The 63,331-nt window shown below is 43.6% G+C and overlaps 2 protein-coding genes across 2 annotated transcripts in view; both read right to left on the bottom strand.

Moving 5' to 3' along the window:
• LOC306917879 (V-type proton ATPase 116 kDa subunit a 3-like) overlaps window positions 1-13,413 on the bottom strand; it is an 85,738-nt gene extending 72,325 nt beyond the window's left edge. Inside the window, exons 1-2 of the mRNA XM_079530770.1 lie at window positions 13,234-13,413; window positions 4,353-4,486 (exon numbers count right to left, since the gene is read on the bottom strand). Coding sequence (XP_079386896.1) covers window positions 4,353-4,469 — 117 coding nt within the window. The 5' untranslated portion in view covers window positions 4,470-4,486; window positions 13,234-13,413. The remainder of the gene's footprint in view (window positions 1-4,352; window positions 4,487-13,233) is intronic.
• Window positions 13,414-26,986: 13,573 nt separating this feature from the next.
• LOC306917880 (pre-mRNA-processing factor 19) lies at window positions 26,987-55,759 on the bottom strand. Its single transcript, XM_079530771.1, has 16 exons — window positions 55,509-55,759; window positions 53,132-53,281; window positions 51,688-51,764; window positions 49,730-49,871; window positions 47,873-47,946; window positions 45,963-46,028; window positions 42,781-42,822; window positions 40,027-40,101; window positions 39,516-39,591; window positions 38,678-38,787; window positions 37,099-37,254; window positions 34,834-34,903; window positions 33,251-33,424; window positions 32,003-32,085; window positions 28,652-28,757; window positions 26,987-28,499 (listed from the first exon to the last, which is right to left on the bottom strand). The coding sequence occupies exons 1-16, from the start codon at window positions 55,525-55,527 to the stop codon at window positions 28,402-28,404; spliced, it is 1,518 nt and encodes a 505-aa protein (XP_079386897.1). The 5' UTR covers window positions 55,528-55,759; the 3' UTR covers window positions 26,987-28,401.
• Between the last annotated feature and the right edge of the window lie 7,572 nt (window positions 55,760-63,331).

Consider the following 63,331-nt stretch of genomic DNA (forward strand, 5'->3'; position numbering starts at 1 on the left):
TACCACTTAGTTTTTTTTTCATAAAACTTTCATGATTTAGAACACTTTTTTTTTTTTTTTTTTTTACGTCAGGCCTAAATGGGTTAAGAGACAAGATGCCACCTAGTCAGCCGTCTCTCTGGTTTTAACCCATTCAGGGCAGGAAACCCTTTTGGTGTTTAAGCATTATGTTATACTTTAGCTATTGAAAAATAGCAGATCTACAAGCTCATAGCGCGGCACTGTAGATCTGCTATTTTTGAAAGATCTTGAAAATGTGTGCAAATCTTGAATATATATTCTTTCCCAGTAAACGCTTTTAACTCATATCTTTGCTTCTGGGAGGTCCCTGGAACAACATGTTGTACAGTATATGCTGTCCCTGCTGTCCCTGTCCCTGCTGTCCCTGCTGTCCCAGTATGTGCTGTCCCTGCTGTCCCTGTATATGCTGTTCCTGCTGTCCCTGTATATGCTGTCCCTGCTGTCCCAGTATGTGCTGTCCCTGCTGTCCCTGTATATGCTGTTCCTGCTGTCCCTGTATATGCTGTCCCTGCTGTCCTAGTATACGCTGTCCCTGCTGTCCCTGTCCCTGCTGTCCCTGTATATGCTGTCCCTGCTGTCCCAGTATATGCTGTCCCTGCTGTCCTAGTATATGCTGTCCCTGCTGTCCCTGCTGTCCTAGTATATGCTGTCCCTGCTGTCCTAGTATATGCTGTCCCTGCTGTCCCAGTATATGCTGTCCCTGCTGTCCTAGTATATGCTGTCCCTGCTGTCCCAGTATATGCTGTCCCTGCTGTCCTAGTATATGCTGTCCCTGCTGTCCCTGTATATGCTGTCCCTGCTGTCCTAGTATATGCTGTCCCTGCTGTCCTAGTATATGCTGTCCCTGCTGTCCCAGTATATGCTGTCCCTGTATATGCTGTCCCTGCTGTCCTAGTATATGCTGTCCCTGTATATGCTGTCCCTGCTGTCCCTGTATATGATGTCCCTGTATATGCTGTCCCTGCTGTCCCTGCTGTCCCAGTATATGCTGTCCCTGCTGTCCCAGTATATGATGTCCCTGCTGTCCCTGTATATGCTGTCCCTGCTGTCCCTGTATATGCTGTCCCTGCTGTCCCTGTATATGCTGTCCCTGCTGTCCTAGTATATGCTGTCCCTGCTGTCCTAGTATATGCTGTCCCTGCTGTCCCAGTATATGCTGTCCCTGCTGTCCCTGTATATGCTGTCCCTGCTGTCCCTGTATATGCTGTCCCTGCTGTCCTAGTATATGCTGTCCCTGCTGTCCTAGTATATGCTGTCCCTGCTGTCCCTGTATATGCTGTCCCTGCTGTCCCAGTATATGCTGTCCCTGCTGTCCCAGTATATGCTGTCCCTGTATATGCTGTCCCTGCTGTCCCAGTATATGCTGTCCCTGCTGTCCCTGTCCCTGCTGTCCCTGTATATGCTGTTCCTGCTGTCCCTGTCCCTGCTGTCCCAGTATATGCTGTCCCTGCTGTCCCAGTATATGCTGTCCCTGCTGTCCTAGTATATGCTGTCCCTGCTGTCCCAGTATATGCTGTCCCTGCTGTCCCAGTATATGCTGTCCCTGCTGTCCCAGTATATGCTGTCCCTGCTGTCCCAGTATATGCTGTCCCTGTATATGCTGTCCCTGCTGTCCTAGTATATGCTGTCCCTGCTGTCCCAGTATATGCTGTCCCTGCTGTCCCTGTCCCTGCTGTCCCTGTATATGCTGTCCCTGCTGTCCCTGTCCCTGCTGTCCCAGTATATGCTGTCCCTGCTGTCCCAGTATATGCTGTCCCTGTATATGCTGTCCCTGCTGTCCTAGTATATGCTGTCCCTGCTGTCCCAGTATATGCTGTCCCTGCTGTCCCAGTATATGCTGTCCCTGCTGTCCCAGTATATGCTGTCCCTGCTGTCCCAGTATATGCTGTCCCTGCTGTCCTAGTATATGCTGTCCCTGTATATGCTGTCCCTGTATATGCTGTCCCTGCTGTCCCAGTATATGCTGTCCCTGCTGTCCCTGTATATGCTGTCCCTGCTGTCCCAGTATATGCTGTCCCTGCTGTCCCTGTATATGCTGTCCCTGCTGTCCTAGTATATGCTGTCCCTGCTGTCCTAGTATATGCTGTCCCTGTATATGCTGTCCCTGCTGTCCCAGTATATGCTGTCCCTGCTGTCCCTGTATATGCTGTCCCTGCTGTCCCTGTATATGCTGTCCCTGCTGTCCCTGTATATGCTGTCCCTGCTGTCCTAGTATATGCTGTCCCTGCTGTCCTAGTATATGCTGTCCCTGTATATGCTGTCCCTGTATATGCTGTCCCTGCTGTCCCAGTATATGCTGTCCCTGCTGTCCCTGTATATGCTGTCCCTGCTGTCCCAGTATATGCTGTCCCTGCTGTCCCTGTATATGCTGTCCCTGCTGTCCCTGTATATGCTGTCCCTGCTGTCCCTGTATATGCTGTCCCTGCTGTCCCTGTATATGCTGTCCCTGCTGTCCTAGTATATGCTGTCCCTGCTGTCCCTGCTGTCCTAGTATATGCTGTCCCTGCTGTCCTAGTATATGCTGTCCCTGCTGTCCTAGTATATGCTGTCCCTGCTGTCCTAGTATATGCTGTCCCTGCTGTCCTAGTATATGCTGTCCCTGCTGTCCCAGTATATGCTGTCCCTGCTGTCCCAGTATATGCTGTCCCTGCTGTCCTAGTATATGCTGTCCCTGCTGTCCTAGTATATGCTGTCCCTGCTGTCCCAGTATATGCTGTCCCTGCTGTCCCAGTATATGCTGTCCCTGCTGTCCCTGTATATGCTGTCCCTGCTGTCCCAGTATATGCTGTCCCTGCTGTCCCTGTATATGCTGTCCCTGTATATGCTGTCCCTGCTGTCCCAGTATATGCTGTCCCTGCTGTCCCAGTATATGCTGTCCCTGCTGTCCATGCTGCCTCTGTATATGCTGCCCCTGTATATGCTATAAAATAGCAGACCTACAAGCTCGTAGTGCGCCACCGAGTGGCGCGCTACGAGCTTGTAGGTCTGCTATTTTTGAAAAATCGAGAAAATATTTTTTATGAAAGAAAACTGGAGGATTTAGAAGATTTTTAAAACATTTCTAGGTCAGGTCTGAATGGGTTAAGTGTGCCTGCCCTGCAGTTGTTCAGTATATGTACCTCATTTACAATTACAATTTAGGCATTTAGCAGACGCTCTTAATCCAGAGCGACTTACATCAAGCAATAACAAAAGCATGGCATACATCACATATATAAAAAGTAGTTATCATGAATCATGCGTAAACTAAGAATGTAACAGTGGAGTATCTATGTTAACTATACATACTATACTATATAATATATAATATATTATACATGTGTACTATAAAGTGCTATGACTACATAAAGTGCAATTCTAGAGCTGTCTACGTAACAAGCTATAAGTCTGTTTAAAATACTATCTAAGTCTACATAATGTGCTATCTAAGGGGCTAGGCTAGGGCAAGTGCTACGGGCCATGGTGGAGTCTGAAGAGGTGGGTTTTCAGACTACGGCGGAAGATTGGGAGTGAGGCTGCAGTTCTGACTGTGATGGGAAGTGCATTCCATAGTTTTGGAGCCAGAAGGGAGAAGAGTTTGGGACGTGTGGAGCGTTGTCCCGGCGTTTTTAGTGAAGGTACCTCCAGCTTCCCTGCGTTGGCTGATCTGAGTGCGCGGGAGGGTTTGTAGGGTACGATCATACTTGTGAGATATGGGGGGGCCATGCCTTTGGTTGCTTTGAATGCCAGCATCAGAGTTTTGTATTCTGTGCGGGCAGCAACCGGGAGCCAATGGAGGGAGCGGAGAAGGGGGGTGACGTGTGAGAATTTTGGCTGGTTGAAGACCAAGCGGGCTGCGGCATTTTGGATCAGTACAACCTTTAGGTTGTACAGTATATGTACCTTTAGGTTGTACAGTATATGTACCTGTTTTATCCCACAATGTTTTAATCCTACTCTCCCTCTGCCAACCTGGGAAGAGCCCCGAACTGAACTCATGCTTCCTTCAGTGCATGAGGAGTTCTCCCAGTTAGGCCCAGTATAATCACGTCTCTGAAGCTGAGGTGGTTCGGGCATCTGGTTAGGATGCCTCTCGGGCGCCTCCCTAGGGAGGTCCTCGACGCACGTCCCACTGGGAGGAGACCCCGGGGCAGACCAAGGCGCAGTTGGAGGAAACACATCGACTCACTGGCCTTGGAACATCTCGGAATCTCTAATGTCACTAATGTTGCTCTGGAGAGGGAAGTCTGGAGCACTCTGGTGGAGCTGTTGCCCCCGCGACCAGACTACGGATAAGCGGTTGAAGATGGATGGATGGATGAATTCGACCAATCCCAGCCAAGTTTACTCACGTCTCTGAATTCGACCAATCCCAGCTCTCCCAGCTCGCTGACACAGTTGTAGGCGGAGCCAGACTGGAGGAAGAGCTGCACCAGACACACCTCCTCACTGCGGAACATGGAGCCCATAGCGCCGCCCTAGAGGACTAGAGGGACATGACCACTGTTATTATTACTGCGCAAGCAGAGCACGTAAGTAAGGTGGTAGTGCCGTCTTTTTTATGCGTATGCTCGTTGATATACAAATATACTGATTCTGAGAGTGACGTAATAAAGATATGTTTCAGTGTCGGGTGGATTAAGGAAATGTCTCTATGTATACATGTATGTAATCTGAAACCTACCTTTAATGTCTCTATGTATACATGTATGTAATCTGAAACCTACCTTTATTACCTTTAATGTCTCTATGTATACATGTATGTAATCTGAAACCTACCTTTAATGTCTCTATGTATACATGTATGTAATCTGAAACCTACCTTTAATGTCTCTATGTATACATGTATGTAATCTGAAACCTACCTTTAATGTCTCTATGTATACATGTATGTAATCTGAAACCTACCTTTAATGTCTCTATGTATACATGTATGTAATCTGAAACCTACCTTTAATGTCTCTATGTATACATGTATGTAATCTGAAACCTACCTTTAATGTCTCTATGTATACATGTATGTAATCTGAAACCTACCTTTAATGTCTCTATGTATACATGTATGTAATCTGAAACCTACCTTTAATGTCTCTATGTATACATGTATGTAATCTGAAACCTACCTTTAATGTCTCTATGTATACATGTATGTAATCTGAATACATGTATGTAATCTGAAACCTACCTTTATTACGTCACCATCGAAAGCCAGTTATAACCCGGCATTGATACATATCTTCATTACGTCACACTCAAAATCAGTAATTAGGCTTATCAAGTACCCGGTATCAATAAGCTTTGGGCTTATCAAGTACCCGGTATCAATAAGCTTTGGGCTTATCGAGAACCCGGTATCAATAAACTTTGGGCTTATCGAGTACCCGGTATCAATAAGCTTTGGGCTTATCGAGAACCCGGTATCAATAAACTTTGGGCTTATCGAGTACCCGGTATCAATAAGCTTTGGGCTTATCGAGTACCCGGTATCAATAAGCTTTGGGCTTATCGAGAACCCGGTATCAATAAACTTTGGGCTTATCGAGTACCCGGTATCAATAAGCTTTGGGCTTATCGAGTACCCGGTATCAATAAGCTTTGGGCTTATCGAGTACCCGGTATCAATAAGCTTTGGGCTTATCGAGTACCCGGCATCAATAAGCTTTGGGCTTATCGAGTACCCGGCATCAATAAGCTTTGGGCTTATCGAGTACCCGGCATCAATAAGCTTTGGGCTTATCGAGTACCCGGCATCAATAAGCTTTGGGCTTATCGAGTACCCGGTATCAATAAGCTTTGGGCTTATCGAGTACCCGGTATCAATAAGCTTTGGGCTTATCGAGTACCCGGTATCAATAAGCTTTGGGCTTATCGAGTACCCGGTATCAATAAGCTTTCCCTACCCCTGACTGCTCCTGATGAGCAGTCCTCTGCTCTGTGTGTGTGTGTGTGTGTGTGTGTGTGTGTGTGTGTGTGTGTGTGTGTGTGTGTGTGTGTCATACGTGCATGCAGAGTAAATGGCATGTGTGCCCTGACCACACACACACACACGTTCAGCTGTCTCAGAGTCACATGGAGAGAAAAGGGAAGTTGTGAAGTTCCCACTAAAACGACATAATGTTGCATTTAATAATAACTATCAGTTTATAATTATAAAAGGGAAGTTGTGAAGTTCCCACTAAACCACAACATGACTCGTATCCACCTGCTAGTGGTTCATATTCATCAACAGTCAAGTGGAACTTCCATTCTTGTAGCAACACGTCCTTGACTGAAGACTAAGGGCCGATTCATACTCCTATTTTAAAGCCCAATAAAAGTGGGTTCGGCGCTGTAGAGCCTACAATGTGACGTCGGGGGGGCGGGTACCGTCCTAAAGTCGGCTCTTCGGTGCTACTGAATATTTCTGACGAGCCGAAATCATTTCGGCACTACAGCGGTAAAATAGGAGTATGAATCGGCCCTAACAGGCGATCAGTCCATGACTGCTAAGGACTAGCAATATGCTGCTATGCTACTATGCTTTTTGTGTCCATATCACTACACCCAAAAAAAAATGTTCCATGTAATAGAGGGGTCAAAGTTGAATGAAAGTTGCTATAATATTTTAGAAATAGGTCAACAATACAAATTACATTAGTTTTGTGAATTAATTTACTTTTACTGCATGGCCCCAGTTCCCCCCACAAAATGACCGGAACTACTTCATATTTCACCAAAACCAGAGCAGAACTCTCACCACGGGACTCGGCCAATCAAAACCAAAGCAGAACTCTCACCACGGGACTCGGCCAATCAAAACCAGAGCAGAACTCTCACCACGGGACTCGGCCAATCAAAACCAGAGCAGAACTCTCACCACGGGACTCGGACAATCAATTAATACAGTTGCAACTACTATATTAATGGCAAGTATTTCATACAGCTCAAGTTAAAAAAATCTGAACTATCCCTTTAAAGCAGGGGTGGGCAACTGGAGGCCCGGGGGCCACATGCGGCCCCCACCTTCACTTAATGTGGCCCTCAGGTTAATGTCAGAATACTGATATAATATTGGTTTCAGCTGTTACTATTCAACAAAATGCAAACTAGTCCCACTTGTAGCAGCGGTGGCCGAACGGTTTGCGGAGCGGTCTTGATACCGGAAGGTCGCCAGCTCGAATCCCCGGACCGGCACGTTAAAATTACCACCGCTGAAGTGCCCTTGAGGAAGGCATTGAACCCCAACCATGAAATGTTCTATGAGCAGGGCGTGGCTGTAAACAAGCATCTCGAGCTTAGTCCACTTACCATGGGTAAACAAAGAACTTTGCTTTTTTGCTTTGCTTTATTACTTCAATCTAAATTATAGTAAGGGCATTTTATCAGGTATTTGACAAATCTGGGAACTAAATCGTTACCAAGAAATTTCTTCAAACTTTTAGTACATGTTATTAGACACCTTTAGAAACACATTGGTGAAGAAATTTCTTGGTAACGATTTAGTTCCCAGATTTGCATAGATTTCTCTTACTATTAGTAGCTCATTGCTTTAACACAAGTATAATTAAAGGCATTTGACAGGCCCTCCTGTCAAAAAGAGCTAAAATCCCTAAAACGAAAGAAAGCAGCAAATGAAAAAAAATGAACACTCATCTTTTACTCTCTCTAATAACAACCTAAAACATGAACCTTGGTTGAAAAAAACTAAAGTTGTCTAAAACATTTTCTAATTAACATATTATTAATCATTATAAAAACATATTTTTTTATAAAACGTATTTAAACATGTACATATATTGTAACACATTATAAAACACATTTAAACATGTATATTGTAACATATTATAAAACATATTTAAACATACATATTGTAAGCATGTTGTGAAACATACAACGTTATACACACTTCTTTTGTTTGAGAACCAAAGGTTCAAAAGGTGCACAGCAGTGCATGTGACCAGTCTGCCACACACAGCTGAAGACAATACTGTACATTTACACTTTAATGAATTATAAACATTAAATAGATGATTTTAGGTTATTAATAAACAGAATCATTAATGAAGTAGACATTATATAGTTGTTATTGGATGTTTTTTAGGGCATTAAAGATTTGTTGTTTAGGTTGATAATAAAGAGAATATTGATTTAAACCAGTGGTTGGTCCAGAGACCCCCAGGGGTCCTTGAGGGAGTTCCAGGGGGTCCCCAGTCAAATGATAGTTAGAATAAGGGTCCATTTGGTTCCAACACACGTCAAACTGGGGGTCCTTCAAATGAAAATGGTATAAGAATCTCTTCAAATGGGGGTCCCTGGCATATCTCTTCAAATGGGGGTCCCTGACATATCTCTTCAAATGGGGGTCCCTGGCATATCTCTTCAAATGTTTTTTGTTGTATTGATTGATTGAAGTATTTATTAACAGTTTGCAGAATTCCAGTACATTTCAAGCACAACTCAATACAAAGACTGTTAACTGTGAGTGGATGACTCAATAAAGCATTACACTTGTTTACAAGATGGTCCACCTTGTTCAATTCATCAAAATATTTAGATATGCCAGGGGTCCCTGGCTTATCTCTTCTAATGGGGGTCCCTGGCATATCTCTTCTAGTGGGGGTCCCTGGCTTATCTCTTCTAATGGGGGTCCCTGGCATATCTCTTCTAATGGGGGTCCCTGGCATATCTCTTCAAATGGGGGTCCCTGGCATATCTCTTCAAAATCTCTTGAAATGGGGGTCCGCGGGGCTAATTAGTGTCAATGTGGGGGTCCTTGACCCCCGCTCTCACCATGGCAAGACGTGTTTTCTCTCGCTCGTGCGCGTCTTCTGACTCAAAGTCACGGTTTTTTCCACATTTTCTCTTTCTCCTCCTATGGTGTACGGATTCCTATCTTAATATACCAAGGGGATTACATCGAGGTGAAATGGAGAAAAACAAAACCGCAAAAGAGGATTTTCAACCGGATTCTCACAGCGACTTTTACCTGGTCAGTGACGAAAGCAACGTGAACAATGGAAAGCGTCCTGGACACGGAATATGGGCTATTCAGTCCTTGTTGGCCCGAAGAGACAAGCTCCAGCTTAGCAAAGGGAAGAGATCTTTCTTTCTCATTATTTTGTTACTGTCTGGCGACATTGAAAGTAACCCTGGTCCCGTGAACACACGACAAATGACAAGACTACTCCGGAGTGAACAAGAAACCGGAGAGAACAAAGGAATCCCCATCGACTCAACAACACCAATGCCGACCAGCCAGGCGACGACCAACAACAACAACAACACCACTAGCATCATTCCTCACCACCAGCCAACCTGCACACCCATGCTGGATATACACGCTGATGTCCCGGCTGTGAATAATACATTCGCAAGAGCCGAGCGCGTCCCAGACAACAGCAGGCGGAATAATCCTACATCGGCGGCAGTCGAGGCAAAAGACACGGACAACACCACCATCTACAGGCGTGAAGAGTCTCCACATCCAACCAAGGGGGACAAAGCGGCTGGAAACGGACACCGTGATACTTTACCTGCTATTTCTGCTGTTTCTCCGGTCGACACCATGGCTCAATCGGCCCCACCAGCGCCCTCAACAAACCTGGACGAGGGACCCCATCCCCCACTCCCGCCACCCCACGACGACCCCCACGCTCCCCCCACCCTCCCCCCACGGCACCCCGCGGCTTCTACAGACATCAACAATGGCCCTCCGCTCCCCTATTTCGCCATGGAGGAAATAAGCACCATAGTCGGAGCCAACGGACTTCATATCTTTCACCTGAACGTAAACAGCATTGGACCCAAAATGGCAGAAATCAGGCATATGTTTCAATGCGGTAAGGCGAACATCATTAGCTTCTCTGAAACCAAACTTGATGAGTCAACCAAAGACCCAGAAGTTGAAATAGAGAACTATTCTTTGATCAGAAACGACAGAAACAGGCATGGTGGTGGCGTGTGTATGTATATTCACAAAGACACTGAATATGTTACTCGTACTGACTTACAGCATGATGAAATTGAAACTGTGTGGGTTGAATTAATTTTCAAAAAAGCTAAATCAGTATTAGTGGGCACCGTCTACAGACCGCCTGACCAACATGGGTTCTATGATATACTTGAGGGGTGCTTAGCTGAGGAGGAATGTGTAGAGAAAATCCTGATTGGCGACTACAATACAGACATGCAACGAAAGGAAGCACCTGTGTTTAAGTCATTCAGTAAGTTCTGTGATCTACATAGTGTCAGTCAGCTAATTACCCAACCCACTAGAGTGTGTGATTCTACTCAAACTGTCATTGATCTCATTCTGTCCTCGGACAAATCCAGAATCTCCAAGAAAGGGGTTATTGTATGTGGGCTTAGTGATCATTTTATGATATTCTGTACCCGCAAAATACAAAAACTTAAGACCGGCTGCCACAAAACAGTCATATCAAGGGACCTCAAAACCTACTCTAGTGAGGTCTTTAACCAAGTATTGGAGAGTCTGGATTGGTCCGATGAGCTTAAAAGCACACATGTCGAAGAAGCTTGGCTTGGCTTCAAAACCAAATTTACATCAGTACTGAACAACATGGCTCCTTTGAGAACCACCAGGGGCAAAACCCGCTCGGAACCATGGATGAATTCGGACATACTGGCTGCAATGAAAGCCAGAGACAAAAAATGCTCTGAAGTTCTAAAATGCAAGTCAAAGCTAGCCAAGCGCTTCGACAGTGTTCGCCAAGCTCGTTTGAACAACCTAAATACACAACGAATCAAACTACGAAACAGTGTAACTGCCATGACCAAATCAGCTAAAAGTAACTTCATTAATGATAAAGCTGAGGAAAACAAAAACAATCCTCATGAGCTCTGGAAGCTACTAAACAATCAACTAAGCTATGGTCAGAAACTAAAAACCAGATTTTCGAACATAAACATCAAATCTGACAACACTCTCATCACTGACAACCTTGATGTGGCCAACTACTTGAATATCTTCTTTACAAACATATCAACAACTCTGGTTAACAAACTGCCCTCCCACTCTGGGCTCTTTGGTGTAGAGCACATTACAACCTTCTACAAAAACCTAGGTGTTTGTAAAGACGATTTTAAACTAGTTATGGTAACAACTGATGAGGTAATTAAGAAACTGAGTGCCCTCCAACCCCACAAGGCCACAGGACATGACAACATTCCCTCCAAATTTCTCAGAGACTCAGCCATCTCTATAGCTCCAATCATCACCCACATAGTAAACCTCTCCATCAAACAGGGACAGGTCCCCCAAGATTTCAAACTGGCCAAAGTAACCCCCTTGCACAAGAAAGGGAGTAAATTAGACCCCGGCAACTACCGCCCTATTTCTATTCTTAGTTCCATCTCGAAAGTGATGGAAAAAATAGTCTATGAACAGGTTGAAAAGTATCTTGCCACTAATAAATTATTGTACGAGTTCCAATCTGGCTTCAGAACATCCCACTCCACTGACACATGCCTCCTCTACTTGAGCGACCACATCAAACAAGAGGTGGACGCTGGCAAATACTGCGGCATGGTCATGCTGGACCTCCAAAAGGCTTTTGACACCGTGAACCACTCCATACTGGTTAACAAGCTAAAAGCAATTGGTTTCGATAGCACATCAGTGAGCTGGATGCAATCCTACCTGGAGGGGAGAGAACAGATGGTGGAAGTGAACGGAACACTGTCCCCCCCCCTCCCAGTGAGCTGTGGCGTTCCACAAGGAAGCATACTAGGGCCTCTACTGTTCCTAGTATATGTAAACGACATGACTTCAGCCTGTGACTGCAACTTGTTCCTGTTCGCAGATGACTCAGCACTGCTGGTCTCGGACAGGGACAAACTGCAGGTTGAAAATGCCCTCAGCTCTGAACTCGGTAGAATCTGCACCTGGCTCGCTGATAACAAACTATCTTTACACCTGGGAAAAACTGAATCCATTCTCTTTGGCTCTATTAGTAATCTCAGCAAGGCAAATGGCTTCTTGGTTAGAGTGGGTGACAATGTTATCACACGTAAAGATGAAATTACCTACCTAGGTTCCATCCTGGAGGCTAATCTTTCCGGTGATAAAATGGCCACCAACGTAATCAAAAAAGTCAACCATAGAACAAGATTCCTCTACAGGATCTCCTCACTGGTCAACAAAAACACCTTGAAGACCTTAACAGGAGCCCTTGTACAGGGTTTCTTTGACTATGCATGCACCTCCTGGTACCACAGCACCTCAAAGGCCCTTAAAACCAGGCTCCAGACTTCCCAAAACAAACTGGTCAGGCTCCTACTTGATCTAGCCCCCCGAACCCACCTCACCCCTGCCCACTTCGACAGGCTGGAATGGCTTAGGGTCGACGACAGAGTACAGCATCTTGCAATGGGTCTGGTCCACAAGATTCGATACACCACCAAGATACCCATGTACCTGTCTAGATACTTCCTTAATGTTAACGAAGTCCACACCCACAACACCAGAGGGAGTGCAACGAACCATGTACAACCCAGATTCGGCACAAACAAGGGACTAAATTCTTTTCGCTCCTATGCCACTAAAATGTGGAACGCCCTACCAACTGTCATTAAGACATGCGAATCCCTTGACTCTTTCAAAACCGCTCTCAAAGGGCACCTACGGACGGCTGCAATTCGAAACTGGCCCCTGTAAAATCGGAATCCCTCAAACACGAACGCAATGACAACACAAGAGACGGTCGCGGCCACACAGCCAACTCAAGGTATGGCCACTGAGCCAACTTGGGGACCCAACGCAAGGACAACACAAGAGATGGTCACGGCCACACAGCCAACTCAAGGTACGGCCACGGAGCCGACTTGGGGACCCAACGCAGCTCCTCCAAGGAAAACAAACAATTTAACGGAGCTGAACGTGAATCCCCCCCCCCGCCCCCCCCTTTTTTTTCCCCTCACTGTATATTTTTCTTTTCCCTTTTTACCTCCTTTTTGATGAATTCTTTTTTGATGAATTCCTGTTCTGTCTATAGAAGTGTCTATTTGTACGTCTCTAAATGTTTTGATGATTTGAACATGGTGGACCCTGTTGGAAACAAGTGTAATGCTTAATTGGGTCGTCCACTCACAGTTAACAGCCTTTGTATTGAGTTTGTGCTTGAAATGTACTGTAATTCTGCAAACTGTTAATAAATTCTTCAATCAATCAATCAAAACAGAGAAGCACAGACGTAAACATTATAAAGTAAATGTAATATAAAGCTCTGTTCTTACCTGTTGCTTTTCACTCAGTCTGTCCGGTCTATCCCCGCCAGGCCAGACAGGCAAACAGACAGTTTGTAGATCTAATATAATAATGTGTGTGTAACTGTAACTGCTCACTGTTTATAAGTTTGATGTGTGTGTGCGTGCGTGCGTGCGTGCGCGCGCGGTGTCATGTGATCACGTGCTGCACTTCCCGTTTGTTTGGGTCACGTTACTTGGACGGTGTGTCACGTGACCATTGCGTCATCAGTGCATTAACCTCGCGTGACTTTCCTTTCCTCCCGTCCGCGGGTTCCGATTGGCTGCTCTGCGCTCGCATCCGGTGCAGAGCCTTACCCGCCCTACCGTATCCGGTCATTTGCACGCACACACACATGTGCGTGCCGTTTCCGTTTCCGCTGCCGAGGGACCAGGAGCGAAAATAACTAAAATAATAACTTCACAATAAAATAAACCATTCCACTGTGGGCTCACGTGCTACTACTCACACAGAATACTATTACAATAAATAGTAAATTCTAAAGTGTTGAGACTAAAACATTCCAGTTCTTATAACTTCTTATGAATTTATTTCACATAACTTAACTATAAAATAAAACATTCCGCTGTTATATTCAATATAGTACATTTAAATCTTAACTTTAAAACACAGAATACTATTAAAATAAATAGTAAATACTAAACCTACTCACCTACTAATAACACAGAATACTAATTACGAAAACATTCCACTGTGACTAACACACTAGCATGGTGTTATAATAATAACATAATGCTACTACCTACTAATAACACAGAATACTAATTACTAAAACATTTATTACTAAAACATTCCACTGGGACTAACACACTAGCATGGTGTTATAATAATAACATAATACTTCCTTAATGTTAACGAAGTCCACACCCACAACACCAGAGGGAGTGCAACGAACCATGTACAACCCAGATTCGGCACAAACAAGGGACTAAATTATTTTCGCTCCTATGCCACCAAAATGTGGAACACCCTACCAACTGTCATTAAGACATGCGAATCCCTTGACTCCTTCAAAACCGCTCTCAAAGGGCACCTACGGATGGCTGCAATTCGAAACTGGCCCCCGTAAAATCTGAATCCCCCCCCACCGCCCCCCCCTTTTCCCCCTCACTGTATATGTTTCTTTTCCCTTTTTACCTCCTTTATGATGAATTCCTGTTCTGTCTATAGAAGTGTCTATTTGTACGTCTCTAAATGTTTTGATGATTTGAACATGGTGGACCCTATTGGAAACAAGTGTAATGCTTAATTGGGTCGTCCACTCACAGTTAACAGCCTTTGTATTGAGTTTGTGCTTGAAATGTACTGTAATTCTGCAAACTGTTAATAAATTCTTCAATCAATCAATCAATAATAACACACAGAATACTATTAAAATAAATAGTAAATACTAAAACATTCCACTGTGACTAACACACAAGCATGGTGTTATAATAATAATAACACACAGAATGCTATTAAAACAAATAGTAAATACTAAAACATTCCACTGTGACCAACACACTAGGATAGTGTTATAATATCACATTATTTACAGCTCAATGTGAAATGATAGGCTAAATGTAGGCTTTGCTGCCATCTGGTGGTGATAAGGGACAATTTGATTGCGGAACAAAATAATAGCAGTTTTAAATTAGATGATTTAAAACGTCCTGCATTTCATTTAGTTGTAATGAAAGTGTTCTAAGTTTAAATGAATGAACAGTTTGTGTTAAAGAATCACCAACCGTTCACTACAAGAATAAAAACACACGTTATTATAAAGATAAAATAACGATAACAACTAATAAAAACCAACACACATTACATTACATTACACTGAGCTGGTACATTATCCACCAGATCTACAAACACAACGAGTCGCATCGGCGACGCGTTGTGGGCTTGTAGATCTGTTATTTTCAACACCGCCATACCATACTGCACAAATGTGAGCTGATGGAAAAATAACTTTAAACTTGTATTATAAAATACTTAACCCACTGGGTGCAGTACCCCCTTAACCCACTAGTCTGTTACTGCTAATATAACAGAATACTAAGTAGCCTACATGCGACATTATACATTATAACTGTGTTGTTATTTTTAACAATTAAGAAAACTAAACTCAAAGAATAAAAGTAAGCTGCTAAAGTACATGTGAACATGATGCAGTTATCACTACATCACCCTGTTATCACCCTGTTATCACCCTGTTATCACTACATCACCCTGCAGTTATCACTACATCACCCTGCAGTTATCACTACATCACCCTGCAGTTATCACTACATCACCCTGCAGTTATCACTACATCACCCTGCAGTTATCACTACATCACCCTGCAGTTATCACTACATCACCCTGCAGTTATCACTACATCACCCTGCAGTTATCACTACATCACCCTGCAGCCTACTGTAGTTATCACTACATCACCCTGCAGCCTACTGTAGTTATCACTACATCACCCTGCAGGCTACTGTAGTTATCACTACATCACCCTGCAGCCTACTGTAGTTATCACTACATCACCCTGCAGCCTACTGTAGTTATCACTACATCACCCTGCAGCCTACTGTAGTTATCACTACATCACCCTGCAGGCTACTGTAGTTATCACTACATCACCCTGCAGCCTACTGTAGTTATCACTACATCACCCTGCAGCCTACTGTAGTTATCACTACATCACCCTGCAGCCTACTGTAGTTATCACTACATCACCCTGCAGGCTACTGTAGTTATCACTACATCACCCTGCAGCCTACTGTAGTTATCACTACATCACCCTGCAGCCTACTGTAGTTATCACTACATCACCCTGCAGCCTACTGTAGTTATCACTACATCACCCTGCAGGCTACTGTAGTTATCACTACATCACCCTGCAGCCTACTGTAGTTATCACTACATCACCCTGCAGTTATCACTACATCACCCTGCAGTTATCACTACATCACCCTGCAGTTATCACTACTTCACCCTGCAGTTATCACTACATCACCCTGCAGTTATCACTACATCACCCTGCAGTTATCACTACATCACCCTGCAGCCTACTGTAGTTATCACTACATCACCCTGCAGCCTACTGTAGTTATCACTACATCACCCTGCAGGCTACTGTAGTTATCACTACATCACCCTGCAGTTATCACTACATCACCCTGCAGTTATCACTACATCACCCTGCAGTTATCACTACATCACCCTGCAGTTATCACTACATCACCCTGCAGTTATCACTACATCACCCTGCAGTTATCACTACATCACCCTGCAGTTATCACTACTTCACCCTGCAGTTATCACTACTTCACCCTGCAGTTATCACTACTTCACCCTGCAGTTATCACTACATCACCCTGTTATCACCCTGTTATCACCCTGTTATCACTACATCACCCTGCAGTTATCACTACATCACCCTGCAGTTATCACTACATCACCCTGCAGTTATCACTATGTGGAATCGTGAATATAGATAAGATACGACAACTACATCACCCTGCAGCCTACTGTAGTTATCACTACATCACCCTGCAGGCTACTGTAGTTATCACTACATCACCCTGCAGGCTACTGTAGTTATCACTACATCACCCTGCAGCCTACTGTAGTTATCACTACATCACCCTGCAGGCTACTGTAGTTATCACTACATCACCCTGCAGGCTACTGTAGTTATCACTACATCACCCTGCAGCCTACTGTAGTTATCACTACATCACCCTGCAGGCTACTGTAGTTATCACTACATCACCCTGCAGGCTACTGTAGTTATCACTACATCACCCTGCAGCCTACTGTAGTTATCACTACATCACCCTGCAGCCTACTGTAGTTATCACTACATCACCCTGCAGGCTACTGTAGTTATCACTACATCACCCTGCAGGCTACTGTAGTTATCACTACATCACCCTGCAGCCTACTGTAGTTATCACTACATCACCCTGCAGGCTACTGTAGTTATCACTACATCACCCTGCAGGCTACTGTAGTTATCACTACATCACCCTGCAGCCTACTGTAGTTATCACTACATCACCCTGCAGGGTGATGCAGTTATCACTACATCACCCTGCAGCCTACTGTAGTTATCACTACATCACCCTGCAGCCTACTGTAGTTATCACTACATCACCCTGCAGGCTACTGTAGTTATCACTACATCACCCTGCAGCCTACTGTAGTTATCACTACATCACCCTGCAGGCTACTGTAGTTATCACTACATCACCCTGCAGGCTACTGTAGTTATCACTACATCACCCTGCAGCCTACTGTAGTTATCACTACATCACCCTGCAGCCTACTGTAGTTATCACTACATCACCCTGCAGCCTACTGTAGTTATCACTACATCACCCTGCAGCCTACTGTAGTTATCACTACATCACCCTGCAGGCTACTGTAGTTATCACTACATCACCCTGCAGGCTACTGTACTTATCACTACATCACCCTGCAGGCTACTGTAGTTATCACTACATCACCCTGCAGTTATCACTACATCACCCTGCAGCCTACTGTAGTTATCACTACATCACCCTGCAGGCTACTGTAGTTATCACTACATCACCCTGCAGCCTACTGTAGTTATCACTACATCACCCTGCAGCCTACTGTAGTTATCACTACATCACCCTGCAGGCTACTGTAGTTATCACTACATCACCCTGCAGGCTACTGTAGTTATCACTACATCACCCTGCAGCCTACTGTAGTTATCACTACATCACCCTGCAGGCTACTGTAGTTATCACTACATCACCCTGCAGCCTACTGTAGTTATCACTACATCACCCTGCAGGCTACTGTAGTTATCACTACATCACCCTGCAGCCTACTGTAGTTATCACTACATCACCCTGCAGGCTACTGTAGTTATCACTACATCACCCTGCAGCCTACTGTAGTTATCACTACATCACCCTGCAGGCTACTGTAGTTATCACTACATCACCCTGCAGGCTACTGTAGTTATCACTACATCACCCTGCAGCCTACTGTAGTTATCACTACATCACCCTGCAGGCTACTGTAGTTATCACTACATCACCCTGCAGGCTACTGTACTTATCACTACATCACCCTGCAGCCTACTGTAGTTATCACTACATCACCCTGCAGCCTACTGTAGTTATCACTACATCACCCTGCAGGCTACTGTAGTTATCACTACATCACCCTGCAGCCTACTGTAGTTATCACTACATCACCCTGCAGCCTACTGTAGTTATCACTACATCACCCTGCAGGCTACTGTAGTTATCACTACATCACCCTGCAGCCTACTGTAGTTATCACTACATCACCCTGCAGCCTACTGTAGTTATCACTACATCACCCTGCAGCCTACTGTAGTTATCACTACATCACCCTGCAGCCTACTGTAGTTATCACTACATCACCCTGCAGCCTACTGTAGTTATCACTACATCACCCTGCAGCCTACTGTAGTTATCACTACATCACCCTGCAGGCTACTGCAGTTATCACTACATCACCCTGCAGGCTACTGTAGTTATCACTACATCACCCTGCAGGGTGATGCAGTTATCACTACATCACCCTGCAGTTATCACTACATCACCCTGCAGCCTACTGTAGTTATCACTACATCACCCTGCAGGCTACTGTAGTTATCACTACATCACCCTGCAGGCTACTGTAGTTATCACTACATCACCCTGCAGCCTACTGTAGTTATCACTACATCACCCTGCAGGCTACTGCAGTTATCACTACATCACCCTGCAGCCTACTGTAGTTATCACTACATCACCCTGCAGGCTACTGTAGTTATCACTACATCACCCTGCAGGCTACTGTAGTTATCACTACATCACCCTGCAGCCTACTGTAGTTATCACTACATCACCCTGCAGGCTACTGTAGTTATCACTACATCACCCTGCAGCCTACTGTAGTTATCACTACATCACCCTGCAGCCTACTGTAGTTATCACTACATCACCCTGCAGGCTACTGTAGTTATCACTACATCACCCTGCAGGCTACTGTAGTTATCACTACATCACCCTGCAGGCTACTGTAGTTATCACTACATCACCCTGCAGGCTACTGTAGTTATCACTACATCACCCTGCAGCCTACTGTAGTTATCACTACATCACCCTGCAGGCTACTGTAGTTATCACTACATCACCCTGCAGGCTACTGTAGTTATCACTACATCACCCTGCAGGCTACTGTAGTTATCACTACATCACCCTGCAGGCTACTGTAGTTATCACTACATCACCCTGCAGGCTACTGTAGTTATCACTACATCACCCTGCAGCCTACTGTAGTTATCACTACATCACCCTGCAGGCTACTGTAGTTATCACTACATCACCCTGCAGCCTACTGTAGTTATCACTACATCACCCTGCAGGCTACTGTAGTTATCACTACATCACCCTGCAGCCTACTGTAGTTATCACTACATCACCCTGCAGGCTACTGTAGTTATCACTACATCACCCTGCAGCCTACTGTAGTTATCACTACATCACCCTGCAGCCTACTGTACTTATCACTACATCACCCTGCAGCCTACTGTAGTTATCACTACATCACCCTGCAGCCTACTGTAGTTATCACTACATCACCCTGCAGCCTACTGTAGTTATCACTACATCACCCTGCAGGCTACTGTAGTTATCACTACATCACCCTGCAGGCTACTGTAGTTATCACTACATCACCCTGCAGCCTACTGTAGTTATCACTACATCACCCTGCAGGCTACTGCAGTTATCACTACATCACCCTGCAGCCTACTGTAGTTATCACTACATCACCCTGCAGGCTACTGTAGTTATCACTACATCACCCTGCAGGCTACTGTAGTTATCACTACATCACCCTGCAGGCTACTGTAGTTATCACTACATCACCCTGCAGGCTACTGTAGTTATCACTACATCACCCTGCAGGCTACTGTAGTTATCACTACATCACCCTGCAGGCTACTGTAGTTATCACTACATCACCCTGCAGCCTACTGTAGTTATCACTACATCACCCTGCAGGCTACTGTAGTTATCACTACATCACCCTGCAGCCTACTGTAGTTATCACTACATCACCCTGCAGGCTACTGTAGTTATCACTACATCACCCTGCAGCCTACTGTAGTTATCACTACATCACCCTGCAGGCTACTGTAGTTATCACTACATCACCCTGCAGCCTACTGTAGTTATCACTACATCACCCTGCAGCCTACTGTAGTTATCACTACATCACCCTGCAGCCTACTGTAGTTATCACTACATCACCCTGCAGGCTACTGTAGTTATCACTACATCACCCTGCAGCCTACTGTAGTTATCACTACATCACCCTGCAGGCTACTGTAGTTATCACTACATCACCCTGCAGGCTACTGTACTTATCACTACATCACCCTGCAGCCTACTGTAGTTATCACTACATCACCCTGCAGGCTACTGTAGTTATCACTACATCACCCTGCAGGCTACTGTAGTTATCACTACATCACCCTGCAGCCTACTGTAGTTATCACTACATCACCCTGCAGGCTACTGTAGTTATCACTACATCACCCTGCAGCCTACTGTAGTTATCACTACATCACCCTGCAGGCTACTGTAGTTATCACTACATCACCCTGCAGGCTACTGTACTTATCACTACATCACCCTGCAGCCTACTGTAGTTATCACTACATCACCCTGCAGGCTACTGTAGTTATCACTACATCACCCTGCAGGCTACTGTAGTTATCACTACATCACCCTGCAGCCTACTGTAGTTATCACTACATCACCCTGCAGGCTACTGTAGTTATCACTACATCACCCTGCAGGCTACTGTACTTATCACTACATCACCCTGCAGCCTACTGTAGTTATCACTACATCACCCTGCAGGCTACTGTAGTTATCACTACATCACCCTGCAGGCTACTGTAGTTATCACTACATCACCCTGCAGCCTACTGTAGTTATCACTACATCACCCTGCAGGCTACTGTAGTTATCACTACATCACCCTGCAGCCTACTGTAGTTATCACTACATCACCCTGCAGGCTACTGTAGTTATCACTACATCACCCTGCAGGCTACTGTACTTATCACTACATCACCCTGCAGCCTACTGTAGTTATCACTACATCACCCTGCAGGCTACTGTAGTTATCACTACATCACCCTGCAGGCTACTGTAGTTATCACTACATCACCCTGCAGCCTACTGTAGTTATCACTACATCACCCTGCAGGCTACTGTAGTTATCACTACATCACCCTGCAGGCTACTGTACTTATCACTACATCACCCTGCAGCCTACTGTAGTTATCACTACATCACCCTGCAGGCTACTGTAGTTATCACTACATCACCCTGCAGGCTACTGTAGTTATCACTACATCACCCTGCAGCCTACTGTAGTTATCACTACATCACCCTGCAGCCTACTGTAGTTATCACTACATCACCCTGCAGCCTACTGTAGTTATCACTACATCACCCTGCAGGCTACTGTAGTTATCACTACATCACCCTGCAGCCTACTGTAGTTATCACTACATCACCCTGCAGGCTACTGTAGTTATCACTACATCACCCTGCAGGCTACTGTACTTATCACTACATCACCCTGCAGCCTACTGTAGTTATCACTACATCACCCTGCAGGGTGATGCAGTTATCACTACATCACCCTGCAGCCTACTGTAGTTATCACTACATCACCCTGCAGCCTACTGTAGTTATCACTACATCACCCTGCAGGCTACTGTAGTTATCACTACATCACCCTGCAGCCTACTGTAGTTATCACTACATCACCCTGCAGGCTACTGTAGTTATCACTACATCACCCTGCAGGCTACTGTAGTTATCACTACATCACCCTGCAGCCTACTGTAGTTATCACTACATCACCCTGCAGCCTACTGTAGTTATCACTACATCACCCTGCAGCCTACTGTAGTTATCACTACATCACCCTGCAGCCTACTGTAGTTATCACTACATCACCCTGCAGGCTACTGTAGTTATCACTACATCACCCTGCAGCTACTGTAGCTTATCACTACATCACCCTGCAGGCTACTGTAGTTATCACTACATCACCCTGCAGTTATCACTACATCACCCTGCAGCCTACTGTAGTTATCACTACATCACCCTGCAGGCTACTGTAGTTATCACTACATCACCCTGCAGCCTACTGTAGTTATCACTACATCACCCTGCAGGCTACTGTAGTTATCACTACATCACCCTGCAGCCTACTGTAGTTATCACTACATCACCCTGCAGGCTACTGTAGTTATCACTACATCACCCTGCAGCCTACTGTAGTTATCACTACATCACCCTGCAGGCTACTGTAGTTATCACTACATCACCCTGCAGGCTACTGTAGTTATCACTACATCACCCTGCAGCCTACTGTAGTTATCACTACATCACCCTGCAGGCTACTGTAGTTATCACTACATCACCCTGCAGCCTACTGTAGTTATCACTACATCACCCTGCAGGCTACTGTAGTTATCACTACATCACCCTGCAGCCTACTGTAGTTATCACTACATCACCCTGCAGGCTACTGTAGTTATCACTACATCACCCTGCAGCCTACTGTAGTTATCACTACATCACCCTGCAGGCTACTGTAGTTATCACTACATCACCCTGCAGGCTACTGTAGTTATCACTACATCACCCTGCAGCCTACTGTAGTTATCACTACATCACCCTGCAGGCTACTGTAGTTATCACTACATCACCCTGCAGGCTACTGTACTTATCACTACATCACCCTGCAGCCTACTGTAGTTATCACTACATCACCCTGCAGCCTACTGTAGTTATCACTACATCACCCTGCAGGCTACTGTAGTTATCACTACATCACCCTGCAGCCTACTGTAGTTATCACTACATCACCCTGCAGCCTACTGTAGTTATCACTACATCACCCTGCAGGCTACTGTAGTTATCACTACATCACCCTGCAGCCTACTGTAGTTATCACTACATCACCCTGCAGCCTACTGTAGTTATCACTACATCACCCTGCAGCCTACTGTAGTTATCACTACATCACCCTGCAGCCTACTGTAGTTATCACTACATCACCCTGCAGCCTACTGTAGTTATCACTACATCACCCTGCAGCCTACTGTAGTTATCACTACATCACCCTGCAGGCTACTGCAGTTATCACTACATCACCCTGCAGGCTACTGTAGTTATCACTACATCACCCTGCAGGGTGATGCAGTTATCACTACATCACCCTGCAGTTATCACTACATCACCCTGCAGCCTACTGTAGTTATCACTACATCACCCTGCAGGCTACTGTAGTTATCACTACATCACCCTGCAGGCTACTGTAGTTATCACTACATCACCCTGCAGCCTACTGTAGTTATCACTACATCACCCTGCAGGCTACTGCAGTTATCACTACATCACCCTGCAGCCTACTGTAGTTATCACTACATCACCCTGCAGGCTACTGTAGTTATCACTACATCACCCTGCAGGCTACTGTAGTTATCACTACATCACCCTGCAGCCTACTGTAGTTATCACTACATCACCCTGCAGGCTACTGTAGTTATCACTACATCACCCTGCAGCCTACTGTAGTTATCACTACATCACCCTGCAGCCTACTGTAGTTATCACTACATCACCCTGCAGGCTACTGTAGTTATCACTACATCACCCTGCAGCCTACTGTAGTTATCACTACATCACCCTGCAGCCTACTGTAGTTATCACTACATCACCCTGCAGGCTACTGTAGTTATCACTACATCACCCTGCAGCCTACTGTAGTTATCACTACATCACCCTGCAGCCTACTGTAGTTATCACTACATCACCCTGCAGCCTACTGTAGTTATCACTACATCACCCTGCAGGCTACTGTAGTTATCACTACATCACCCTGCAGCCTACTGTAGTTATCACTACATCACCCTGCAGCCTACTGTAGTTATCACTACATCACCCTGCAGCCTACTGTAGTTATCACTACATCACCCTGCAGGCTACTGTAGTTATCACTACATCACCCTGCAGGCTACTGTAGTTATCACTACATCACCCTGCAGGCTACTGTACTTATCACTACATCACCCTGCAGCCTACTGTAGTTATCACTACATCACCCTGCAGGCTACTGTAGTTATCACTACATCACCCTGCAGCCTACTGTAGTTATCACTACATCACCCTGCAGGCTACTGTAGTTATCACTACATCACCCTGCAGGCTACTGTAGTTATCACTACATCACCCTGCAGCCTACTGTAGTTATCACTACATCACCCTGCAGGCTACTGTACTTATCACTACATCACCCTGCAGGCTACTGTAGTTATCACTACATCACCCTGCAGGCTACTGTAGTTATCACTACATCACCCTGCAGGCTACTGTAGTTATCACTACATCACCCTGCAGCCTACTGTAGTTATCACTACATCACCCTGCAGGCTACTGTAGTTATCACTACATCACCCTGCAGCCTACTGTAGTTATCACTACATCACCCTGCAGGCTACTGTACTTATCACTACATCACCCTGCAGCCTACTGTAGTTATCACTACATCACCCTGCAGGCTACTGTAGTTATCACTACATCACCCTGCAGCCTACTGTAGTTATCACTACATCACCCTGCAGGCTACTGTAGTTATCACTACATCACCCTGCAGGCTACTGTAGTTATCACTACATCACCCTGCAGGCTACTGTAGTTATCACTACATCACCCTGCAGCCTACTGTAGTTATCACTACATCACCCTGCAGCCTACTGTAGTTATCACTACATCACCCTGCAGCCTACTGTAGTTATCACTACATCACCCTGCAGCCTACTGTAGTTATCACTACATCACCCTGCAGCCTACTGTAGTTATCACTACATCACCCTGCAGGCTACTGTAGTTATCACTACATCACCCTGCAGCCTACTGTAGTTATCACTACATCACCCTGCAGGCTACTGTAGTTATCACTACATCACCCTGCAGCCTACTGTAGTTATCACTACATCACCCTGCAGGCTACTGTAGTTATCACTACATCACCCTGCAGGCTACTGTAGTTATCACTACATCACCCTGCAGCCTACTGTAGTTATCACTACATCACCCTGCAGGCTACTGTAGTTATCACTACATCACCCTGCAGCCTACTGTAGTTATCACTACATCACCCTGCAGGCTACTGTAGTTATCACTACATCACCCTGCAGCCTACTGTAGTTATCACTACATCACCCTGCAGCCTACTGTAGTTATCACTACATCACCCTGCAGCCTACTGTAGTTATCACTACATCACCCTGCAGGCTACTGTAGTTATCACTACATCACCCTGCAGGCTACTGTAGTTATCACTACATCACCCTGCAGCCTACTGTAGTTATCACTACATCACCCTGCAGGCTACTGTAGTTATCACTACATCACCCTGCAGCCTACTGTAGTTATCACTACATCACCCTGCAGCCTACTGTAGTTATCACTACATCACCCTGCAGGCTACTGTAGTTATCACTACATCACCCTGCAGCCTACTGTAGTTATCACTACATCACCCTGCAGGCTACTGTAGTTATCACTACATCACCCTGCAGGCTACTGTAGTTATCACATCACCCTGCAGCCTACTGTAGTTATCACTACATCACCCTGCAGGCTACTGTAGTTATCACTACATCACCCTGCAGCCTACTGTAGTTATCACTACATCACCCTGCAGCCTACTGTAGTTATCACTACATCACCCTGCAGCCTACTGTAGTTATCACTACATCACCCTGCAGGCTACTGTAGTTATCACTACATCACCCTGCAGCCTACTGTAGTTATCACTACATCACCCTGCAGCCTACTGTAGTTATCACTACATCACCCTGCAGCCTACTGTAGTTATCACTACATCACCCTGCAGCCTACTGTAGTTATCACTACATCACCCTGCAGGCTACTGTAGTTATCACTACATCACCCTGCAGCCTACTGTAGTTATCACTACATCACCCTGCAGGCTACTGTAGTTATCACTACATCACCCTGCAGCCTACTGTAGTTATCACTACATCACCCTGCAGCCTACTGTAGTTATCACTACATCACCCTGCAGCCTACTGTAGTTATCACTACATCACCCTGCAGCCTACTGTAGTTATCACTACATCACCCTGCAGGCTACTGTAGTTATCACTACATCACCCTGCAGCCTACTGTAGTTATCACTACATCACCCTGCAGGCTACTGTAGTTATCACTACATCACCCTGCAGCCTACTGTAGTTATCACTACATCACCCTGCAGCCTACTGTAGTTATCACTACATCACCCTGCAGCCTACTGTAGTTATCACTACATCACCCTGCAGCCTACTGTAGTTATCACTACATCACCCTGCAGCCTACTGTAGTTATCACTACATCACCCTGCAGGCTGTGCCTTTCATTCAGTTATCACTACATCACCCTGCAGCCTACGTTTACACAATGCTGTACCTCCAACTGTACTGTTTACACAATGCTGTACCTCCAACTGTACTGTTTACACAATGCTGTACCTCCAACTGTACTGTTTACACAATGCTGTAACTCCAACTGTACAGTTTCATCATACTGTTTATTACGTCGTAACGTAACAATATAAACATTACTCTTACAGTGAGCAGGTTGAGGCCGAGAGTCCAACGGCTTTAGAAAAACTGATCGTTTTATTGATTTCAAAAGAACAGGGAAGCAAAGAAAACAAAAAACTCAAAGAACAAAGGAAATTATAAGAGAAATATACAATAAAAAGACAAACCAGTAAATGAAGGTGAAAGGGATGAGAAGGCTGTGGTTTCACATCAGGAGGATGAGAGCGTACAGATAAACAGCTCATATTTATTCACTACAGATAATAATACGTTTTAAACTACAAAATAAATGTCTTGTTTCCATGGAGATTAAGAGTAGTAACATTACAGATCAGGATGAACAGATCTCCACACACAGCAAAGAGAAACCCAGTCATTGTACAGTAACAAACACAGAGGCATCAACACATTGTAATTGTTGCTGTCAGGCAGAAACCAGAGCTTTATTTCGTTATTCCTAAATCAATGAAATTATTTTATTTCGTTATTCCTAAATCAAAGGCCAACATCGTCATGCGAACAGTGTCACTAACCCTACCCCAACTTCACAGTCAAGTAGCACTAGCGATCTACAATACAAGCTCACACGCATATAGATGTGGGGTTTTTTTTCTCTTTTTGTCTTTGTAGAGATTTTATAACTATTGAACCAATAAGAACAACGTAAGAACCAGATGTTGACATTGAGTTGGAGATCTGATGATTCACAAAGAGGATGATTCATCTGGCCACTAAATAATAACTACATTTAACTTGTCTTTTTCTTTTCTTACATTTCCTGAAAAGCAACACATTTGGTGGTTAACCAGGCCTGGTACCCATTTTGGTGTTAGCATTGTGTTATGCTTTAGCTATTGAAAAATAGCAGGTCTACAAGCTCATAGCGCGCGACCGAGTTGTGCGCTACGAGCTTGTAGGTCTGCGATTTTTGAAAAATCGAAGAAACATAGCTTTTTCAGAAAACTGTCAGGATGTAGAAGACATTTTTAGAACCTGATCTCAGGTGAAAATGGGTTAACCATAATGGGCCTGCTGGTTAACCAGGCCAGTTTCCACTCGACAGCAAAGAAATTATATTTAGATTAGACCCCCCCCCAGACACATTAGGAATAAGAAACTATACAAGCAAAGCTCTTTTCTTTTCTTCTTTTGAAAAATAATTTGGAATATTTCTAACTGTTTCCAGGATCAAAGAGCGCGTCTCGTCACATTTAAGTTGTTTATTATTTTTAAATTTTCTGTCGTCTACAAGAAAACAACTTCACAAGGACTTGTAGATCTGATATTAAACTCCTACAACTTGTAGGACTTGAGGAGGGCTTGGAGATCATATCTACACGCAAGGTGTTGTAGATTAAACGGTTAAACTCCCACAAGCTGTAGGACTTGTTGATCTAACGTCAGGAGGGCTTGCAGATCTGCTGTAGGCTTCGGTCTGTCCACATGTGTTGTAGATCAGATATCAGATCTACAAGCTGTAGAACTTCAGGCTTCGGTCCATCCCAGCCGAGGCGAGGAACTGAGCGTTCTCTCCGAACGCTACGCCGGTCACCACACCCGAGTGCTCTGTAGGAGACACACAGATTTAAGTATATCTCAGATGTTTTCCCCTCACAAATGTAAATGTAAAAACTTGGGGAGAATTACACAATAGTGTAATTTTATTTCAGTGAAAGAAAGACTTCTATAATATGAAAAGTGGAAGTTGTTTTTCTCACCAGAGAAGTTGAGAACTTCAGACCATTGTTTACAGATGTAGACCCTGATGTCTGAGCCTCCGACAGCCAGGTACGTCCCGCTCTGGTCGAACACCAGAGATTTAACCTGAAACATAATTAATATTATTATATAAAACACTGTTTACAGATGTACAGTCTGATATTAGACCCTCCGACAGCCAGGTACGTCCTGCTCTGGTCGAACACCAGAGATTTAACCTGAAACATAATTAATATTATTATATAAAACACTGTTTACAGATGTACAGTCTGATATTAGACCCTCCGACAGCCAGGTACGTCCTGCTCTGGTCGAACACCAGAGATTTAACCTGAAACATAATTCATATTATTATATAAAACACTGTTTACAGTCTGATATTAGACCCTCCGACAGCCAGGTACGTCCCGCTCTGGTCGAACACCAGAGATTTAACCTGAAAACACATTAACCCATTTAGACCTGAGGACGATTCTACAAATGTCTTCTAAACAATGACAGTTTTCTGAAAAACCCTCAAGTTTCTATGTTAGTGGTTCTCAAATTATTTCATGTCAAGGACCCGCACATTTTATGAAATTGGCCGCCGACCCCCATCTGAAAATATGTTGTTCCAGGGACCTGTTGTTCCAGGGACCTGGGCACCAGGGTTAGGGTTTGGGTTAACCCTAACCCTAACCCTAACCCAGGGACCTGGGCACCACATTTTCAGGATTAAAAAAAAAAATAGCAGACCTACAAGCTCGTAGCGCCAATAGCTAAAGTATAACATAATGCTTAAAACACCAAAAGGGGTTCCCGCCCCAGAATGGGTTAAAATGTTACTAGGTTATTATGATACACTGGTACTGTCGACTGTGGCCCAGGAGGTAGAGCAGGTCGTTCAATAATCCATGGGTCGGCGGTTCAAATCCCAGCTCCTCCTGTCTACATGTCGAAGTGTCCTTGGGCAAGACACTGAACCCCAAATTGCTCCCGATGTGCTGGTTGGTACCTTGCATGGCTTCCGCCGCAATCGGTGCATGAATGTGTGTGAATGTGTGAATGTAATGCACTATCTATGTAAAGGTGTGTGAATGTGTGAATGTAATGCACTATCTATGTAAAGGTGTGTGAATGTGTGAAGGGGTGAATGTAATGCACATCTATGTAAAGCGCCTTGGATAAAGGCGCTATATAAATGCACCATTTACTGTAGGTTCCAGAGCCATAGAGAAAGACAGAGTTATGACATTGAGGGGGCAGAAAACAGCCTGGTGGTTACGTGGTGCAGGTACTCGCATGGCGAGCCCATAGACTCCAATGCATTCCGTAAACTTCTGGTTTGTCCCCATTTGAAGCCTTCAAATGGGGACAAACCAATAGAAGTCTATGTAGGAGAGACTGAAGCCCCATGAAGTGACCAATAGGGACAAACCAATAGAAGTCTATGTAGGAGAGACTGAAGCCCCATGAAGTGAACAATAGGGACAAACCAATAGAAGTCAATTCAAAAATAGCAAAAAATGATTCAGTTTTCAATTCAAATATAGCAAAAATAGCTGATCTACAAGCTCAAACGTGTTGAGTTGTGTTATTTTTCTACGACAGTAATATGCAATGTGGCCCCTAGGGGGGGGGTGTGGAAATATATCGGCCCATCCCTGCTCTATAGTATGTGTCTTTATGGAGGCTGTCCACTAGAGGGCAGCTCTCCCCTGTCCACTAGAGGGCAGCTCTCCCCTGTCCACTAAGAACAGCTCTCCCCTGTCCACTAAGAACAGCTCTCCTCTGTCCACTAAGAACAGCTCTCCCCTGTCCACTAAGAACAGCTCTCCTCTGTCCACTAGAGGGCAGCTCTCCCCTGTCCACTAGAGGGCAGCTCTCCTCTGTCCACTAAGAACAGCTCTCCCCTGTCCACTAAGAACAGCTCTCCTCTGTCCACTAAGAACAGCTCTCCTCTGTCCACTAAGAACAGCTCTCCTCTGTCCACTAAGAACAGCTCTCCTCTGTCCACTAGAGGGCAGCTCTCCCCTGTCCACTAAGAACAGCTCTCCTCTGTCCACTAAGAACAGCTCTCCTCTGTCCACTAAGAACAGCTCTCCTCTGTCCACTAAGAACAGCTCTCCTCTGTCCACTAAGAACAGCTCTCCTCTGTCCACTAAGAACAGCTCTCCTCTGTCCACTAGAGGGCAGCTCTCCCCTGTCCACTAAGAACAGCTCTCCTCTGTCCACTAAGAACAGCTCTCCTCTGTCCACTAGAGGGCAGCTCTCCCCTGTCCACTAAGAACAGCTCTCCTCTGTCCACTAAGAACAGCTCTCCTCTGTCCACTAAGAACAGCTCTCCTCTGTCCACTAAGAACAGCTCTACTCTGTCCACTAAGAACAGCTCTACTCTGTCCACTAAGAACAGCTCTACTCTGTCCACTAAGAACAGCTCTCCTCTGTCCACTAAGAACAGCTCTCCTCTGTCCACTAAGAACAGCTCTCCTCTGTCCACTAAGAACAGCTCTCCTCTGTCCACTAAGAACAGCTCTCCTCTGTCCACTAAGAACAGCTCTCCTCTGTCCACTAAGAAAAGCTCTCCTCTGTCCACTAAGAACAGCTCTCCTCTGTCCACTAAGAACAGCTCTCCTCTGTCCACTAAGAACAGCTCTCCTCTGTCCACTAAGAACAGCTCTCCTCTGTCCACTAAGAACAGCTCTCCTCTGTCCACTAAGAACAGCTCTCCTCTGTCCACTAAGAACAGCTCTCCTCTGTCCACTAAGAACAGCTCTCCTCTGTCCACTAAGAACAGCTCTCCTCTGTCCACTAAGAACAGCTCTCCTCTGTCCACTAAGAACAGCTCTCCTCTGTCCACTAAGAACAGCTCTCCTCTGTCCACTGCAGAGCCGTGAGGCTCCAATCAGACGGTCTGGTGCAGAGCCTCCAATCAGACGGTCTGGTGCAGAGCCTCCAATCAGACGGTCTGGTGCAGAGCCTCCAATCAGACGGTCTGATGCAGAGCCTCCAATCAGACGGTCTGATGCAGAGCCGTGAGGCTCCAATCAGACGGTCTGGTGCAGAGCCGTGAGGCTCCAATCAGACGGTCTGGTGCAGAGCCGTGAGGCTCCAATCAGACGGTCTGGTGCAGAGCCTCCAATCAGACGGTCTGGTGCAGAGCCTCCAATCAGACGGTCTGGTGCAGAGCCTCCAATCAGACGGTCTGATGCAGAGCCGTGAGGCTCCAATCAGACGGTCTGGTGCAGAGCCGTGAGGCTCCAATCAGACGGTCTGATTCATGTCTCTGTGGTGAATAAAGACTCGTCCAGTGTGCAGACCTTACTTTCTTTCTATAATGTAATAATAGACACAACAATATTATTGTTTACCTCATAGTTGTTATCCAGAGCGATGGTCTTGAAGTTCTTCAGCTTTCTGAGATCCCAAAGCTTCAGAGAGCTGTCCTGAGCCCCTGAACATGAATACATAATACTACTGTTAATACTGAGCCCCTGAACATGAATACATAATACTACTGTTAATACTGAGCCCCTGAACATGAATACATAATACTACTGTTAATACTGAGCCCCTGAACATGAATACATAATACTACTGTTAATACTGAGCCCCTGAACATGAATACATAATACTACTGTTAATACTGAGCCCCTGAACATGAATACTACTGTTAATACTGAGCCCCTGAACATGAATACTACTGTTAATACTGAGCCCCTGAACATGAATACTACTGTTATTACTGAGCCCCTGAACATGAATACTACTGTTAATACTGAGCCCCTAAACATGAATACATAATACTACTGTTAATACTGAGCCCCTGAACATGAATACATAATACTACTGTTAATACTGAGCCCCTGAACATGAATACATAATACTACTGTTAATACTGAGCCCCTGAACATGAATACATAATACTACTGTTAATACTGAGCCCCTGAACATGAATACATAATACTACTGTTAATACTGAGCCCCTGAACATGAATACATAATACTACTGTTAATACTGAGCCCCTGAACATGAATACATAATACTACTGTTAATACTGAGCCCCTGAACATGAATACATAATACTACTGTTAATACTGAGCCCCTGAACATGAATACATAATACTACTGTTAATACTGAGCCCCTGAACATGAATACATAATACTACTGTTAATACTGAGCCCCTGAACATGAATACATAATACTACTGTTAATACTGAGCCCCTGAACATGAATACATAATACTACTGTTAATACTGAGCCCCTGAACATGGAAAATAGTACATTTCTAAAACAGTTAGTCCCAATACTTGATTCTGATTGGCTGGTTACCGTCACGTGACCGGTGTAAATTTCACCGATAACCCACACCTTCAATCACTTTATATAATTCGCAGCTGATTCTGCATCTCTGTAGCTATACTGGGGAAGGGGAGCACTTGATTGGGTGAATGTAATGAACAGTCTATGTAAAGCGCCTTGGATAATTAAGCAATAAGCCACGAGAGGTCTCAGGTTACCGGTATTTTACAGTGGGTAGTGTGTAGTGTTTAGGGGCTAGTGGGTAGTGTGTAGGGGCTAGTGGGTAGTGTTTAGGGGCTAGTGTGTAGTGGTTACCTGTAGCCAGGTAGTATCCGTTCTCAGAGAAGGCGATAGACGTCACCGGCCCAGAGTGTCCAGGGAAGTTGGCCACGTTGGTTCGTTCCTTCAGATCCCAGATCTTGATCTGAGAGTCGGCCGTTCCCGTTCCGAAGATCAGCCCGTCGGGATGGAACTGAGCGCACGTCAGGGCTGGAGGGGAGGAGCCAGGAGGCGGGGTTATGTTAATGAGAATAATATAAGCACATATGAACAGAAGTTCTGATCCAGCAGCTTGTAGGTCTGAGACACAAGCTGTGGTTAAACTTATAGGCCAATATATTCCTGTCCCCACCTCCCCCAGATATATATATTCCTGGCCCCGCCTCCCCCAGATATATATATTCCTGGCCCCGCCTCCCCCAGATATATATATTCCTGGCCCCGCCTCCCCCAGATATATATATTCCTGGCCCCGCCTCCCCCAGATATATATATATTCCTGGCCCCGCCTCCCCAGATATATATATTCCTGGCCCCGCCTCCCCCAGATATATATATTCCTGGCCCCGCCTCCCCCAGATATATATATATTCCTGGCCCCGCCTCCCCAGATATATATATATTCCTGGCCCCGCCTCCCCAGATATATATATTCCTGGCCCCGCCTCCCCCAGATATATATATTCCTGGCCCCTCCTCCCCCAGATATATATATTCCTGGCCCCGCCTCCCCCAGATATATATATTCCTGGCCCCGCCTCCCCCAGATATATATATTCCTGGCCCCGCCTCCCCCAGATATATATATTCCTGGCCCCGCCTCCCCCAGATATATATATTCCTGGCCCCGCCTCCCCAGATATATATATATTCCTGGCCCCGCCTCCCCAGATATATATATTCCTGGCCCCGCCTCCCCCAGATATATATATATTCCTGGCCCCGCCTCCCCCAGATATATATATATTCCTGGCCCCGCCTCCCCAGATATATATATTCCTGGCCCCGCCTCCCCCAGATATATATATTCCTGGCCCCGCCTCCCCCAGATATATATATTCCTGGCCCCGCCTCCCCCAGATATATATATTCCTGGCCCCGCCTCCCCCAGATATATATATTCCTGGCCCCGCCTCCCCCAGATATATATATTCTTGTCCCCGCCTCCCCCAGATATATATATATTCCTGGCCCCGCCTCCCCCAGATATATATATTCCTGGCCCCGCCTCCCCAGATATATATATTCCTGGCCCCGCCTCCCCAGATATATATATTCCTGGCCCCGCCTCCCCCAGATATATATATATTCCTGGCCCCGCCTCCCCAGATATATATATTCCTGGCCCCGCCTCCCCCAGATATATATATTCCTGGCCCCGCCTCCCCCAGATATATATATTCCTGGCCCCGCCTCCCCCAGATATATATATTCCTGGCCCCGCCTCCCCAGATATATATATTCCTGGCCCCGCCTCCCCCAGATATATATATATTCCTGGCCCCGCCTCCCCCAGATATATAAATCAATAATGTGAGAAGAGCTCCCAGCGCTCCCAACGCGTCGCGTCCACAACGCGTTGAGAGCTTGTAGATCTGTAGATAATAAAAATAACATACCACAGGCTCCACTCTCATCGGTGACTTTGGTCAGAACTTTACCGGTCTGGATGTCAGAGAACGCCCAGTACTGTAACACACACACAGTCACAGTCACAGTCACAGTCACACACACACACACACACACACACACACACACACACACACACACAGTCACACACACACACACAGTGACCACACTGACGCAAACCAATCCTAAAGTCTAAAACAACCTATTCAACACAAACATTACAATGTAGTCATTTAGCAGACGCTCTTAATCCAGAGCGATTTATGTAAGAGTACGTTATTATTATCACCTGTCTTCAGTAAATAAATTATATTAGTCCATATTGTGTTTTCTGTGATTTTGAGGGTCGACAACTTGACAAGGAAGGTAACAGGTTGTCAAATATTGCTGTACGTGAATAACATTTTAAAGTACGTTTTAGCCAAAGGGCTGTATTTGGGCCGTGTAATGCCCAGGTCTGATAGAGTGCTATGTCTACATGATGCCGAGGTCTGATAGAGTGCTATGTCTACATGATGCCCAGGTCTGATAGAGTGCTATGTCTACATGATGCCCAGGTCTGATAGAGTGCTATGTCTACATGATGCCCAGGTCTGATAGAGTGCTATGTCTACATGATGCCCAGGTCTGATAGAGTGCTATGTCTACATGATGCCCAGGTCTGATAGAGTGCTATGTCTACATGAAATGCTATGCTAAGGGCACTTTCACACCAGACATGTTCGTTTAAGACGAACCATGGTCCGCTTACCCCTTTGGTTCGATTGGTGTGAACGTGCATCCGAACTGTGGTGCGGATCAAAGAAACGGACAGTAGGTAGTCTCCCGTAGCGTGTAAAGACAGTGTGTATATATACCTGGTCTTCAGAGGAGGACAGAAGGTAGTCTCCCGTAGCGTGTAAAGACAGTGTGTATATATACCTGGTCTTCAGAGGAGGACAGTAGGTAGTCTCCCGTAGCGTGTAAAGACAGTGTGTATATATACCTGGTCTTCAGAGGAGGACAGAAGGTAGTCTCCCGTAGCGTGTAAAGACAGTGTGTATATATACCTGGTCTTCAGAGGAGGACAGAAGGTAGTCTCCCGTAGCGTGTAAAGACAGTGTGTATATATACACCTGGTCTTCAGAGGAGGACAGAAGGTAGTCTCCCGTGGCGTGTAAAGACAGTGTGTATATATACCTGGTCTTCAGAGGAGGACAGAAGGTAGTCTCCCGTAGCGTGTAAAGACAGTGTGTATATATACCTGGTCTTCAGAGGAGGACAGAAGGTAGTCTCCCGTAGCGTGTAAAGACAGTGTGTATATATACCTGGTCTTCAGAGGAGGACAGAAGGTAGTCTCCCGTGGCGTGTAAAGACAGTGTGTATATATACCTGGTCTTCAGAGGAGGACAGAAGGTAGTCTCCCGTGGCGTGTAAAGACAGTGTGTATATATACCTGGTCTTCAGAGGAGGACAGAAGGTAGTCTCCCGTAGCGTGTAAAGACAGTGTGTATATATACACCTGGTCTTCAGAGGAGGACAGTAGGTAGTCTCCCGTAGCGTGTAAAGACAGTGTGTATATATACCTGGTCTTCAGAGGAGGACAGAAGGTAGTCTCCCGTAGCGTGTAAAGACAGTGTGTATATACACCTGGTCTTCAGACAGAAGGTAGTCTCCCGTAGCGTGTAAAGACAGTGTGTATATATACCTGGTCTTCAGAGGAGGACAGAAGGTAGTCTCCCGTAGCGTGTAAAGACAGTGTGTATATATACCTGGTCTTCAGAGGAGGACAGAAGGTAGTCTCCCGTGGCGTGTAAAGACAGTGTGTATATATACACCTGGTCTTCAGACAGAAGGTAGTCTCCTGTAGCGTGTAAAGACAGTGTGTATATATACCTGGTCTTCAGAAGAGGACAGAAGGTAGTCTCCCGTGGCGTGTAAAGACAGTGTGTATATATACCTGGTCTTCAGAAGAGGACAGAAGGTAGTCTCCCGTGGCGTGTAAAGACAGTGTGTATATATACCTGGTCTTCAGAAGAGGACAGAAGGTAGTCTCCCGTAGCGTGTAAAGACAGTGTGTATATATACCTGGTCTTCAGAGGAGGACAGAAGGTAGTCTCCCGTGGCGTGTAAAGACAGTGTGTATATATACACCTGGTCTTCAGACAGAAGGTAGTCTCCCGTAGCGTGTAAAGACAGTGTGTATATATACCTGGTCTTCAGAGGAGGACAGAAGGTAGTCTCCCGTGGCGTGTAAAGACAGTGTGTATATATACCTGGTCTTCAGAAGAGGACAGAAGGTAGTCTCCCGTGGCGTGTAAAGACAGTCCAGTGACTCCAGCCTCGTGGGCTCTGATGACCTGGACACACTTCTCTCCTGCAACATTCCACACCCTGATGGTGGAGTCAGGAGAGGCCGAGAACACCACGGACTGGAATACACAAAATACACAGAGGATTACTACTGTACAAATACACAGATGATTACTACTGTACAAATACACAGAGGATTACTACTGTACAAATACACAGAGGATTACTACTGTACAAATACAGAGGATTACTACTGTACAAATACACAGAGGATTACCACTGTACAAATACACAGAGGATTACTACTGTACAAATACACAGAGGATTACTACTGTACAAATACACAGAGGATTACTACTGTACAAATACACAGAGGATTACTACTGTACAAATACACAGAGGATTACCACTGTACAAATACACAGAGGATTACCACTGTACAAATACACAGAGGATTACCACTGTACAAATACACAGATGATTACTACTGTACAAATACACAGAGGATTACTACTGTACAAATACACAGAGGATTACTACTGTACAAATACACAGAGGATTACTACTGTACAAATACACAGAGGATTACTACTGTACAAATACACAGAGGATTACTACTGTACAAATACACAGAGGATTACTACTGTACAAATACACAGAGGATTACTACTGTACAAATACACAGAGGATTACTACTGTACAAATACACAGAGGATTACTACTGTACAAATACACAGAGGATTACCACTGTACAAATACACAGAGGATTACCACTGTACAAATACACAGAGGATTACCACTGTACAAATACACAGAGGATTACTACTGTACAAATACACAGAGGATTACTACTGTACAAATACACAGAGGATTACTACTGTACAAATACACAGAGGATTACTACTGTACAAATACACAGAGGATTACTACTGTACAAATACACAGAGGATTACTACTGTACAAATACACAGAGGATTACTACTGTACAAATACACAGAGGATTACTACTGTACAAATACACAGAGGATTACTACTGTACAAATACACAGAGGATTACTACTGTACAAATACACAGAGGATTACTACTGTACAAATACACAGAGGATTACTACTGTACAAATACACAGAGGATTACCACTGTACAAATACACAGAGGATTACCACTGTACAAATACACAGAGGTTAGTGGTGGGTTCAATATATCAACATATAATCCAGCGTACATTTGGTCGGCGCTGTGATAAATAAATGTGTAATGTAGATGATTATGATTAAATGTTTTGATGAATTGAACAAGGTGGACCCTCTTGTAAACAAGTGTAATGCTTAATTGGGTCGTCCACTCACAGTTAACAGTCTTTGTATTGAGTTTGTGCTTGAAATGTACTGTAATTCTGCAAACTGTTAATAAATATTTCAATCAATCAATGACTGAGGTGACCTTCTAGAATAAAGTAATATAACCTGTGATGGATGGTAGATCACAGGCGTGACCTTCTAGACAGTAATAGTAATAGAGTAATAGTAATAGAGTATATATACCTGTGATGGATGGTAGATGACCGAGGTGACCTTCTTAGTGTGACCTTTCAGAGTGGCAACAATCTGCTCCTCCCTCTTATCAAACACCACCACGTTCTTATCAGCGCCACCTGCAGGAACACAACGGAACTGTTTTAATAAAACCAACGAAACTGTTTTCATTCATGAAGACAGTTTACAATGTAGTCATTTATCAGACGCTCTTAATGCAGAGACTTACAGTAAGCAAGAACAACACATAATACATCAAACGCATAGAAACAGTCCTATGTAAGCTTTAACCCGATGGGCGGGAACCCCTTTTGGTGTTTTAAGCATTATGTTATACTTTAGCTATTGAAAAATAGCAGACCTACAAGCTCATAGCGCGAGCAAGCTTGTAGGTCTGCTATTTTTGAAAAGTCGCGAAAATGTTTGCTGCAACATATTGGAACAACATATTTTGCAGCCAAATACAGATCATTCTGGAGGTCCTTGACATGAAAAGAGGTACATAGAAACATGAGGGTTTTCAGAAAACTTTTAGGATTTAGAAGACATTTTTTTAAGAATAGTCCTCAGGTCTAAATGGGTTAAGCTTTAAGAACCTAGTCTGTTTTTCACTTGCTTTGTGTTGATATTATTATATATATATAATATATATAATATGTGAATTAAATTCTTATTATAAACTTGTGGTGTCAGTAAAAAGGAACATCACAGCACGGTGACTGCAGCACGGTGACCAAAGCGGAGGGACCAATCAGAAGGCTGACAAATGGTGCATTTTCAAATGGAACGGAAGCTCTGATCATTAGAGAAACGGAAGCTCTGATCATTAGTCAAATATAAATGTTACCTGTCAGAACTTTGTTGGTGTCGGATGGACAGAGATCTAGAGACAGGATTCCAGGAACGCTGGCACTGTGCAGACCCTGAGGACATAGAAACATATCAATTCATTCAATTAGATTAATTAATTAAAGGATTGCAGGTACGCTGACGCTGTGGAGACATGATTATAGGAGAAACACTTCTATTTCATCATTTATTTGATCGTAAAAGTAATTGAAACAATCTATAAGATTGTATTAGCCTCAACCACATGAAAACACTGTTTCTACACACAGAAATATACCACATGAAAACACTGTTTCTACACAGAAATATACCACATGAAAACACTGTTTCTACACACAGAAATATACAAAATGAAAACACTGTTTCTACAAACAGAAATATACAACATGAAAACACTGTTTCTACACACAGAAATATACAACATGAAAACACTGTTTCTACACACAGAAATATACACCGAGCATGAGAACAGATTTGATTTAAATAATAATAATAATATTAACACTTACAGCATGAGAAGCAACTTGTCGGTATTTGCTCAGATCCTCAGAGCGCACCAGGTCCTCTGGGACAGTCTTTCCTCTCTGTAACAACACACACACACTTTGTTAGAATGTTAGAATGACAATAACACAATACACACACCGGAAATAACGTATCCCCCATTCTACGCTCCATCCAGTTACCGCCCACACAAAACTCTGATGTCCTCTTCTCCCTACTCTAAAACACCCTGGACAACTCCCCACACGTCCAAGACTCTTCTCCCCCCTCTAAAACACCCTGGACAACGCTCCACGCGTCACAGACTCTTCTCCCTTCTCTAAAACACCCTGGACAACGCTCCACACGTCTCAGACTCTTCTCCCTTCTCTAAAACACCCTGGACAACGCTCCACACGTCCCAGACTCTTCTCCCTTCTCTAAAACACCCTGGACAACGCTCCACACGTCCCAGACTCTTCTCCCTTCTCTAAAACACCCTGGACAACGCTCCACACGTCCCAGACTCTTCTCCCTTCTCTAAAACACCCTGGACAACGCTCCACACGTCCCAGACTCTTCTCCCTTCTCTAAAACACCCTGGACAACGCTCCACACGTCCCAGACTCTTCTCCCTTCTCTAAAACACCCTGGACAACGCTCCACACGTCCCAGACTATTCTCAGACTATTTTCAGACTAACCTCACATCCCGTCACACAATTTGTTCCCTTGTTTTTGCTACTTGGATCAGTTGTTTTCTTGTCCTTAATGCTAGGGTTCATTGTAGTTTACTATGCGGTACTACACTGTTACTCTGCACTCTAACATCATCATCATCTCAGATGGTATAAAGTTACTCTGAACTCTAACATCATCTCAGATGGTATAAAGTTACTCTGAACTCTAACATCATCATCATCTCAGATGGTATAAAGTTACTCTGAACTCTAACATCATCATCATCTCAGATGGTATAAAGTTACTCTGAACTCTAACATCATCATCTCAGATGGTATAAAGTTACTCTGAACTCTAACATCATCTCAGATGGTATAAAGTTACTCTGAACTCTAACATCATCTCAGATGGTATAAAGTTACTCTGAACTCTAACATCATCTCAGATGGTATAAAGTTACTCTGCACTCTAACATCATCATCTCAGATGGTATAAAGTTACTCTGAACTCTAACATCATCACCTCAGATGGTATAAAGTTACTCTGAACTCTAACATCATCTCAGATGGTATAAAGTTACTCTGAACTCTAACATCATCATCATCTCAGATGGTATAAAGTTACTCTGAACTCTAACATCATCTCAGATGGTATAAAGTTACTCTGAACTCTAACATCATCTCAGATGGTATAAAGTTACTCTGAACTCTAACATCATCATCTCAGATGGTATAAAGTTACTCTGAACTCTAACATCATCATCATCTCAGATGGTATAAAGTTACTCTGAACTCTAACATCATCTCAGATGGTATAAAGTTACTCTGAACTCTAACATCATCTCAGATGGTATAAAGTTACTCTGAACTCTAACATCATCTCAGATGGTATAAAGTTACTCTGAACTCTAACATCATCTCAGATGGTATAAAGTTACTCTGCACTCTAACATCATCATCATCTCAGATGGTATAAAGTTACTCTGAACTCTAACATCATCTCAGATGGTATAAAGTTACTCTGAACTCTAACATCATCATCTTAGATGGTATAAAGTTACTCTGAACTCTAACATCATCTCAGATGGTATAAAGTTACTCTGAACTCTAACATCATCATCTCAGATGGTATAAAGTTACTCTGAACTCTAACATCATCACCTCAGATGGTATAAAGTTACTCTGAACTCTAACATCATCTCAGATGGTATAAAGTTACTCTGAACTCTAACATCATCTCAGATGGTATAAAGTTACTCTGAACTCTAACATCATCTCAGATGGTATAAAGTTACTCTGCACTCTAACATCATCTCAGATGGTATAAAGTTACTCTGAACTCTAACATCATCATCTCAGATGGTATAAAGTTACTCTGAACTCTAACATCATCACCTCAGATGGTATAAAGTTACTCTGAACTCTAACATCATCTCAGATGGTATAAAGTTACTCTGAACTCTAACATCATCTCAGATGGTATAAAGTTACTCTGAACTCTAACATCATCATCTCAGATGGTATAAAGTTACTCTGAACTCTAACATCATCTCAGATGGTATAAAGTTACTCTGAACTCTAACATCATCTCAGATGGTATAAAGTTACTCTGAACTCTAACATCATCTCAGATGGTATAAAGTTACTCTGAACTCTAACATCATCTCAGATGGTATAAAGTTACTCTGAACTCTAACATCATCATCTCAGATGGTATAAAGTTACTCTGAACTCTAACATCATCTCAGATGGTATAAAGTTACTCTGAACTCTAACATCATCATCTCAGATGGTATAAAGTTACTCTGAACTCTAACATCATCATCTCAGATGGTATAAAGTTACTCTGCACTCTAACATCATCTCAGATGGTATAAAGTTACTCTGAACTCTAACATCATCATCTCAGATGGTATAAAGTTACTCTGAACTCTAACATCATCTCAGATGGTATAAAGTTACTCTGAACTCTAACATCATCATCTCAGATGGTATAAAGTTACTCTGAACTCTAACATCATCATCTCAGATGGTATAAAGTGTATAAAGTGTTAATCGTGTAATAATTTAACTTTAACTTAACGTGTAATAAATAAATTACCTTCTTTCTCTCTGTGGTGAGAACCGTGGCTTTGTCTTGGAGCTGAAATGGAAGAAACTCATTAAACTAGTTAAGAACAACATGGTAACAAGTTAAACACTCATTAAACTAGTTAAGAACAACATGGTAACAAGTTAAACACTCATTAAACTAGTTAAGAACAACATGGTAACAAGTTAAACACTCATTAAACTAGTTAAGAACAACATGGTAACAAGTTAAACACTCATTAAACTAGTTAAGAACAACATGGTAACAAGTTAAACACTCATTAAACTAGTTAAGAACAACATGGTAACAAGTTAAACACTCATTAAACTAGTTAAGAACAACATGGTAACAAGTTAAACACTCATTAAACTAGTTAAGAACAACATGGTAACAAGTTAAACACTCATTAAACTAGTTAAGAACAACATGGTAACAAGTTAAACACTCATTAAACTAGTTAAGAACAACATGGTAACAAGTTAAACACTCATTAAACTAGTTAAGAACAACATGGTAACAAGTTAAACACTCATTAAACTAGTTAAGAACAACATGGTAACAAGTTAAACACTCATTAAACTAGTTAAGAACAACATGGTAACAAGTTAAACACTCATTAAACTAGTTAAGAACAACATGGTAACAAGTTAAACACTCATTAAACTAGTTAAGAACAACATGGTAACAAGTTAAACACTCATTAAACTAGTTAAGAACAACATGGTAACAAGTTAAACACTCATTAAACTAGTTAAGAACAACATGGTAACAAGTTAAACACTCATTAAACTAGTTAAGAACAACATGGTAACAAGTTAAACACTCATTAAACTAGTTAAGAACATGGTAACAAGTTAAACACTCATTAAACTAGTTAAGAACAACATGGTAACAAGTTAAACACTCATTAAACTAGTTAAGAACAACATGGTAACAAGTTAAACACTCATTAAACTAGTTAAGAACAACATGGTAACAAGTTAAACACTCATTAAACTAGTTAAGAACAACATGGTAACAAGTTAAACACTCATTAAACTAGTTAAGAACAACATGGTAACAAGTTAAACACTCATTAAACTAGTTAAGAACAACATGGTAACAAGTTAAACACTCATTAAACTAGTTAAGAACAACATGGTAACAAGTTAAACACTCATTAAACTAGTTAAGCACAACATGGTAACAAGTTAAACACTCATTAAACTAGTTAAGAACAACATGGTAACAAGTTAAACACTCATTAAACTAGTTAAGAACAACATGGTAACAAGTTAAACACTCATTAAACTAGTTAAGAACAACATGGTAACAAGTTAAACACTCATTAAACTAGTTAAGAACAACATGGTAACAAGTTAAACACTCATTAAACTAGTTAAGAACAACATGGTAACAAGTTAAACACTCATTAAACTAGTTAAGAACAACATGGTAACAAGTTAAACACTCATTAAACTAGTTAAGAACAACATGGTAACAAGTTAAACACTCATTAAACTAGTTAAGAACAACATGGTAACAAGTTAAACACTCATTAAACTAGTTAAGAACAACATGGTAACAAGTTAAACACTCATTAAACTAGTTAAGAACAACATGGTAACAAGTTAAACACTCATTAAACTAGTTAAGAACAACATGGTAACAAGTTAAACACTCATTAAACTAGTTAAGAACAACATGGTAACAAGTTAAACACTCATTAAACTAGTTAAGAACAACATGGTAACAAGTTAAACACTCATTAAACTAGTTAAGAACAACATGGTAACAAGTTAAACACTCATTAAACTAGTTAAGAACAACATGGTAACAAGTTAAACACTCATTAAACTAGTTAAGAACAACATGGTAACAAGTTAAACACTCATTAAACTAGTTAAGAACAACATGGTAACAAGTTAAACACTCATTAAACTAGTTAAGAACAACATGGTAACAAGTTAAACACTCATTAAACTAGTTAAGAACAACATGGTAACAAGTTAAACACTCATTAAACTAGTTAAGAACAACATGGTAACAAGTTAAACACTCATTAAACTAGTTAAGAACAACATGGTAACAAGTTAAACACTCATTAAACTAGTTAAGAACAACATGGTAACAAGTTAAACACTCATTAAACTAGTTAAGAACAACATGGTAACAAGTTAAACACTCATTAAACTAGTTAAGAACAACATGGTAACAAGTTAAACACTCATTAAACTAGTTAAGAACAACATGGTAACAAGTTAAACACTCATTAAACTAGTTAAGAACAACATGGTAACAAGTTAAACACTCATTAAACTAGTTAAGAACAACATGGTAACAAGTTAAACACTCATTAAACTAGTTAAGAACAACATGGTAACAAGTTAAACACTCATTAAACTAGTTAAGAACAACATGGTAACAAGTTAAACACTCATTAAACTAGTTAAGAACAACATGGTAACAAGTTAAACACTCATTAAACTAGTTAAGAACAACATGGTAACAAGTTAAACACTCATTAAACTAGTTAAGAACAACATGGTAACAAGTTAAACACTCATTAAACTAGTTAAGAACAACATGGTAACAAGTTAAACACTCATTAAACTAGTTAAGAACAACATGGTAACAAGTTAAACACTCATTAAACTAGTTAAGAACAACATGGTAACAAGTTAAACACTCATTAAACTAGTTAAGAACATGGTAACAAGTTAAACACTCATTAAACTAGTTAAGAACAACATGGTAACAAGTTAAACACTCATTAAACTAGTTAAGAACAACATGGTAACAAGTTAAACACTCATTAAACTAGTTAAGAACAACATGGTAACAAGTTAAACACTCATTAAACTAGTTAAGAACAACATGGTAACAAGTTAAACACTCATTAAACTAGTTAAGAACAACATGGTAACAAGTTAAACACTCATTAAACTAGTTAAGAACAACATGGTAACAAGTTAAACACTCATTAAACTAGTTAAGAACAACATGGTAACAAGTTAAACACTCATTAAACTAGTTAAGAACAACATGGTAACAAGTTAAACACTCATTAAACTAGTTAAGAAAAACATGGTAACAAGTTAAACACTCATTAAACTAGTTAAGAAAAACATGGTAACAAGTTAAACACTCATGACATGATCATTAGAACAAGAAGTTAAAAACTGTTACATGATCATAATAAATAAACATACCTTCTGAACAATCTCCGGGGTCATTCCAACCTGCTCACTGACCTCCATGGGTTCTCCTCCGGCCCCCTGGTGGAGAGGAGAAGACAGGTACAATATAAATGCTTCTGTCATACATTCTGGAGCAACGGAAGCTCTGATCATGAGTAAAATATAAATGCTTCCGTCGTACAGTCTGGAGCAACGGAAGCTTTGATCACAAGTAAAATATAAATGCTTCCGTCATACAGTCTGGAGCAACGGAAGCTCTGATCATGAGTAAAATATAAATGCTTCTGTCATACATTCTGGAGCAACGGAAGCTCTGATCACGAGTAAAATATAAATGCTTCCGTCGTACAGTCTGGAGCAACGGAAGCTTTGATCATGAGTAAAATATAAATGCTTCCGTCGTACAGTCTGGAGCAACGGAAGCTCTGATCACGAGTAAAATATAAATGCTTCTGTCATACATTCTGGAGCAACGGAAGCTCTGATCATGAGTAAAATATAAATGCTTCCGTCATACAGTCTGGAGCAACGGAAGCTCTGATCACGAGTAAAATATAAATGCTTCCGTCGTACAGTCTGGAGCAACGGAAGCTCTGATCACGAGTAAAATATAAATGCTTCCGTCGTACAGTCTGGAGCAACGGAAGCTCTGATCACGAGTAAAATATAAATGCTTCCGTCATACAGTCTGGAGCAACGGAAGCTCTGATCACGAGTAAAATATAAATGCTTCCGTCGTACAGTCTGGAGCAACGGAAGCTCTGATCACGAGTAAAATATAAAGCCTCCAGACATCCTCACTTCCGTTTTGTCTTAAGAGTCGCGCAATTTTCGTGAACGTAAATTGCAGCTTCCTTCCTGGGATTTGGGGAGCAGTAGTAACTAATTGATTGACAGGAGCTGTAGTAACTAATTGATTGACAGGAGCTGTAGTAACTAATTGATTGACAGGAGCTGTAGTAACTAATTGATTGACAGGAGCAGTAGTAACTAATTGATTGACAGGAGCAGTAGTAACTAATTGATTGACAGGAGCAGTAGTAACTAATTGATTGACAGGAGCTGTAGTAACTAATTGATTGACAGGAGCTGTAGTAACTAATTGATTGACAGGAGCTGTAGTAACTAATTGATTGACAGAAGCTGTAGTAACTAATTGATTGACAGGAGCTGTAGTAACTAATTGATTGACAGGAGCTGTAGTAACTAATTGATTGACAGGAGCTGTAGTAACTAATTGATTGACAGGAGCAGTAGTAACTAATTGATTGACAGGAGCTGTAGTAACTAATTGATTGACAGGAGCAGTAGTAACTAATTGATTGACAGGAGCAGTAGTAACTAATTGATTGACAGGAGCTGTAGTAACTAATTGATTGACAGGAGCTGTAGTAACTAATTGATTGACAGGAGCTGTAGTAACTAATTGATTGACAGGAGCAGTAGTAACTAATTGATTGACAGGAGCAGTAGTAACTAATTGATTGACAGGAGCTGTAGTAACTAATTGATTGACAGGAGCTGTAGTAACTAATTGATTGACAGGAGCAGTAGTAACTAATTGATTGACAGGAGCAGTAGTAACTAATTGATTGACAGGAGCTGTAGTAACTAATTGATTGACAGGAGCAGTAGTAACTAATTGATTGACAGGAGCAGTAGTAACTAATTGATTGACAGGAGCTGTAGTAACTAATTGATTGACAGGAGCTGTAGTAACTAATTGATTGACAGGAGCTGTAGTAACTAATTGATTGACAGGAGCTGTAGTAACTAATTGATTGACAGGAGCTGTAGTAACTAATTGATTGACAGGAGCTGTAGTAACTAATTGATTGACAGAATAACGGCCTTTTCAGACGCGAGGTCTAACGGAACGGGCTGGGAGGCGGGCTTTATGTGTGATTGACAGGTGAACTCACCACTGCAGCGGGCTGGGAGGCGGGAACAGCCTGCGGTGCAACCAATCCTGCTTGAGGCTTCAGAGTAGCAAGAGCTGTAGAAATAGAACACATAGAACACCTTTATATAGAGCTGTAGAAATACAACTTACAATGTAGCCATTTATCAGACGCTCTTAATCCAGATAACTTACAGTAAGCATCACACATGGTGATACATCACATACATAGAGATAGAACAACACATGGTGATACATCACATACATAGAGATAGAACAACACATGGTGATACATCACATACATAGAGATAGAACAATAGAACAACACATGGTGATACATCACATACATAGAGATAGAACACCACATGGTGATACATCACATACATAGAAATAGTCTTCAAGAATCACATAATTTATTTAACTGCCAGGGGCAGGTGGGCAACCCTTAGTGTTTTATTTAGCTGCCAGGGCCAGGTGGGCGACCCTTAGTGTTTTATTTAGCTGCCAGGGGCAGGTGGGCAACCCTTAGTGTTTTATTTAGCTGCCAGGGCCAGGTGGGCAACCCTTAGTGTTTTATTTAGCTGCCAGGGGCAGGTGGGCAACCCTTAGTGTTTTATTTAGCTGCCAGGGCCAGGTGGGCGACCCTTAGTGTTTTATTTAACTGCCAGGGGCAGGTGGGCAACCCTTAGTGTTTTATTTAGCTGCCAGGGCCAGGTGGGCAACCCTTAGTGTTTTATTTAGCTGCCAGGGGCAGGTGGGCAACCCTTAGTGTTTTATTTAGCTGCCAGGGGCAGGTAGGCAACCCTTAGTGTTTTATTTAGCTGCCAGGGGCAGGTAGGCAACCCTTAGTGTTTTATTTAGCTGCCAGTAGGCAGGTGGGCGACCCTTAGTGTTTTATTTAGCTGCCAGGGGCAGGTGGGCAACCCTTAGTGTTTTATTTAGCTGCCAGTAGGCAGGTGGGCGACCCTTAGTGTTTTATTTAGCTGCCAGGGCAGGTGGGCAACCCTTAGTGTTTTATTTAGCTGCCAGGGGCAGGTGGGCAACCCTTAGTGTTTTATTTAGCTGCCAGGGCCAGGTGGGCAACCCTTAGTGTTTTATTTAGCTGCCAGGGGCAGGTGGGCAACCCTTAGTGTTTTATTTAGCTGCCAGGGGCAGGTAGGCAACCCTTAGTGTTTTATTTAGCTGCCAGTAGGCAGGTGGGCGACCCTTAGTGTTTTATTTAGCTGCCAGGGGCAGGTGGGCAACCCTTAGTGTTTTATTTAGCTGCCAGGGGCAGGTGGGCAACCCTTAGTGTTTTATTTAGCTGCCAGGGCAGGTGGGCAACCCTTAGTGTTTTATTTAGCTGCCAGGGGCAGGTGGGCAACCCTTAGTGTTTTATTTAGCTGCCAGGGGCAGGTAGGCAACCCTTAGTGTTTTATTTAGCGGTGGGCCACCCTTAGTGTTTTATTTAGCTGCCAGGGGCAGGTGGGCAACCCTTAGTGTTTTATTTAGCTGCCAGGGGCAGGTGGGCAACCCTTAGTGTTTTATTTAGCTGCCAGGGCAGGTGGGCAACCCTTAGTGTTTTATTTAGCGGTGGGCCACCCTTAGTGTTTTATTTAGCGGTGGGCAACCCTTAGTGTTTTATTTCGCTGCCAGGGGCAGGTGGGCAACCCTTAGTGTTTTATTTAGCTGCCAGGGGCAGGTGGGCAACCCTTAGTGTTTTATTTCACTGCCAGGGGCAGGTGGGCAACCCTTAGTGTTTTATTTAGCTGCCAGGGGCAGGTGGGCAACCCTTAGTGTTTTATTTCGCTGCCAGGGGCAGGTGGGCAACCCCTAGTGTTTTATTTAGCTGCCAGGGGCAGGTGGGCATCCCTCTACTAGCGCCCCCTAGTGGTCTTACCCTCTCTGGCAGCAGCCACCTCCTTGGTGAGTCTAGCGATGACCCTGCAGGCTGCATCGTGTTGGTACAGAGCGTGAGATAACTCCTGACGCGTCGTCTGGAGCTGCTGGCGCAGCGTGAAGCTGTGGAGCATCACCGCGTCCTGGAAAACAACATATAAATATATACATAAATATGAAATATAACCTTTATATATAGTAAATAACTATACATATAAATATGAAATATAAGCTTTATATATAGTAAATAACTATACATATAAATATGAAATATAACCTTTATATATCGTTGCTGTCGGGAGGAATCCTCATAACTCCATTTGTGAGTTTATTATTATTATTATTATTTTTTGCATAAATCAGTGCTCACCTTTACGTCTGTGTGTTGTTTCATAAATCAGTGCTATTGAACCCCCTTTACGTCTGTGTGTTGTTTCATAAATCAGTGCTATTGAACACCCTTTACGTCTGTGTGTTGTTTCATAAATCAGTGCTATTGAACACCCTTTACGTCTGTGTGTTGTTTCATAAATCAGTGCTATTGAACACCCTTTACGTCTGTGTGTTGTTTCATAAATCAGTGCTATTGAACACCCTTTACGTCTGTGTGTTGTTTCGAACATATTGAACCAATGGAAAGTAGTAAAAAGTGCTTTGGACAAAACCTCTCGACTCCATTGGACCCTCAAACGGTCTGCTAAAGCAACTAACTCCACCCCCTCTCCCCTTCCCATGGTATATAAAGTTACAACACCAACTTTGATGAGGCTGTATTGCTTTGTTTTAAAAATATAAGGTTTTCTATATTTCCTGAAAATGTATATCTTTCATTTCCTGAACATTTTGGAGTTATGAGGTTTCCTCCCGACAGCAGAGATCTAGATAGTAAATAACTAAACACATCAATATGAAATATAACCTTTAAATAACAGTGTGGAGCATCACCGCGCCCTGGAAAACATTAATATTACAATATATGCAGTATAAAATACACGGTCATTGACCCTACGGGCAGATAAAAGGGCTTCAACCTGTCCCAGAACAGTTACGACATTGAGGGGGCAGATAACAGGGCTTCAACCTGTCCCAGAACCAACTAATACAACAGTTACGACATTGAGGGGGCAGATAACAGCGGAGCGCTGCTAAAACGTGGCAGCAGACTCGCTGATTTAATGGGTAACAGCCAGTAACACATTTGAGTCTCAGTGACTGTACTCGCGAAATCCCACGCATAGTACCGCGGACCCCTTCCGCCCCACGCCGAACTCCTCGGGGACCTCCACACAGCCCGTAGCCTACTCTACAACATTTTCGACTCTCGTTTTAGGAAACATTGACATGTCAATGTGTTCGGGTGTCAATCAAACCAACTGCGTGAGTGCTGTCAAGTGGAAACCTCATAGCCAATTTGAATGCAATCTGGTCAAACTGACTGATACTGATAGTCAGGTGAAAACCTTGTATGACCAAAACCATTCCTTTACAAAATATATAATAATCAAAAATGCATAGTTAAAATCTACAAGCTCACACTGCATCATATTCATATCTTCACACGTTGGGAGCTTGTAGATCTGCTATTTTATTTTACTGTGGACCACCACCGCCGCAAATATAAAAGCTGCTGGTAATAATATGACGAATGTCATCATTTCTTGTTTTTTACTTGCCCCGGGCAAATCGGGCAACCGTTAGTGTCAACCCCTGCACACCTTCACAATAAAAGACTCACCCACTCACCGTGAATACTTCACAATAAAAGACTCATCCTTCACAATAAAAGACTCACCCACTCACCGTGAATACTTCACAATAAAAGACTCATCCTTCACAATAAAGGACTCACCCACTCATCTTGAATACTTCACAATAAAAGACATCCTTCACAATAAAAGACTCACCCACTCATCTTGAATACTTCACAATAAAAGACATCCTTCACAATAAAAGACTCACCCACTCATCTTGGAGGGACTTGAGGATAGCAGGGATACTGGTGGCCGATGGAGCCTTGGGTCTGATTGGATGAGAGACTGAGGGAATACAGGAAGTACAATATGATTGGATGAGAGACTGAGGAAACAACAACAATGAGCCTTCTTTTTCATCCCACGATTTTTCAACCCATTTTTTTCACACAGTGTCAATTATCTAATTAACTAATCAATTAATTTATTATCTAATGTAATCCTGGGCTCTACTCTCCCTCTGCCAACCTGGGGAGAGCAACGGACTGACCTCATGCTTCCTTCAGTGCATGAGGAGTCCAAGCTGCTTCTTTTCACCTAACAGGGGGGAGTTTACCCGGTTGGACGTAGCGTGTGGAAGGAACACGTTATTCCAACCAGTTCCTTTCCCCTCCATCAGGTGCCCCGGCTGGCCAGGGGGAGGCAGTATAGAGACCAGTTCCTTTCCCCTCCATCAGGTGCCCCGGCTGGCCAGGGGGAGGCAGTATAGAGACCAGTTCCTTTCCCCTCCATCAGGTGCCCTGGCTGGCAAGGGGGAGGCAGTATAGAGACCAGTTCCTTTCCCCTCCATCAGGTGCCCTGGCTGGCAAGGGGGAGGCAGTATAGAGACCAGTTCCTCCATCAGGTGCCCCGGCTGGCCAGGGGGAGGCAGTATAGAGACCAGCAGATCTACAGCAGATCTACAAGCTCGTAGTGCGGCACCGAGTGCCGCACTACGAGCTTGTAGATCTGCTATTTTTCAAAAGCTAAAGTATAACATTAAAGCTTAATACACCAAAAGGGGTTCCCGTCCTGAATGGAATAATAATAATATTAATAGTAGTAGTAGTAGTAGTAATAATAATAATAATAGTAATAGTAATAGTAATAATAATAATAATAATAAAGTACCTTTAATATCAATGAGCTGCTCCTCAGAGAGAGGCTGTCCGTTCATCATAATAATAATAATAATAACCTTTAATATCAATGAGCTGCTCCTCAGAGAGAGGCTGTCCGTTCATCATAATAATAATAATAATAACCTTTAATATCAATGAGCTGCTCCTCAGAGAGAGGCTGTCCGTTCATCATAATAATAATAATAATAACCTTTAATATCAATGAGCTGCTCCTCAGAGAGAGGCTGTCCGTTCATCATAATAATAATAATAATAATAACCTTTAATATCAATGAGCTGCTCCTCAGAGAGAGGCTGTCCGTTCATCATAATAATAATAACCTTTAATATCAATGAGCTGCTCCTCAGAGAGAGGCTGTCCGTTCATCATCATCATAATAATAATAATAACCTTTAATATCAATGAGCTGCTCCTCAGAGAGAGGCTGTCCGTTCATCATCATCATAATAATAATAATAATAACCTTTAATATCAATGAGCTGCTCCTCAGAGAGAGGCTGTCCGTTCATCATAATAATAATAATAATAACCTTTAATATCAATGAGCTGCTCCTCAGAGAGAGGCTGTCCGTTCATGGGGTCGGTTCCGTTCTCTACGATGTATTTCTCTATCAGTCGTCGTTCAAACACCTGGTTGGAGACCGGAGACACGCAGGGATGCTCCGGGACCTCGTTAGAGACTGTTGATTAAACACACACTCATTATTACCTCGTTAGAGACTGTTGATTAAACAAACACTCATTATTACCTCGTTAGAGACTGTTGATTAAACACACTCATTAATACCTCGTTAGAGACTGTTGATTAAACACACACTCATTAATACCTCGTTAGAGACTGTTGATTAAACACACACTCATTAATACCTCGTTAGAGACTGTTGATTAAACACACACTCATTAATACCTCGTTAGAGACTGTTGATTAAACACACACTCATTAATACCTCGTTAGAGACTGTTGATTAAACAAACACTCAGGCCTCATTCACACGTACCAAACACCAATCAAGCAATGTTTGGTCGTTTTTGTTTTTTTGGGCCACCACAATGCTTTTCCAATGGGAGTCACGTGGTTTGATCAAACATTTGTGTTTGATCGCTGATTAATGATTGCTCCCCCCTCAAACAAAAATGTTTGGTCAAACCATGTGACTCCCATCGAAAATGAATTGGAGCAGCAATCAAAAAGCAATCAGGCATCACACACGGACCAAACATTTGTTGTGTAGGTGTGAACTAGGCCTCATTAATACCTCGTTAGAGACTGTTGATTAACAATTAATACCTCGTTAGAGACTGTAATTACGGTAACACAGAGACACTAATTAATCTGTCAATCAACAGAAAGACTAAAGAGAATAGCATCACTCATGCAGCCCCCCCCCCCCCGCACACACACACACACGTATTCATCCAACACAAAATATCATATTTATTTATACATGAGACTTTGAGAATCAATAGGGCACATATTGCCAGCCACTTAATTGCCCAAATGTGCCCAAATGTGTTGACCTCATCACATTTTGTGCTGACCTCATCACATTTGTCATGACGTCTATGACCCTCGGTTAAGCTTTTCTGAAGTTCGGACGTCGCTTACCCCAGGGTCCCTGAGTGCTTATTGCACTCTCCATGGGAGGCAGATGTACATACCCTCCGTTCACGCCGTGCGGCGCTCCGCTTGAGTGTTGGTGAGATGTTTCAAAGATGCATAAAGCGGCTATAGGAGACCACCGCAACGTGTATGAAATGGCATTAAGCGCCGATGCCGTTAAGTATTTTGAATCTTTTTTTTAAGTTTTGGCTGCTCTAAAATTCTCTCTTCCTCTCTTCCCATGTCCCGCCTCCCACCAACATTATAAACATCCTGTGTAACGGGTTGTGTCTGTCTGTGTATTTGGTGGAGATGTATACAGGTGTAGAAGTGATGACACGGCCACACAGGACTTGCTCTCACTAGCCGCTTTATGCATCTTTGAAACATCTCACCAACACTCAAGCGGAGCGCCGCACGGCGTGAACGGTGGGTATGTACATCTGCCTCCCATGGAGAGTGGAATAAGCACTCAGGGACCCTGCGTGTCCGAACTTCAGAAAAGCTTAACCGAGGGTGCCGAAAGGGGCTAACTATAGGTCTGCATTAAAGCAGTGGTTCCCAAACCTTTTCATGTCAAGGACCCCCAAAATTACACTAATTATCCAGCGGAGGGAAAAAAAGATATGCCAGGGACCCCCATAAGAGAAGATTTGTACTGCTCTAGCAGTGATTCTCAACCCATTTAGTGTCAAGGACCCCCAGTTTGACATGCATTAGTCTACGGACCCCCATTTAATGGCATTTCTATCTCTGGGACCCTCAATTTATATTGTAGTAAAATCAATGTTAATTTAACTCTGAGAGTGTACAAATGTACATGTGTTACACTCTGAGTTACAGGCCTGTAAGGGTCCATTTGGTTCCAAACTATAATTTAGCTGGGGACCCCCTGGAACTCCCTCAGGGACCGGACCCCCTGGAACTCCCTCAAGGACCCCATGGGGGTCCCCGGTCCCCCTGGAACTCCCTCAATGACCCCTGGGGGTCCCCGGACCCCCTGGAACTCCCTCAATGACCCCTGGGGGTCCCCGAACCCCCTGGAACTTCCTCAGGGACCCCCCGGACCCCACATAAAGAGTCGTGCATGAACACAAACAATAATACGAATCAACCTCATTGTGTAAAATGAACACACAGCATGGATGCTAACAGCGTTAGCCACAGCATGCTAACAGGGTGCTGTCTGTTAATTAACACAAACACTAATTAATCACCACATACACACTAATGGATTAATTAAAACACATTATGCAAGATGAATGGATGCTAACAGCGTTAGCCACATCAGGCTAGTTTCTACTTACTGGCACAAACCAGAGACATGATGTTGTTGTTGTTGTCTTTCTCTCCGCTGTGACGTTTTCCTTATTAACGGTCCTGTTAATTACGTTAATTGACGCTAATAAAAGCTGGTTGTGTCTCTTTATTTATTTTCGTTAAGGTTTATTTCATTCGTTAGTTAAATAAAGTCCACGCGCTGCGCCGTCCTGTCGTTGCCGCTACAAACCGAACTGCATGCTGGGACGCTTCCTCCTCCAGGGGCGCCAGGTTTGGGTTTGCGTGAGAGAAACAAGCAGGTCCCAGAAAACACGTTGAAATATTATTATGCGGGGGTCCCTGAGTTCAAAATAAAATGTGATTATGTTGGGGGTCCCCAGTTCAAATGTCATTATGTTGGGGGTCCCTGAGTTCAAATGGCATTATGTTGGGGGTCCCTGAGTTAAAATGTCATTATGTTGGGGGTCCCCAGTTCAAATGTCATTATGTTGGGGGGTCCCCAGTTCAAATGTCATTATGTTGGGGGTCCCTGAGTTCAAATGTCATTATGTTGGGGGTCCCTGAGTTCAAATGGCATTATGTTGGGGGTCCCTGAGTTCAAATGTCATTATGTTGGGGGTCCCCAGTTCAAATGTCATTATGTTGGGGGTCCCTGAGTTCAAATGTCATTATGTTGGGGGTCCCCAGTTCAAATGTCATTATGTTGGGGGTCCCCAGTTCAAATGTCATTATGTTGGGGGTCCCCAGTTCAAATGTCATTATGTTGGGGGTCCCCTGCAGTTCAAATGTCATTATGTTGGGGGTCCCCAGTTCAAATGTCATTATGTTGGGGGTCCCCAGTTCAAATGTCATTATGTTGGGGGTCCCCAGTTCAAATGTCATTATGTTGGGGGTCCCCAGTTCAAATGTCATTATGTTGGGGGTCCCCTGCAGTTCAAATGTCATTATGTTGGGGGTCCCTGAGTTCAAATGTCATTATGTTGGGGGTCCCTGAGTTCAAATGTCATTATGTTGGGGGGTCCCCAGTTCAAATGTCATTAGGTTGGGGGTCCCTGAGTTCAAATGTCATTATGTTGGGGGTCCCTGAGTTCAAATGTCATTATGTTGGGGGGTCCCCAGTTCAAATGTCATTATGTTGGGGGTCCCTGAGTTCAAATGTCATTATGTTGGGGGTCCCTGAGTTCAAATGTCATTATGTTGGGGGGTCCCTGAGTTCAAATGTCATTATGTTGGGGGGTCCCCAGTTCAAATGTCATTATGTTGGGGGTCCCTGAGTTCAAATGTCATTATGTTGGGGGTCCCTGAGTTCAAATGTCATTATGTTGGGGGTCCCTGAGTTCAAATGTCATTATGTTGGGGGTCCCCAGTTCAAATGTCATTATGTTGGGGGTCCCCAGTTCAAATGTCATTATGTTGGGGGTCCCTGAGTTCAAATGTCATTATGTTGGGGGTCCCTGAGTTCAAATGTCATTATGTTGGGGGTCCCCAGTTCAAATGTCATTATGTTGGGGGTCCCCAGTTCAAATGTCCTTATGTTGGGGGTCCCCAGTTCAAATGTCATTATGTTGGGGGGTCCCTGAGTTCAAATGTGAGTATGTTGGGGGTCCCCAGTTCAAATGTCATTATGTTGGGGGTCCCCACTTCAAATGTCATTATGTTGGGGGTCCCCAGTTCAAATGTCATTATGTTGGGGGTCCCTGAGTTCAAATATCATTATGTTGGGGGTCCCTGAGTTCAAATGTGAGTATGTTGGGGGGTCCCTGAGTTCAAATGTCATTATGTTGGGGGGTCCCCAGTTCAAATGTCATTATGTTGGGGGTCCCTGAGTTCAAATGTCATTATGTTGGGGGTCCCTGAGTTCAAATGTCATTATGTTGGGGGTCCCCAGTTCAAATGTCCTTATGTTGGGGGTCCCCAGTTCAAATGTCATTATGTTGGGGGTCCCCAGTTCAAATGTCATTATGTTGGGGGTCCCCAGTTCAAATGTCATTATGTTGGGGGTCCCTGAGTTCAAATGTCATTATGTTGGGGGTCCCCAGTTCAAATGTCATTATGTTGGGGGTCCCTGAGTTCAAATGTCATTATGTTGGGGGTCCCTGAGTTCAAATGTGAGTATGTTGGGGGGTCCATACTAGCCTGATTATCAGACTGTAGCTCAGAGAGTGGGCGGGGTCTTTGGGCTGGATCCAGGCTAGGTCCATACTACATCGGGTGCCAGTTCAAATAGTATTATTTTGGGGGCTGCAAAAGGCTCAGACCAAATAAACAACTACACTTTAGAGTTTAGAAACAAGACCAATAAACATTGATTGATTGATTGATTGAAGAATTTATTAACAGTTTGCAGAATTACAGTACATTTCAAGCACAAACTCAATACAAAGGCTGTTAACTGTGAGTGGACGACCCAATTAAGCATTACACTTGTTTCCAACAGGGTCCACCATGTTCAAATCATCAAAACATTTAGAGACGTACAAATAGACACTTCTATAGACAGAACAGGAATTCATCAAAAAAGAATTCATCAAAAAGGAGGTAAAAAGGGAAAAGAAATATATACAGTGAGGGGGAAAAAAAGGGGGGCGGGGGGGGGGGGATTCAGATTTTACGGGGGCCAGTTTCGAATTGCAGCCATCCGTAGGTGCCCTTTGAGAGCGGTTTTGAAGGAGTCAAGGGATTCGCATGTCTTAATGACAGTTGGTAGGGCGTTCCACATTTTAGTGGCATAGGAGCGAAAAGAATTTAGTCCCTTGTTTGTGCCGAATCTGGGTTGTACATGGTTCGTTGCACTCCCTCTGGTGTTGTGGGTGTGGACTTCGTTAACATTAAGGAAGTATCTAGACAGGTACATGGGTATCTTGGTGGTGTATCGAATCTTGTGGACCAGACCCATTGCAAGATGCTGTACTCTGTCGTCGACCCTAAGCCATTCCAGCCTGTCGAAGTGGGCAGGGGTGAGGTGGGTTCGGGGGGCTAGATCAAGTAGGAGCCTGACCAGTTTGTTTTGGGAAGTCTGGAGCCTGGTTTTAAGGGCCTTTGAGGTGCTGTGGTACCAGGAGGTGCATGCATAGTCAAAGAAACCCTGTACAAGGGCTCCTGTTAAGGTCTTCAAGGTGTTTTTGTTGACCAGTGAGGAGATCCTGTAGAGGAATCTTGTTCTATGGTTGACTTTTTTGATTACGTTGGTGGCCATTTTATCACCGGAAAGATTAGCCTCCAGGATGGAACCTAGGTAGGTAATTTCATCTTTACGTGTGATAACATTGTCACCCACTCTAACCAAGAAGCCATTTGCCTTGCTGAGATTACTAATAGAGCCAAAGAGAATGGATTCAGTTTTTCCCAGGTGTAAAGATAGTTTGTTATCAGCGAGCCAGGTGCAGATTCTACCGAGTTCAGAGCTGAGGGCATTTTCAACCTGCAGTTTGTCCCTGTCCGAGACCAGCAGTGCTGAGTCATCTGCGAACAGGAACAAGTTGCAGTCACAGGCTGAAGTCATGTCGTTTACATATATTAGGAACAGTAGAGGCCCTAGTATGCTTCCTTGTGGAACGCCACAGCTCACTGGGAGGGGGGGGGACAGTGTTCCGTTCACTTCCACCATCTGTTCTCTCCCCTCCAGGTAGGATTGCATCCAGCTCACTGATGTGCTATCGAAACCAATTGCTTTTAGCTTGTTAACCAGTATGGAGTGGTTCACGGTGTCAAAAGCCTTTTGGAGGTCCAGCATGACCATGCCGCAGTATTTGCCAGCGTCCACCTCTTGTTTGATGTGGTCGCTCAAATAGAGGAGGCATGTGTCAGTGGAGTGGGATGTTCTGAAGCCAGATTGGAACTCGTACAATAATTTATTAGTGGCAAGATACTTTTCAACCTGTTCATAGACTATTTTTTCCATCACTTTCGAGATGGAACTAAGAATAGAAATAGGGCGGTAGTTGCCGGGGTCTAATTTACTCCCTTTCTTGTGCAAGGGGGTTACTTTGGCCAGTTTGAAATCTTGGGGGACCTGTCCCTGTTTGATGGAGAGGTTTACTATGTGGGTGATGATTGGAGCTATAGAGATGGCTGAGTCTCTGAGAAATTTGGAGGGAATGTTGTCATGTCCTGTGGCCTTGTGGGGTTGGAGGGCACTCAGTTTCTTAATTACCTCATCAGTTGTTACCATAACTAGTTTAAAATCGTCTTTACAAACACCTAGGTTTTTGTAGAAGGTTGTAATGTGCTCTACACCAAAGAGCCCAGAGTGGGAGGGCAGTTTGTTAACCAGAGTTGTTGATATGTTTGTAAAGAAGATATTCAAGTAGTTGGCCACATCAAGGTTGTCAGTGATGAGAGTGTTGTCAGATTTGATGTTTATGTTCGAAAATCTGGTTTTTAGTTTCTGACCATAGCTTAGTTGATTGTTTAGTAGCTTCCAGAGCTCATGAGGATTGTTTTTGTTTTCCTCAGCTTTATCATTAATGAAGTTACTTTTAGCTGATTTGGTCATGGCAGTTACACTGTTTCGTAGTTTGATTCGTTGTGTATTTAGGTTGTTCAAACGAGCTTGGCGAACACTGTCGAAGCGCTTGGCTAGCTTTGACTTGCATTTTAGAACTTCAGAGCATTTTTTGTCTCTGGCTTTCATTGCAGCCAGTATGTCTGGATTCATCCATGGTTCCGAGCGGGTTTTGCCCCTGGTGGTTCTCAAAGGAGCCATGTTGTTCAGTACTGATGTAAATTTGGTTTTGAAGCCAAGCCAAGCTTCTTCGACATGTGTGCTTTTAAGCTCATCGGACCAATCCAGACTCTCCAATACTTGGTTAAAGACCTCACTAGAGTAGGTTTTGAGGTCCCTTGATATGACTGTTTTGTGGCAGCCGGTCTTAAGTTTTTGTATTTTGCGGGTACAGAATATCATAAAATGATCACTAAGCCCACATACAATAACCCCTTTCTTGGAGATTCTGGATTTGTCCGAGGACAGAATGAGATCAATGACAGTTTGAGTAGAATCACACACTCTAGTGGGTTGGGTAATTAGCTGACTGACACTATGTAGATCACAGAACTTACTGAATGACTTAAACACAGGTGCTTCCTTTCGTTGCATGTCTGTATTGTAGTCGCCAATCAGGATTTTCTCTACACATTCCTCCTCAGCTAAGCACCCCTCAAGTATATCATAGAATCCATGTTGGTCAGGCGGTCTGTAGACGGTGCCCACTAATACTGATTTAGCTTTTTTGAAAATTAATTCAACCCACACAGTTTCAATTTCATCATGCTGTAAGTCAGTACGAGTAACATATTCAGTGTCTTTGTGAATATACATACACACGCCACCACCATGCCTGTTTCTGTCGTTTCTGATCAAAGAATAGTTCTCTATTTCAACTTCTGGGTCTTTGGTTGACTCATCAAGTTTGGTTTCAGAGAAGCTAATGATGTTCGCCTTACCGCATTGAAACATATGCCTGATTTCAGCCATTTTGGGTCCAATGCTGTTGACGTTCAGGTGAAAGATATGAAGTCCGTTGGCTCTGACTATGGTGCTTATTTCCTCCATGGCGAAATAGGGGAGCGGAGGGCCATTGTTGATGTCTGTAGAAGCCGCGGGGTGCCGTGGGGGGAGGGTGGGGGGTGCGTGGGGGTCGTCGTGGGGTGGCGGGAGTGGGGGATGGGGTCCCTCGTCCAGGTTTGTTGAGGGCGCTGGTGGGGCCGATTGAGCCATGGTGTCGACCGGAGAAACAGCAGAAATAGCAGGTAAAGTATCACGGTGTCCGTCTCCAGCCGCTTTGTCCCCCTTGGTTGGATGTGGAGACTCTTCACGCCTGTAGATGGTGGTGTTGTCCGTGTCTTTTGCCTCGACTGCCGCCGATGTAGGATTATTCCGCCTGCTGTTGTCTGGGACGCGCTCGGCTCTTGCGAAAGTAGTATTCACAGCCGGGACATCAGCGTGTATATCCAGCATGGGTGTGCAGGTTGGCTGGTGGTGAGGAATGATGCTAGCGGTGTTGTTGTTGTTGGTCGTCGCCTGGCTGGTCGGCATTGGTGTTGTTGAGTCGATGGGGATTCCTTTGTTCTCTCCGGTTTCTTGTTCACTCCGGAGTAGTCTTGTCATTTGTCGTGTGTTCACGGGACCAGGGTTACTTTCAATGTCGCCAGACAGTAACAAAATAATGAGACAGAAAGATCTCTTCCCTTTGCTAAGCTGGAGCTTGTCTCTTCGGGCCAACAAGGACTGAATAGCCCATATTCCGTGTCCAGGACGCTTTCCATTGTTCACGTTGCTTTCGTCACTGACCAGGTAAAAGTCGCTGTGAGAATCCGGTTGAAAATCCTCTTTTGCGGTTTTGTTTTTCTCCATTTCACCTCGATGTAATCCCCTTGGTATATTAAGATAGGAATCCGTACACCATAGGAGGAGAAAGAGAAAATGTGGAAAAAACCGTGACTTTGAGTCAGAAGACGCGCACGAGCGAGAGAAAACACGTCTTGCCATGGTGAGAGCGGAAGTATACAGTACTTCATTAGACACCCTGGAGTCGTTTTTATGTGCAATGGTGTATTAACTTTGTATTTAGGGTTTCTTCCTGGAGGCTGAACTCTTGACAGTCAAACGGGCCAATGAAATAAACAGTAATATAGTGACACCACACTATCAGCCCCTCCCCTAACCCCTCCCCCTTTATCATACAACTACAGCTGTGGGTGCGGCTTCAGTTCAGGTGGATCAACACCCATCACCACCCACCAGGCAAACCAGGCATACTTAATGAACTGGTGGGCGTGCCCACATAAAAACAACGTTTTAACAAATGCTGTACACTTTTTTGAAAAAATTATACCTCCTTATATAACAATAAGACTCCATCTTTAAGAAAAATAAAAGCAATGAATTCCCTATTTCGTCGTACAACAGAGTCATGCAAAAGTATAGTGAAAATTTAGCCAATAATAAAAAGTTCACAACGTGCCACGGTCAAGTCCTTTTTTATATGTACCAGTGAAAAGTATTAACAAGAGCACATACCGGTAACTATAGGGCATTTGATTTATTATTCACCAGGATGGCTTCTAGGCTTAAAATGTATGGGATCTGGAATGATGGAACCAGAAAATGGTCACCACTGCTATGCCCTATATTTAATAACTACATTAGATTCATTGGAACAAATGAACAAGGTTTCTGCCTGACTGACGCAGAACCCTTTTATTTCAACTCAATCCATTTATAATTTGTTCGCCAAACCACCACCATTGCGGTGGCAGATAACATAATGACAACGAATCTTAACGTAATAGAACTAATCGTCTAGAGACACTCAATTCCAGTAGTTTGCTCACCAGTCAGCAGCCATAGCTTATGCAGCATTAATAAAAACATCATCCAGGCAGTCCAGGCACGTGCAGAGAGCGTTAGAGAGGGCACTTTTGGCCCAAAATAGCTAAAATAGCAGATCTACAAGCTCACAACGTGTCGCTCTGCGACGCGCTGAGAGCTTGTAGATCAGCTATTTGCGGGGTGCAACCCTGCACTCTACAGTGTCCACTGGAGATGCGGTGTACGACATGGATTTTGAAACAAATTAGTTCAATGCAAAATGCTGCGTTCAAGTTCAGGAGACTTCGGGGAAAAAAACAATTCTCCTGAATGCTGCCTTCCGGTATGGCATGGAAAGGTGAGGAGGGCATTTGCATTTGCTTTCACCATAGTAAATGCTGCATTCGTGGTCTGACTCTGGAGAGGGCAGTTGTTTTACAGATGGGTAAAGGGCAGGTGCTGAAGCCCCCTTTGACATCTATGTGTGCACGTCCCAGAGGCAGTCCATTGCATAAGTAAGGACCATACATTGATTGT

This window comes from Electrona antarctica (genome assembly GCF_951216825.1).
Source record: "Electrona antarctica genome assembly, contig: scaffold_73, whole genome shotgun sequence".
Classification (NCBI taxonomy): domain Eukaryota; kingdom Metazoa; phylum Chordata; class Actinopteri; order Myctophiformes; family Myctophidae; genus Electrona; species Electrona antarctica.

Coding starts and splice junctions, on each gene's coding strand:
- LOC306917880 (XM_079530771.1), bottom strand. Junction 47,947..49,729: donor GGTGGCTGCTGCCAGAGAGG/GTAAGACCACTA, acceptor CTATTTCTACAG/CTCTTGCTACTCTGAAGCCT. Junction 37,255..38,677: donor TCATCTACCATCCATCACAG/GTATATATACTC, acceptor TGTGTATTCCAG/TCCGTGGTGTTCTCGGCCTC.